General features: G+C 54.5%; 3 protein-coding genes and 1 long non-coding RNA gene across 11 annotated transcripts in view; 3 read left to right on the top strand and 1 right to left on the bottom strand.

Moving 5' to 3' along the window:
• IRAK1 (interleukin 1 receptor associated kinase 1) overlaps positions 1-8,417 on the top strand; it is an 8,755-nt gene extending 338 nt beyond the window's left edge. The window contains exons 2-13 of the mRNA XM_034649063.1: positions 8-163; positions 282-385; positions 523-711; positions 948-1,012; positions 1,201-1,315; positions 2,060-2,178; positions 2,536-2,743; positions 3,205-3,270; positions 4,889-5,125; positions 5,832-6,267; positions 6,689-6,832; positions 7,369-8,417. Of these exons, the coding sequence (XP_034504954.1) occupies positions 8-163; positions 282-385; positions 523-711; positions 948-1,012; positions 1,201-1,315; positions 2,060-2,178; positions 2,536-2,743; positions 3,205-3,270; positions 4,889-5,125; positions 5,832-6,267; positions 6,689-6,832; positions 7,369-7,430 (1,901 nt within the window). The 3' untranslated portion in view covers positions 7,431-8,417. The remainder of the gene's footprint in view (positions 1-7; positions 164-281; positions 386-522; positions 712-947; positions 1,013-1,200; positions 1,316-2,059; positions 2,179-2,535; positions 2,744-3,204; positions 3,271-4,888; positions 5,126-5,831; positions 6,268-6,688; positions 6,833-7,368) is intronic.
• A 303-nt stretch (positions 8,418-8,720) lies between these two features.
• Positions 8,721-15,100, top strand: LOC109491177. The gene is made up of 3 exons (XR_002144509.2): positions 8,721-8,772; positions 13,720-13,969; positions 14,068-15,100. It is a non-coding gene; the product is annotated as an uncharacterized LOC109491177 (long non-coding RNA).
• Positions 15,101-35,980: 20,880 nt separating this feature from the next.
• TMEM187 (transmembrane protein 187) lies at positions 35,981-41,710 on the bottom strand. Of its 2 annotated transcripts, none has more exons than XM_002928813.4 (2): positions 41,357-41,710; positions 35,981-37,023 (listed from the first exon to the last, which is right to left on the bottom strand). In XM_002928813.4, exon 2 carries the CDS (start codon positions 36,796-36,798, stop codon positions 35,998-36,000), a length of 801 nt encoding a protein of 266 aa, XP_002928859.1. In that variant the 5' UTR covers positions 36,799-37,023; positions 41,357-41,710; the 3' UTR covers positions 35,981-35,997. The 2 variants fall into 2 exon arrangements, with proteins under 2 accessions (XP_002928859.1, XP_011235036.1); XM_011236734.3 differs by having other exon boundaries at positions 41,383-41,710.
• A 212-nt stretch (positions 41,711-41,922) lies between these two features.
• On the top strand, positions 41,923-65,412 carry HCFC1 (host cell factor C1). 7 transcript variants are annotated; one of them, XM_034648809.1, is made up of 27 exons: positions 41,923-43,546; positions 49,534-49,682; positions 49,861-50,021; positions 50,640-50,848; positions 51,795-51,879; positions 52,381-52,487; positions 53,588-53,767; positions 53,870-53,928; positions 54,172-54,229; positions 54,521-54,681; positions 55,218-55,415; positions 55,800-56,024; positions 56,167-56,271; positions 56,524-56,743; positions 57,031-57,173; positions 57,323-57,461; positions 57,643-57,863; positions 58,531-60,061; positions 60,362-60,525; positions 61,189-61,633; positions 62,062-62,385; positions 62,611-62,729; positions 62,815-62,952; positions 63,296-63,481; positions 64,080-64,380; positions 64,914-64,977; positions 65,215-65,412. In XM_034648809.1, the coding sequence occupies exons 1-27, from the start codon at positions 43,354-43,356 to the stop codon at positions 65,252-65,254; spliced, it is 5,925 nt and encodes a 1,974-aa protein (XP_034504700.1). In that variant the 5' UTR covers positions 41,923-43,353; the 3' UTR covers positions 65,255-65,412. The 7 variants fall into 7 exon arrangements, with proteins under 7 accessions (XP_034504700.1, XP_011235037.2, XP_034504697.1 ...); XM_011236735.3 differs by having other exon boundaries at positions 53,870-54,229; positions 62,065-62,385; XM_034648806.1 differs by having other exon boundaries at positions 53,870-54,229.
• The last annotated feature ends 1,230 nt before the right edge of the window (positions 65,413-66,642 follow it).

Raw genomic sequence — 66,642 nt, 5'->3', positions numbered from 1 at the left:
CTAACAGCCCTTTTCTTCCCTGGTATCCCAGGGCACCCTCCCGCCCCCCTTCTGCCCCCCAGCACCAGCACCCCGAGGCCCCGCAGTCCCCCAGCACCCTGTGAGACCGAGGTCCCCCACCCCCGGAAGTTGCAGACGTCAGCCTCTACACTCCCCTCCCCAGGTAAGAGGGCCCGGGTGTTGGGCTTGATGGACCTTTGGAAAGGGCCACCTTGACCATGGCCACTGCCGTAGACCATACTGTCAGTCTCTGCCTGCCTCTCACTGGTACCTTTATGAAGCTTTTCCAGGCTCCCAGACCCATTCTGGGGCTGAGCTCCTTCCTGTCCCAAGCCCTGCTGCCCTCCAGCCACCACCACCATATCCAGCCCCTTCCTCTACCAAGGTAGGTGGGTCCTGATAAGGAGCAAAAAATGTAGCCCAGCAGGGCCAGCCAGGAGGCAGCTGGGATAGGGGGTACTTGTGACTTTCAGGCAAGAGGGGAAGACAGGACCTCAGCTAATCCAGGATCTCTGCCCACAGCCTAGCCCAGAGATCCCAGTGTCCCTCCTGCAGGGAGCCCAGCCCTCTCCATTCTGCTGGCCCCTCAGTGAGATCTCCCAGGGCACCCACAACTTCTCAGAAGAGCTGAAGATCGGGGAGGGCGGCTTCGGGTGTGTGTACCGGGCGGTGATGAGGAACACACTATACGCTGTGAAGAGGCTGAAGGAGGTGGGTGTCGCCTTCCCTGCAAAGGCCCTGGCAGGTTGTCAACAGACCCTCACTTTTCTGGTCCTTCTCCCATGCTTCCCCATGTACCTCCTTCAGCCCTCTGATTCCCCAGTTCAAGATCCCCAGCGCCTTGGTGCTTCTGGGCCCAGGACAGGTGGCAGTGAGAGTGGCCATCAGGCCTTGGCTGCAAGAGCTTCATGCCGCCTCCCCGCCCTCATTTTCCTTGCGGGCTGCAGGGGGCGGACCTGGAGTGGACCACAGTGAAGCAGAGCTTCCTGACCGAAGTGGAGCAGCTGTCACGGTGAGTCGGGGGCAGGAGAACCACGGCAGGGCCCCTTTGGCCTCCAGGACCACAAAGTGTGGTACCTGGCTCCCTCAGGCCCCCAGAGCCTGCCAGGCCCAGCAGGAACTGCCCCCCCCATGATGGTCAGATAGAAAGCGTGGTGGAGGCTGGGGGCCAGAGTGCTCAGGTCCCCCTTTTCCCAGCAGCTTTCGTCACCCAAACATTGTGGACTTCGCTGGCTACTGCGCTCAGAGTGGCTTCTATTGCCTCGTCTATGGCTTTCTGCCCAGTGGCTCGCTGGAAGACCGCCTCCACTGCCAGGTAGCCGTCCCTGGCCTGGCACGCTTCCCCGGACCCAGAGGGGTCTCGGCACCTGGCTCTGTGAGTGGGTTCCACTAGCGGGCAGGGCCCGGGCTCAGGGTTTGGCCCAAGGTGGGCCACTGTTTTCCACGGCACCCTTCCCTGTGGTCTCTCCCTGGCTCTTTGCGTGCCTGGGAGCCTGGGTCATGCTGCCTCTAAAAAAGGGGTTATTGACTCAGTGCCCCAATTGACGCCTCTCCCTTTTGCAAGCACAGTAGCTGAAGGGTCTTGTCAGCATGGCCCTCGAGAAAAGGGGTCAGTGGGCAGTAAACTGCGCCATCTGGACCTGCAACTGGTCTTCCTCTAGCCGTGTACCCACAAGACACAAGGGCTGATGGCACACAGGGCACTTCTGCTCTCAGGATAAGCACACAGTGCCGGAGGAGGTGGGGAGAATGCCTCCGCCAACATCCCGATTGCCCCAGGGAGAAGGGGGACCTCCAGGCACCGAGGAGCGCCCCATCTCGTGAGGACTCTGGGAAGCACACTGCACGTGCTTTGCAAAGCAGTGGAATAGCCTAGCCCACCTTCTGGGGCAGTAGCTCCCGTGGAGTTTGCTCTTCATTTTCCAGAAGAGGAAACTGAGGCCCAGAGAGTGAAGTGGCTTGTCTAGAACCCACAGGGACAGGTGGAGGGAGAGTTGGGGCCAAGGAACAGTGGCCTCCCAGCCTCTCCCGTGCCCGTCTGCTTCCTCTGCCACTCCAGACCCAGGCCTGCCCCCCTCTCTCCTGGCCTCAGCGACTGAACATCCTTCTGGGCACAGCACGGGCGATTCAGTTTTTACATCAGGACAGCCCCAGCCTCATCCATGGAGACATCAAAAGGTGAAGAGGGGCCACAGCCAGGCCCCTGGGGCCTCTGAGCGCTGTAAAGGTGGAGTCTGTGGCAGGCAGCCGTGGCGCTTGCTCTCCGAGTCCTAGGAGCCCTGCTCTGGGTGTCCCCCATGACACTAGGGCTGAGCTGAGGGATGGGGTGGAGCCCCGGGTCACTGAGTACCTGGCATGGGACAGGTGTGGAAACAGAGGCTAAGGAACCCCCCCCCCAGCGATGAGCAGAGACCAAACTGTGTGAGGGGCCCCCAGGTAGCCAGACCACCCTGAGTCCAGTGCTGTTGGAGCCAGGCCGGTGTGGGGTGCAGAGCTGGCCAGGGCCAATCTGACACCGCTCCTTCCCTCCCCAAGTTCCAATGTCCTTCTGGATGAGAGACTGATGCCCAAACTGGGAGACTTCGGCCTGGCCCGTCTCAGCCGTTTTGCAGGGGCCAGTCCCAGCCAGAGCAGCACAGTGGCCCGGACTCGGACCGTGCGTGGCACCCTGGCCTACCTGCCCGAGGAGTACGTGAAGACAGGGAGACTGGCTGTGGACACGGATACCTTCAGCTTTGGCGTGGTGAGCCGCTGGCCCCTTTGCTGGCTCGGGGATGGGGGAGCTGCGGCCAAGCAAGGGCAGGAGAGCCTGGCTAATTCCATATAAGACCAGAGGCCAAGTTGGCAGGAAGCTAACAAGAGCTTCAGCTCCAGGGCCCCTCTCTCCCTGACAAAGGCCCCTCCTGTGGGGGCCCTGCATCTCATTTCCCATGTGTAGTTTTGCAATCCTTTTCTTCGAGTGCACCCTCCAGCCGCCGAAGCATGTGGTTCCCCCTTTGCCGGCAGCATGTGGTTCCCCCTTTGCCGGCAGCCCATCCTCATCTGCCCGTCCAAAGGCTGTGCCCCTGTCAGCCTTAGCAAGCTCTTTGGGCTGGGCCTCCTTGTCCACCCCAGAAGCCCCGCTGCATGTGACCCTCCCTGCCAAGGCCTGGGGCAGCACCATCCCAGAAGCCACTGCTACACTCTCCGTCCTGCCCTCTCCAGGTAGTGCTGGAGACCCTGTCCGGCCAGAGGGCTGTGAGGACACATGGTGCTGGGACCAAGTATTTGGTGAGCCTCCTGAGCTGGGGCAGGAACGAGGGAGGCAGGGAGGCAGAGCGGAGAGGGAGGGAGGCAGGGAGACAGCAGGGAGGGAGGCAGGGAGGCAGAGGGGAGAGGGAGGGAGGCAGGGAGACAGCAGGGAGGGAGGCAGGCACGGAGGGAGGGACAGACGCAGAGAGGGAGGCAGGGAAGCGCTACTCCTGATAACCAACAGGTGCAGCCCTGGAGGGTGGAATGATCTGGAATGCAGTGCCCCACAGAAGCCAGCCTCTGCTACTGCTGACTCATCTTTGAAAGTAGGCAGGGCTCCAAACAGCTTCCCTTGACCCTGCTGAGGAAAAACCTGTCTTTCTTCTGCAGATGCTAAGGGCCTTTCCAGACCCCACCTGGCCTGGGAGCGGGGAAGGGGGCCACCCAGCAGGGCAATCCCAGTGCTCTGGGACCAGAAGCTACTGTGGAAAATAGAACACAGGCCCTGGGAGAGGTTGTGGTGGGAAATCGGACAAGCCGTGGATGAGCGCTCCCGGTTGTGGGAGGCAGCCCCCACCCCTGGATTCTTTTGGCCTCCCCGGGGGCTGAGACAGGAGGTGTGCCCTCTAGTCCCAGTTTGATAGTGGTCCTTGCCGGAGGACCCATTTCCCTCCATGCGAACAGACCTTATACACGTGCCGTGCTCAGACCCTTCCTGGGCCCAGAACACATTCGCTCAACGTTTGTCCTGGCTTGGGACTGTTTTCTGTCCGTTACCAAGTCCCGGTGGCTCTGGGCGAGAATCGGGGAGCTATCCGGGAGCCCTCCTTCCCTCACCTTCTACACCCGTCAGCACATCCTGTTGGCCCTGTGTGGTAGAGCCAAGCCAATTCAGGCTGCTCTCCACGTTGTCACAGCTGCCCCAGGGCGGCATGCCAGACTCCTCAGGGATCCTTCTTTGGGCTTCTTTGGACTCTTCCTATTTGTTCTCCACGCCACGGCCAAAGCAATCTTTCAAACACAGAGATTGTGGAAGCCCCTTTGCCATCCCACTGTGCTTGGGGTGAAGGCCCAATCCCTTAACATGGCCACAACTCCCCAGGTCCTGCTATCACCAGCCTTCTCTCTGTCCCCCAGACTCAGCTAGCTCCCCCCTGCCTGCCCCAGGGCCTTGGTTTGAGCCTTTCTTTCTGCCCGAAAGGCCACCCCCCACCCAGGTGCTTCCTCCTGGCCCTTCCCATTCAAAACCCAAGATGGCCTCCAGTCCCCTTGGCACCCCTGGGTACCTCTCTGTGGGATACTCCCTTTCCTCCTTGGCTCTGACCTCTGGCTAATTCATGCCTTCCGATCCCAGCTCCCAAGGGTTACTTGCTCAGGCCCTGGTCAGAAGCCCCATGGGCCTGCCTGTCGAAGTTTTCCGTTGGCTTAGAGACTTGTTGGTGTCTCCTCCACACCAGGAAGTCAGCTCTATGAGGGTGGGCCCAGGGTGCTCTGTCTCTGGATTCCTAGGGCCTGGGGCAGTGCTGGGCACACAGTGGGTGCTTAATAAATCTCCAGAAAGACCACAGGAGTCAGTGATGAGAGCCTGGGGAATGGGGCCGAAGGCATGCCCCCCTGCCCCCCGCCCATGGCCACACTCATAGTATCTGTCCCACAGAAAGACCTGGTTGAAGAAGAGGCTGAGGAGGCCGGGCTGGCTCTGAAAAGCACCCAGACCACACTCCAAGCAGGTCTGCCCACAGATGCCTGGGCTGTCCCAATTGCCACCCAGATCTGTAAGAAACACCTGGACCCCAGGCCTGGGCCATGCCCACCTGAGCTGGGCCTGGCCCTGGGCCAGCTGGTTTGCTGCTGCCTGCACCGCCGGGCCAAGAGGAGACCCCCCATGACCCAGGTAGCCCTGGGCGGGGGGGTTGGACGGGGTTGCGGGGAGAGGTGGTAAGGACAGAAAGCGGTGGAGACTCTGGCTGCCTGTGGTGGGTGGTGGCTTATTAGAAACCCCATATTCATGGTGCTGCCCATGGCACCTGCCAGACCTCTTTCTGGAGACACAGTCTCCAAACATTTTTAGCTTGCCCTTCAGTTCTTCTTAGGGTGGCTGGAGCCCCCTGCTGAACCCCATCTGGTAGGTAGATAGAAGCAAAGGGCTTTTACTGCGCCCCCTTCTGGGTGCACTGTGCCACTGCATCGGCTTTTTTTTCTGTCCCCTCCCTGACCCTCACCTCTCTCCCTCTGACAGTTGAGAATGGACAGGCCCCATTTGAGGGCAGTAGGGCAGTGAGATTTGCTTTCCAGAAGATGGAGAAAAGCCATTCTCAGTCCTTCGTTTTAGTGGCCATGACTTCTCAACATTCCTTGTGACAGGGATAAAGAAGCAAGGGACAGAGTTTTCCCAGCTTTGTGGTCCCTGCAGCCCCCAGGAAGCCCAAGCCCCAAGACAGGCCACAGATGACCTGGAGCAGCCCTGTGGTATGACCACGGTGTGCTGGGGCAGGGCCCTCTTACGTGAGGACTGTGATTGTTCTGAGTGGCCTGCCCGTGGAGCTGGGGAGAGCCCCACCCAGGCCATTCACCTGAGAGCCCTCTCTCTCTCCTCACAGGTGTATGAGAGTCTGGAGAAGCTGCAGGCAGCCATGGCAGGACCAGCCTTGGAGCCAGAGGCTGCCAGCCATGGCCCCTCTTCCCCACAGGAGAACTCCTACATTTCCCTCACTGGCAGTGCCTCAAGTGGTGCCAGTCCACTGCAGCCCCTGGCGGTTCCCTCGGGAGCACCAGCCCAGGCTCCAGAGTGGCTCCAGAAAGGCCCCAACCAGCCTGTGGAGAGTGACGAGAGTGTGTCCGGCCTGTCTGCTGCCCTGCATTCCTGGCACCTGAGCCCAAGCTGCCCCCCAGGCCTGGCCTTGCCAGGCGGCCCTGGGCAAGGGGCCACCGTGTGGGCCCCAGAACCCCTTGGGCAGGCCAGCTGTACTCAAGGGGGCACCACCCAAGAGTCAAGCTGGGGAAGTGACCCAGGGCCCCAGCTGACAGCTGTGGAAGGTAGCTGGGGACAGGTGCCCAGAAGAGGGACCAGGGGCCTCTTTTGGTGACAGTCCCCATACTCCCTGCCCCCAGCCTTGTGGGAGGTGAGAACTGGGGGCCTGCTCTTAATCTCACTCTGTCCTTAGCAAGCTCCAGGCCCTGACCTTCAGGTGGGTGAGAAGAGGCCAGGAGCCCACTTCCTGAAAGCTGGGAACAAGGAAGGCTTTATTCAGGACTGGGTTCCTGGCCTTGCCAGGAGCTGGGGCAACAGCATGGCCCCTTCCAGGCCTTTCCTTCAGAGACGGCATGGAGGACTTCTGTCCCCGAGGGGCAGGGAGCTAAGATGGGGGCTGGGAAGAGCCGTGAGGTGAGCAGCGTCACGGAGGAGTTCCCAGGGCCCGCGGCCCCGGCAGCTGAGAGGGTGCTCTCTCTGCCCCAGGATCGCTCTGGAGCAGCCCCGCGTCTTCGCAGCCGCCACGGATTGTCATCAACCCGGCCCGACGGAAGATGGTGCAGAAGCTGGCCTTGTATGAGGATGGGGTCCTGGACAGCCTGCAGCTTCTGTCCTCGAGCTCCCTCCCAGGTACCCCTGGGACTGGCCACTATGGGGCCGGAGGCTCGAGGGACAGGGCTCGGACCCCAGAGGGGCCCCTGCTGCTCTGTGTGCCCTCTGCAGCTAGATGGCCAGCCTCCAGGGCCGCTCGGGCACGCTTCCTCATGCCAGCCCCGAACAGCAGGGGGTTTGTTCCCATGGGCATGGACAAGGCCTCTGCTCCCTGAGGGCGTGGGACAGCCCTTCTAACGATGGCTAGAAGCCCACCCTGCCCCCCACGTCTCCCCCGGGAAGTTATGTATTCCGGACAAGGCCTTGTTCGAGCTCCCTCACCCCCTCCTGATAACAGCACCTTCCCTTAGCCTGGGGGTGTCAGCCCCCCCCCCAGTTGCTTCCAGAACATCCGAAGCTCCAGTAGGTACTTTCCCTTCTAGGTGCTATTTGAAGAAGAGCTGCTTAAGAATAGAGACCCCTAATTCCAGAGACTGCCCGGGAGCTGAGATGGAAGGCTTCTGGCGGCTACGGAGCCTCCCCCATTCATTAACTGGCATTTCTTCCTTCTGCAGGCCTAGGTGTGGAACGCCAAAACAGGCAGGGGCCTGAAGAGAGTGATGAATTTCAGAGTTGATCTGTTCACCTGCAGATTCCCCAAACCTGGAAGTCAAAGTTCTCATAGTCGGAAGTTCTCATGGCTCTCGAATCCTCAGCAGCCTGTGGGCGGTGGGGGGTGGGGGCCTCCTCCTCACAGGGGAGAGCAGGTGGTGGCCCCAGCTGCTCTAGGGGTGTGGGCACAGGCTGGGCTCCGAGCCACCCCGGCCAGCTGCTAGAAGCTGTCAGTAGGGCAGGACATCTCAAAGGCCTGCCTTCATTCCAGCATCTGGGGGACAGGAAAGCCGTTGTCGTCGGAGGGGCACACAGCTGTGGGAGGAGTGCGTGTGTGAGGGCTGCTGGTTGCACAGGCCGGGGAGAAAAAGTGAGCAAGGAGCTGGCTCCCCTAAGAGCTGGGCAGGGCAGCCCTTAGCCCTTCTCTTTGGACTTAGGGACCGTTCTGTAGATCAGAGCATATGAGGCCTGGGGCCCTCCCAGCCACTCATGACTTAGCAAAGTAAGGTATGGCCGTTCTATGGTTCAGTTCACGAATGAGACACCCCAGAGAGCCCAGCAGTGTCCTCTCATCAGGCCTGTGTCTGCAGGCTGCACCAGGGACCCGGGAGCGAAGCCTAACGCGATGGCCTGCTGGCCAGGCCACCCCTGGGAGCACCCACCGACAGGTGCCAAGCCAGGTCAGGCTCCAGAGGCCATTGGGTTGGTCCCAGGGCCAGGCACTGATGATGAGAGGGGCCGCTACCCCAAGGTTGGGCTAGGCCCAAACCTGGTGTTACCCAGACAGTGAGAAGCCCCAGGAAGGTGCGGAGTTGGAAGCAAGGCAAAGAGAGAGAAAGAAGAAAATGGGACTCACATTTTGAAAAGCAAGTCAGGTTTCATGTAACTGTCTCGGAAAGTAGCACAGGCTGACGATGATGTGTCTGCGATCACAAGTCACACTACATGCCCCCCGAAGCTAGGCATTGGTGAAGTCCGAGTTGTCCAGGAGGAATAAAAGCTTATGTCTCAATCTGGCTGTACTCGCTTGAGTCTTTGCGATGCTTTTCATCTCAGGGTTCCTAACTCTTTAGCCCCAACATCAGAAGCACTCCCCCGCCCCCCACTAAACAAATCCTCTCGAGGCTCCTGTCTCCACGCCCATGTAGTTTTTATGGGTTTTGATGCTATTGTAAACTGTATCTTTATTTCATTTTCTTTCTTTTTTTTTGGTGGAGTAGGAGGGTCAGAAAGAGAGGAAGAGTGAGAATCTCAGGCAGGCTCCATGCACAGCGTGTGAGCCCAGCTCGAGGCTCGATCTCACAACCCTGAGATCATGACCTGAGCCAAAATCAGGAGTCCGACACTCAACCGACTGAGCCACCCAGGTGCCCCTTTATTTCATTTTATCACTGATCATTGATACTTACTGGAAATACAATTGAGCTTTTTAAACTTTATTTATTTATTTATTTATTTATTTATTTTTAAAGATTTTACCCATTTCAGAGGGGGAGAGACAGCACAAGCAGGGGGAGGAACAGAGGGAGAGGTGGACTCCCCGCTGAGCAGGGAGCTCGATGTGGGCTCAATCCCAGGACCCCAAGATCATGACCTGAGCTGAAGGCGGTCGCTTCACTGACTGAGCCCCCCCGGGCGTCCCCTGCAATTGACTTGTTAATAATGGCTTTGCATTCTGTAGGCTTGCTGAAATTCATTTATTAACTCCAGTAGGTTCTTGTTTTATTTTTTGGCGCCAAAATTAAGGAATGGACCAAGCTCTAGTCGTTTTGTTTGTTTGTTTGTTTGTTTTTGTTTTTAAATATTTTATTTATTTATTCGACAGAGATAGAGACAGCCAGCGAGAGGGAACACAAGCAGGGGCAGCGGGAGAGGAAGAAGCAGGCTCACAGCAGAGGAGCCCGACGTGGGGCTCGACGTGGGGCTCGATCCCATAACGCCGGGATCACGCCCTGAGCCGAAGGCAGACGCTTAACCGCTGTGCCACCCAGGCGCCCCTCTAGTCGTTTTTTTGAGTAAACATCTTATAATAGTCTATGTACAATCACTTCTTCTGGAAATAAAGGTAGTTACCACTTCTTTTCCAATCTGTATGCCTTTCCATTCTTTTTCTTGCCTTACTGCACTGGTTAGGACCTCGAACCAAATGTTGTATAGAGGTGGTGAAAATGCACATCCTTGCCTTGTTCTCAAACTTGGGTGCAAAATGTTGTCTTTCGTTCTGTCTCTTACCATTGCTAACCTCTCTTGGGAATTTTTGCATCTATGTTCACGAAGGATATTGACCTGCAGTTTTCTGGTAATGTCTATCTGGCTTTGGTATCAGGGCCCTCATAAAACAAAATTGGAAAGCGTTCCCTTCTCTTACATTCTCAAAGGGCTTGTGTACTTCACAAGTGTTAGTTCAGTATTTTGATGGATTCACCAGTGAAGTCATCTCCACCAGGAGTTTTCTTTGTGAAGGTTTTGAATTACAAATTCAATTCCTTTAGGGCTGCCTGGCTGGCTCAGTTGGTAGTGTGTGCAACTGCTGATCTTGGTTGTAAGTTTGAGTCCCATGTTGGGTGTAGAGATTACGTAAAAATAAAATCTTAAAATTAAATTCCTTCAGATATTGAGCCATTTGGATTTTGTTTCTTCCTGTGTCTGTTTCAGTAATTTGTGTCTTTCAAGGAATTTGTCTGTTGTGTCTAAGTTGACATAAGTTAATACCCCTTTATCAACCCTTTATAGGCTCTGCACTGATGTCCCTTCTCATTCCTTGTTTGGGTATTTTGTGTCTTTCCTTTTTTTTTTTTTTTTTTTTTTTTTTTTTTTTTTTTTTTTTTTTGATCTGCCTAGAGAGAGGCTTATCAGTTTTTCTGACCACTCTAAAGAACCAAGTTTGGTCTCATTGATTTTTCTTCATCGTTTATCCATTTTCTTTAGCTTATCATCTAAAGATTTCCACTCTTTATCATTTCCTTTCTTTCACTTATTTTGGAGTAATAAAACTTATTTGGTGCTTAATTTGCTCGTCCTTTCCAGCTTCCTAAAGTATAACCTTAAATCATTTATTTTAAACCTTTTTCTCGGGGCACCTGCCTGGCTTGGTCAGTGGAGCACGTGACTCTTGATCTCAGTGTCATGAGTTCAAGCCCCATGTTGGGCATGGAGCCTACTTAAAATTTTTTTTAAAAAATTAAACCTTTCTTTTTCTAACAAGCATTTAAAGCTATAAACTCGGGGCGCCTGGGTGGCACAGCGGTTAAGCATCTGCCTTCGGCTCAGGGCATGATCCCGGCGTTATGGGATCGAGCCCCGCGGTTAAGCATCTGCCTTCGGCTCAGGGCATGATCCCGCCACTCCCCCTGCTGTGTTCCCTCTCTCGCTGGCTGTCTCTATCTCTGTCGAATAAATAAATAAAATCTTTAAAAAAAATAAAATAAAATAAAGCTATAAACTCCCTTTGAGAACATCTTTAGCTGCATTCTGTGCGTTTGGGTGTGTTCTATTTTCATTATCGTTGTGTTCATAACGTTTTCTAATTTCCCTTGTGATTACTTCTTTAACCAATGACTTCCTGGGAAGTGTATTTAATTTCCAAATATTTGGGGATTTTGCCTGTATCTCTTTGTAATGTGTTTTTAATTACATTGTAGTACAGAGAATTCATTCTGTCTGATTTCATTTCTTTTAAAGTTATTGAGGCTTGTTTCATGGCCTAGCATCTGCTTCAGCTTGGTGAGTGCTCGACTGTATATTGTGCAGTTGGCTGCTCTGCTGTGCTGACATTTGTCAGTTAGCTCCAGTGGTTCATAGTGCTGTTCAAGTCGTCAGTGTCCTTACTGATTTTCTCTCCGCCAGTTCTCTCTGGCAGACTAAGAGAAAAGTATCACAGCATCCAAATGTAATTGAGGGTTTGTCTTTCTCCTTTGGTTCTGTCAGACTTTGCTGCATCTAGTGTGAAGCTCTCGTTGGGTGCGTACACATGTAGGGATGTTATGTGTTCTCTTTGTTGGAAAGATTTTCTTTATTTGAGAGAGAGCACCAGCAGGGGGAGGGGCAGAGGCGGAAGCAGACTTCCCACTGAGTGGGGAAGCCCAATGTGGCGGTTGGGGGGGGGGTGGCCTCCATCCCAGGACCCTGAGATCATGACCTGAGCTGAAGTCAGACGTTTAATTGACTGAGCCACCCAGGTGCCCATGGACTGTTATATGTTTTCGATAAATTGACCCTTTTTATTATCAGGAAATGCCCCTCTTTATCTCTGATAATGTTACTTCTTTTGACTTCTGCTTTGGCATAGCCACTCCCACTTCCTTATGCTTAATTTATTTCTCAATATAACTTTGTTCTGTTCTTTTAACTTGTCTGTGTCTTTATTTAAAGTGCACTTATGGACAGCATGTGGTTTGGTCTTTTTTTTTTTAAGGTTTTATTTATTTATTTGACAGAGAGAGAGAGACAGCCAGCGAGAGAGGGAACACAAGGCAGGGGGAGTGGGAGAGGAAGAAGCAGGCTCCCAGTGGAGGGGCCTGATGTGGGGCTCGATCCCAGAACGCCGGAATCACGGCCCTGAGCCGGAGGCAGACGCTCAACCGCTGTGCCACCCAGGCGCCCCTGGTCTTACTTTTTAACCAGTCTGATAATCTCTGCCTTTTAATTGGTCTGTTTAATCCATTGATATTTAATGGTTAGGTTTAAGTATACCATCTTGCTATTTGTTTTCTATTCATCCCATCTATTCTTTGTTCCTTTTCTCCTCCATTCCTGACTTCTTCTGGATTAATCAAATGTTTCTGGTCTTCTATTTTCTTTTTCTCTATTGACTTGTTGGCTCTAATAATAGAGACCACAGGGTCAACTCAGGAGACCCCTTCCTGCCCCATGATCTGAAAAGTGCCTTGAGGCAGTCGTCCAGGCTGCTTACCGGGGTCACTGCGTTTGGTTCCCTCCGGATCACAGTCTGGTACTGCCTGTTGTTTTCAATATTTTGCCTAGTATTCTAGTTGTTTTCAACCAGGAGGCTATTCTGGTATTTGTCACCCCACCATGCCAGAATCCCGTTTCTCCTCTCTTTTGAGGAGTTCTTCACTCCTAAGGTCACCCGTTCTTCTCCTGAATCGTAAGGTATGTCCCAGGAGCATCCATTCTTGACCCAACACCTCTCTCCAATCACAACCCTGATTCGTTTTCCTCTTTAAACAGTATATTTTATTCTTTTATTTATTTATTTATTTATTTTTTAGGGAGAGAGCAGGGGAGGGGGCAGAGGGAGAGGGAGAAAGAGAATCTCAAGCAGGCTCCACACCCAGCACGATGCCCAACACGAGACTCAGTCTCATGACCCTGAGATCATGACCTGAGCTGAAATCAAGAGTCGGATGCTGGAGGCACCTAGGTGGCTCAGTTAGTTAAGCATCTGTCTCTGGCTCAGGTTGTGATCTCAGGGTCCTTGTATCAAGGCCCGTGTTGGGCTCCACACTCAGCAGGGAGTGTGCTTGTCCTTCTCCCCCCCCACTTCATGCCCACGCGCGCTCTCTCTCTCTCTCAAATAAATAAATAAAATATATATTTTTTAAAAAGTTCTGGGGCGCCTGGGTGGCACAGCGGTTGGGCGTCTGCCTTCGGCTCAGGGCGTGATCCCGGCGTTATGGGATCAAGCCCCACGTCAGGCTCCTCTGCTGTGAGCCTGCTTCTTCCTCTCCCACTCCCCCTGCTTGTGTTCCCTCTCTCGCTGGCTGTCTCTATCTCTGTTGAATAAATAATAAAATCTTTAAAAAAAAAAATAAATAAAATAAAAATAAAAAGTCAAATGCTTAACTGACTGAGCCACCCAATCAACCCTGTTCCTCTTATAACCAAACTTCTCAAAAAAAGTTGTCTATTTCTTTACTTCTCCCCATTGTCTCTTCTCAAAATAGTTGTCTGTTTCCTTACTTCTCCCCATTGCCTCAACTCCTTTTTTAAAAAGATTTATTTATTTATTTATTTATTTATTTNGCCCCCCTCGCACTTCATGCCCATGCGCGCTCTCTCTCTCTCAAATAAATAAATAAAATATATATTTTTTAAAAAGTCAAATGCTTAACTGACTGAGCCACCCAATCAACCCTGTTCCTCTTTATAACCAAACTTCTCAAAAAAAGTTGTCTATTTCTTTACTTCTCCCCATTGTCTCTTCAACTCCTTTTTTAAAAAGATTTATTTATTTATATTTATTTATTTATGAGAGAGAGAGAGAGAGCACAAATGGAGGGGAGGGTCAGAAGGAGAGGGAGAAGCAGGCTTCCTGCTGAGCAGGGAGCCTGATGTGAGGCTCTGGATTCCAGGACCCTGGGATCATGACCTGAGCTGAAGGCAGACGCTTCACTGACTGAGCCCCCCCGGCGCCCCTCTTCAACTCCTTCTAATCTGCCCCCACCCCACCACCGTGCACCAAAGTGGGGTGTCGACACCAACGATCACGTTGCCAAATCCAGTGGCTCCTTTCTGACTTTATCCTGTGGGACCCTCAGACCCCCTCCTCTTGCGACCTCTGAGACACTGCCCTCTCTGTCTCCTCTACACAAGCTCTACAAGGTGGGAGTCCCTGAGGGAGCACCCCGGGCCCCCTTTGCTACCTGCACTCACTCCTGTGCTGACCTCACTCATTCTCATGGCTCTGAACACCCATCTAGGTATTGATCATTCCCAAAGGACATCTGCAACAACGTACTGTCGTCTGAGCTGTTTATCCGCACTTCCAGCTGCCTACCAGACATGTCCTCTTCCATGTCTCACAGACATCATAAGCCTGAATGAGAAAATGGGACTTCGGATCCCCAGTCACCACAAGCCGTCTGTCTCCGTATGCGACAGAAGCACCCAGGCGTCCAAGCCAGATCCTCAGACGTCGGGCTGTTGTTAATAGACTTCATTAAGGAGGGACAGCTGAAAAGCAGAGAAGTACACCCACCGCGTGTGTGCGGCTCAGTGACTTGTCACGATGCACACAGCCACATGGCACGCACGGTGTAGACCGCGCTGCGTCTGCTCCAAAGCACCCCGAAGTTTAGGGGCTGAAACAATGGCATTTTGTTTGCCCACGGACCTGCAGTTTGGGCAGGGCTCAGACAGGATATGCCTCATCTGCCGCTCTCAGCGTCGGCTGGAACGGTCTGAAGGCCGGGGCTGGAACCATCTGGAGACCCCTGCACACACACGGCTGTCCGCCGAGGACCCTACTGGGGCCAAGACACCTGAACATACCACGTGGCTTCTTCCCAGCACAGGAACTGGCTTCTAAGGGGGAGGGTCTTGCAAGAGCCCTGGGGAGGCTGTGTCACCTTTGCGGCCTGGACTCTGTCGCACTCTCTTCATTAGAAGCAAGTTGCTAAGGCCAGTCTGTACTCAAGGGGAAAGGAATTACAGTCCAACTTTGGGTGGGAGGAGTGCCAAAGAACTCACGGGCATGTTTAAAACCAGTACAAAGGCACTTCTGTCATTCCAGAAAGGTCCGTCACACACAGAGAATGGAATTGTGCAGCACAGGCGCTCTTGCATCCGGCCTCTATACGGGGCTGCGTTGCTGCCCATAGCAGCACCTCATGGCTTTTCATTCCCGTGGAGTGTTCCATTGTATGACCATAGCCCATTTTGTCCCTTCTACCCTTAAGGGACATCCGGGTGGTGTTCAGTTTGGGGCTGGCGTAAATAAAGTGCCTGTCTTGGTGACGTGTACCCTCCTTTCTCGCAGGTGCTGTAACAGGGCTCAGTCTGAGAAGTGGGAGAATAATAAACACGGACAGGGTCAGCCCTGCCGTCTACCCAGGGCTGTGACTTCCGCCTCTGCTGTTGGGCTTGGGGTCAGCATGGTTGGTCTCGGGGCTGGAATTGCTACTGGCGGCCACAGCCCAGGCCAGAACGGCCTCGGGCCCTCCAGCGGCTGTTGGAGCGTAAAAGTGCCCAGTGCTTCACTCCCACTTGCCCAATTCCGTGCAGATTTCCCCCGAGGCCAGCCCTGCCCCAGGACTCCGTGGGGAAGGGAAGTCTGAGAAACCACAGGCACATATGTGTTTGGGGAGGAGGAATGCCGGCTCATAAGGTCGGCTTTAGGGGGTCCTTCCAGACATTGTCCTAAGCAGCTGTACCAATCCCCCCGCCCCGGGCGGGGTGTGAGAGATCCGGTTGCGCCACGTCTTCGCCAGCACCTGATCCGCAAATGTGAACTGCAGTCGTCCTGACGCGCGAGAGGCTGTCGCACCGTGGTTTCGATGTGGAGCATCGGTCCAGTTGCTTACCGGCCCTGTGCGTGTTGTCGTTCTTGCTCACAGGTGGTGCTTCCGAGAGCGGGCAACACGTAAACATCTTCCATCGCTCCGGAGTTTACCTTTTCACTCTGCCAGTGAGGCCTTTGGATGAATAGTTCTTCATTTGAGTGAAGTCCTCTTTATCCATCTTTTCTGTTCTGGTTAATGTTTTCTGTTCTCTGTAGAAGGGGTTTTTGTCTATCCCAAGGGCACGAAGATCTTTTCCTTTGACTTGTAGATGCTTCATTGCTTTACCTTTCATATTTAGGTCTGTGCTACGTCTCAGACAGATTTTTGGTTTTGGTGGTAGGCAGGCATCAAGATGCCCTTTCTTCCCCCACATGGACACCCAATGTATCCCGTACCAGGAGGTGAAAAGGCCATCTTTCCCCACGGAACGAAAGCGGGGACTCCGTCGGTCACCGATCGGCCGGCCTCAGTCGTGCTGCACCCGCGCACCGGCCTAGCCCCGCGCTCGCGGCGCAGTGGCGGGTGCAGCACGACAGGCCCGCTGAGCAGCTTTGTTACGGGAATCTTGGAGCAAGCCGGTTTCTGCCAGTGGCTGTTCTTCAGGGTCGGCCTTCCTCTGCCAGGCCCTCGGCGTTGACACAGAGACCGTGGAGCCGCCGGAACGGTCACCCGCAGCTGGTGGGAACGCAAAATGTTTCAGCCGCTTTGGAAATGGGTTGGGTAGTGCCTTAAACCGTTATCGCGCGCTGGTACGACACGGTACGCCCCATTCCACTTGCTGGATTGACACAAGGGGACTGACATCGCACATCCACACGAAGGCTGGTACGCAAATGTTCCCAGTGGCTCGATTCACAACAGCTGGACGGTGGAAACAAGGCAAATGGACATCAGCTGACCCGACACGCGGAGCGCGCGGTCCTACGACGGAAGACTACCTCGCAGGAAGCAAGGCAGCGCCCCTGGTCTCAGAATTACTACGCGGAGCGAAAGCAGCTGAGCAAAATGTACCCAGAGCGCAAGTCCGTGCGCACGCAGTCGGAGGCAGCGCCGGCTTCTCTCTCGCGACAGAAAGCTGGTCAGCAGCCTCTGAGCAGGGCTGCGGAGGGGAGGGCAGCAGGGCGGCGCCACCAGGGCCACGAGGAAACTTTCGGGGATGACCGTTTCAGATATAACTTTCACAGTGTACGCTTTAAACAACAGTGCAGTTCCTTTCTTATATCAATTCTACCTCAATGAAGTTGTTTTTAAAAAATACGATGTCTCTTTTAAGCAGCATTTTGTTGACTTTTTTTCTTCCTTTTATCCAGCTTTGCAATCATTGTTTAGCCATTGACATTCTAATGTATTTACCAATATGGTTGTGTGTGTGTGCGTGTGTGTGTGTGTGTCTATTGCGGCAAAATATACACAATACCTATTAATACCTACTTGTATACAGTTCAGTGGCATTAAACAGTCTCTGTACCCCGGAGCCTTTCCTTCCTCCCAGCGGGGGCTCTGTGCCCTTTAACCAGGAACCCCCCCCCACACACACACACAGAAGCACAGGATTCTGTTTTGGGGGAGTTGCCCCATCTGCTCCTCAATCCTTCCTTTCTCCTTTTTTTTTTTTTTAAGATTTTATTTATTTACTTGACAGAAAGAGAGAGCACAAGTAGGCAGAGCAGGGGAGGGGCAGAGGGAGAGGGAGAGGCAGGCTTCCCGCTGAGCAGGGAGCCCCACGTGGGGCTCCATCCCAGGACCCTGGGATCATGACTTGAGCGGAAGGCAGACGCTTCACCCAGGCGCCCCTCCTTTCTCGTTTTTTCATTTTCTTTCCGTGTCACTCGGGTTGTAATTCTACCCTCATGCATCTCTGCATTTAGCCTTTGACGCTGTTCTTGCCATATATTTTAAAGCATTACTGCTATTATTTTAAACAGTCCATTTTTACTTACATTTACTCACATATATTCCCTTTCTAGTTCTCTCCATGCCTTCCTGCGGATTGGTTCTTCCATCTTGGATCCCTCCCTTCTTTCCTCCCTTGCTTCTTCCCTCCCTCCCTTTCTTTCTCAAGTTATTTCATTTCTTGGCAGAAAATTGGGTCAAGAGAAGGAGAGGGTACCATCACTATAAGCAACATTAATGAATATTCTGATCTTGACTACTCCTATGAACATTAGCAAAGACCCTCTATGGGTCCCACAACATAGACAAGACATCAGTCTATCTCAAGTAATACTGTACATAACAAATACGCTATGGGGGAAACGTGCGTCTCCTTCGTGTGTTTATTAAGAGGGCATTGAACAGCTTTATTAAGATATAATTCATCCCCATTAGCAGTGGATAAGAGTTCCAATTTCTCTGCGTTCTCGTCAACACTTGGTACTATCCACCCGTTTCGTGACAGCCATTCTGGTAGGTGTGAGGTACTAGCTGACTGCGCTTCTGATCTCCACACCCTAATGACTGATGCTGCCGAGCATTGTGTCACGTGAAGGGTCATTTCCCTCAGCTTGAAGAAGTACCTGCCTCACCTCTCACAGTCCTGGGAGGCCGGCATCAAGTTGCCCCAGCCTTTGCTGGAAATGCATTTATTTTGCCGTCGTCGTCGTCTTCTTCTTCTTTCTTCATTTTTGAAGGTTACTCTTCTGGGTACAGACCTCCATGTTGGCCATCTTTCTCTTTCAGCCCCTACAGGCACTGTCCCATCACCTTTCGGTCTTTCTGTTAGACAGTCAGCAGCATGTCTTCAAAGTGCCTTTATTGGCTGCTTTGAATAGTCCTTCTCTGTCTGGGATTTTCAACAGTTTAACTGTGATGTGCTGGGTTGTGATTTCCTTTGTATCTCCGTTGTTTAATGTTTGTAATTCTGTAACCTCCTTGAGTCTGGGGATTTGGAAAATTCTCGGCCATTATCTCTTCAAGTATTGCTTTTGTCCTTATCTCAAGCCATGCCTCTGGGCTGCTTGTTCTCCAAAATGTACATTTTGTCCAACTTTTATAGCTGTTTTCTGTAAGGGTTAGTCTAATAGGCTCTGTCATGGCCAGAATGAGAAGTATTCAAAAGCTGTTCTTCACTCCTCCCACTTCCCCACGCAGGGCCAACATCAAAGAACCAACACATCTTGTCTTCTCCCATTCATATATCTCTCCCATTTGCCTTGTACCATCTCCACCGCCCCCACCGCCTCTGCCGGGGCCCAGGCCACCATCATCTCCCTCATACTTCTGTGGGCACCCCACCCCTGCCTCAACCTTCAGGGAACTCAGCACAGTCCAGCTTCTCAGTCCTCAGTTTTGTCAATGTAAGCACAGTAGGGTCACTTCACTAAATAAATAAATAAAATAAAACAAAAATAAGATGTTAAACTCTGCCACTGGTTTACCCTCCTTCACAACAGGTCTGTGCCCAGGCAATGAATGAAGTCAAATCCGACCCGTGTCCCTTAGTCTTTCTCTCCGTTGGTTTGCAAACCACATTCAGTTCCACCACTAGTGACTGGTGCGTTGTTTTGGTTTGGTTTTGCTTTTTTCTAAAGATCTCCAAGAGCCAAGCTTCTGTTCTCTCAGCCACCAGTTGCTGTGGCAACCTTGAGGAAGCTTTACAGTGCCAGCAGGAGCCTTGAGAATGAGGCGCCCTAAGTCACGGCTGCGGATTAAGTCAAAGGACAGGCCGGCAGAGAGCCTGAGACCCATGGTATCCTAAGCACAGGACAGCAGAGCAACGAGGCTCCCCTCATGAGCGACAAGAAGAGAGGGTCGACTTCTCTTACCCCCTTCACTTTGCATTACCTCACCAGATTGCAAATGTGACACCAGAAGGACTCCCCCGCTGTTGTTTTTCTAGAAGAGAATGAAAGTCAGCAGGCGAGGGGCGCCTGGGTGGCAGAGCGGTTGGGCCTCTGCCTTCGGCTCAGGGCGTGATCCCGGCGTTATGGGATCGAGCCCCACATCGGGCTCCTCCGCTATGAGCCTGCTTCTCCCTCTCCCACTCCCCCTGCTTGTGTTCCCTCTCTCGCTGGCTGTCTCTATCTGTCAAGTAAATAAATAAAATCTTTAAAAAAAGAAAAGAAAGTCAGCAGGCGAAAGCAGTGAATGGAGACCTCCCTCTTGGGCTGGGTTTTCTGCTGAGTCACTGCCTTCATGGCTACCCAAGATAACTGACTCCCCCACTTTTAGCTTGTTTCTAAGGCAACCAGTGAACAGGCTGGGAGTCAAGCCAACCTGGGATCAGAGGGAGCCCCATTCCCGGCCACATTGTGGCCTTTTTTTGGTTTTTTCTTTTTTTTTTTTTTTCCTCGCCAGAACATTTTTAGAGTCTAAAAAAAAAAAACAAAACACAAAACAACCCCCCCCCAAAAATAACAAAGTTTCCTTTTAAAAATACCTGGTCATTACAAAGACATCCAAACAGGACAGAAGAAGAACCCTTTCTCAGTTTCCCAGCCTGGCCTCTCCCCCGGCAGGGGTGGCCCCACGACCCTCCACCGACACCTGTCGTGACTCGAACTACACGCACCATACTGCACCTTCCGGGCTCCGCTGAGCAACAGACAAAAGGCTGCCCCGCGTCGGCTCCCCTGCAGAGCCGCGTAGAAAACGCTGCAGGGATACACTGTATACAGATTCCACGGGTGCTCTGTGGGGGGCCACTCGGGTTTGTTTCTCGTTTTTCTGTTTGTGCCTTTACCATCGTAAATAATCCAAATCCCCGCACGTGCATTTTTGCAGACTTAGGCAAGGGTATCTTTAGCTGACTCTTCTAGAAGCCAGATTACTAGGCCTTTCTGCTAAAGTGGCCTCCAAACCACTGGGTTTGGGCAAAAGTTTCACCTTCGTAAAGCTCATCAGTGAAAAAGCATTAGTTTGCTTTTTATTTGCATTTCTTTCAGTATGAGTGAGGTTAGACATTCCTTTATTGTCTTCACTGGCCTTTCAAGTTCCTTTCTTTAAAAAAAAAAAAAGAAAGAAAAAGATTGATTTATTTATTTAAGAGAGAGAGCACGTGCAGCGGGGTGGCGGGGGAGGGGGTGCCGGGGAGGAGGGTCAGGGCAGAGGAACACCCTCAAGCAGATTCCAGGATTCTATGCTGAGCTGAGCGCAGAGCCCAACTCGGGGCTCCATCTCATGACCCTGAGATCCCGACCTGAGCCTAAACCAAGAACCAGACGCTCAACTGACTGAGCCACCCAGGTGCCCCAAAGGTCCTTTCTATGCACAATCTAGTCATATCTGTGGTCGGATTTCCACAGCTTTTTCTTATTGGTACAACGAGTTCTTTCCATGTTCTCGATCATAGCCTTGATCTGTGCACACATGTGTTGTGAATATTCTGCCCTGGTTTGTCATGTGTCTTTGCCTTCGTGGTAGTTTCCATGCAAAAATTTACTAATCTTTTTCTTTACGGCTTCTGGCTTGCAATACGAAGGAGGCTTTAAAAGGCTTTTCCCAGTTCAAGATCATTTTGAAAGGCCACTCATGTTTTCTTTGTTATGAGTTTATCTTTTAATGTTTAAATGTTTTATACAAAAGACCAACATTGATCTGATACACACAGAACTGTGCCCAACAAACGGAGGATACACACTTTTCAAGCATACACAAAACATGCAGAAAAATATCATGCCGTGGGCCACAGAGAAAATGTCAACCACTTCCAAGAAATGGTAATCAGACAGATTACAGAGTGCAGTGCAAAGAAATTAGGATGAACCAGGAAAAGACAGCACTTCCTCCCCGTAGAATCTCCAACTGGAAATTTTAAAAAACGTTTTAGTTTTTCTTTAAGTAGTCTCCTCACCCAGCATGGGGCTCAAGCTCACAGCCTCTACGCACCGAGCCAACCAGGCACCCCTTCAACTGCGAGTTTTAAAACACCCTTCTAAATTAAATTTGGGTTGAAGAAGAAATTCAAATAACGAGTACTAAATACTACATGTAACTGTATGTCAATATCTTTGAAATTCTAGATTAACTGAATGACTTTCTTTGAAAAACAGAAATCCCCCAAACTGTTTCAAAAAGAAGTAGATAAACTGAATAGGACAAAAATCACGTATGGGGTGGAATTGCCGGGCACAGCCACAGCCTCCAAAGGGCCAGAGGCCCTGCCATGTGACAGGCACAGTCCATGTTCTTGCCCTTCGTAGAGGCGGTCACGCGAGGCGGCAAGCCCAGGAGCCCTGAGTATTAGAAGAAGTGGCCTCTTCCCACACTCAGAGGCCCTGCCCAGCTGAGGCACGTGCGGGGTTGAGGGGCTGCAACTGGCTCTGGGCACTATTCTGCATCTTTGGCTAATGAACTTGGGAGTCAAACAGAACCGGCTTTAAGGACGAGTGTGACCTCTTTCTACCTTGTGCAGCCACCAGAGCCATCAGACCCATCAGAGGTAATAAAGGGGGTCCCCACCCCATTTTCCAATTGTAGCTATTGGCTATGGGCCCCCTGAAATGACCACTGGAAAAACCTGTTGATCGAGCAAAGCTGAGTTTATTGGACTCACTGAAATGAGGAAGAACACCACCTCAACAGAGGAAACTGGAAGAGCTTTAGAGTCTGAGGTTATGACATCATCTCATTGGATTGGTGGACACAGCCTAGGGGCATGACTCAGAAAGAACTGAGATGAGGCTCCGCGAAGCGTTGGGTCACAGTCCTACCTTCCGGGAATGAGTATGTTCTGGCCCTAGAAGTTAGTTTACTTTACTCTTACCCAGTTCGACAATGGAATGAGAAAGGATGCCTGTCCCGGAACTGTTTCTCATGGCGGCCGGAAGTCATGTCTGCGCCAGTGTGGTTTAATACAGGGCTAGGAAAGGATGTTGGTTTCAGATTTCACAACTAAGACCCCTAGGCCCATGGTGGCTCCCAGTCCCCTAGAAGTCAAGCAAAATCAAGCTTCTTGGAAGTGTGAGGTCAATGGTAGGGTGTTTGTAATTCGGTTTGTCGGGTCTGGCTTAAGGCGGGACGTTCAATGAGGACATGTGATGGGGAGTGAGTGAAACTGTTCAGGATTGGTGGATGCTTCAAGGGTACAGAGCGGGCTTTGGAGGGAGCCTTGAAAGACCCACTGAGCCAGCTAGTGTTCTCTGGTGGGAACTGTTACCCTGATGAGGGCTAGTTGAATAATTTAATGTTTGGATAAATGGATTTTGGGGAAGTTCCCGAAATAAACAATCAAGTTATTTGCAACTTCCTCTTCCTAGAGAAGAATTTCCTGGCATAGTCAAGGCATGTGAGTACTGGGAGACCAGAAGCTGGGTGATTATCTATGGTTTCAGTTCTGGGCTGAGGAGCTCACATTCTGAGGTCAAAATCTGCTGCATTTGGGGGAAGCCACCTCTCCTTAGAGCTCGCTGAGGGGTGTAATTGGGTGGAACTGGCCCTCCCAGAGCCACCAGCTGTCACACTAGTGCCCTGGCAACAAGGGGCAGCAGCTGGTGTGACATTCGAGGGGAATGAACGGGGGGCTTGTCCCCTGCTTGAGTCACCCTGTCTCATCTAGAAGTGCTAGAGCTCCTAGTGCTAGGAGGGCCCAGGCACAAGCAGCCTGCTTGCCACTGTTTTGCACCACCAAGAGATCATGGGCTTCGAGCCGCTTGTCTCGCCAGCTCCTACCCACAAGGCTCTCCTACGGAAGAGCCACCAGCAGCAAGAACCGTGGGGTAGGCAAGGCTGAAGTCCTCGTGCAGCAGGAGTGCTCTGAATTGGGTACAAGGGTCATGTTTGAAAATGAACACCATTGAGATTAGGAACCAGAAGGAGAATAACTACAGGAGTCCTGAAAAGCAATAGAACTGAAGGGAGGGGCAGTTTCTGGCAAAAATAAAATCATTATATGGGTCTGCTTCCACAGAGTTGAGACTACTCCCAAAACTGGAGAAAGGGGTGAACCCAGTGCTAAAATCACACAAGCCCGAAGAGAAAGTGGGGCCCAGTCTCGAGTGAGGCCCAGTGAGGAGACTAGAATCCAGACTGGCAAGAGGATTCTAGCAGATGGAACCGTAGGACCCTTCCCTGACTGATAAGGGACGCCCGTTGGGCTCATGGCGGCCGTGTGTCTCCCTTCACCAAAGTCATGGGGTGGGGGCAGTCACCAAGAGGAGCACTGACTGGCATCTCACCAAATGACACTTGACAGTGTAGAGACCACAGCTGATGGCACTGCTACAGGAAATGGGTACAGAGCAGGGTCCTCCACTACATTTTCTAACTCTTTGTTTACGTAGAAACCCACTCGTTTGCGACATGGCGTTAATTCTGTAACCAGCCAACTGACTGCGTTTGCTTATTTCTTAGAATTCTTTTCCAGTTGATTCTCTCGGAATTTTCTGTTGTACAATCATCTTCTTTGCAAATGATGAGAACTTTGCTTTGTCCTTTCCAACATATATTCCTTGCATTTCTCTTTCTCAATGCCAAATAATAGTGGTGGTCATGAGGATATCGCCTTGTTCTTGGCTAATGAAAATGCTCCTGGGTTTCACCATTAGGCGTAGCACTGCCTTTTGGATTGAGATATATATTTCCTTTTTTGTGGGAAAATTTTATTTCTTTGTTTGACAGAGAGAGAGAGAGAGAGAGAGAACATGAGCAGGGGGAGGGGATGCCAGGATCATGACCCAAAGGCAGATGTTACCAGGCGTCCCGAGAAATATATTCCTTTTTTTTTTTTTTTAAAGATTTTATTTATTTATTTGACACAGAGAGACAGCCAGCGAGAGAGGGAACACAAGCAGGGGGAGTGGGAGAGGAAGAAGCAGGCTCATAGCGGAGGAGCCTGACGTGGGGCTCGATCCCAGAACGCTGGGATCACGCCCTGAGCCAAAGGCAGACGCTTAACGACTGCGCCACCCAGGCGCCCCCCGAGAAATACATTCCTGAAAAAAAATATGGCTGGAATAATATTACCCATCCCACTTCCTCTTCTAGAACATTTCCACTATCCCACCAAGAGGTGGAGTCTCCTTGGCCCTGGGTGGACTCTCTGTGCCTTGACTAGATGGAGTCTGGCATAAGGGACACTAGTGACTTCCAAGGCCGGATCCCTCTCATGAGATGCTCTCCCTCGGAAGCAAACCCATGCTGTGAGGCAGGCCACGTGGAAAGGCACATGTGCGGAGGAACCAGCTGACATCCGGTACCAACTCCCCACTTGCCATCTTGCCAATGGATGCCCCAGCCCTCAGTGAGCTTTCCCCAGCCAAAGCCACAAACAGCAAGATGAGCCCCACTCACCTTGCAGGTTCAAGAGCATGACGAACCCTTGGCATTGTTTTAAGCCACTGGTTTGGGGGAGTTTGTTACGCAGCAATAGTTACCTGGAACATCATCTATTCTGATTCCTATGTCATTAAGAGAAGTGAATTTCATCAAATATCTTTCTCTTTTATTTTGTGATTGTGGTAAAATATGTGTATAAAATTTATTATTTCGACTACTTTTAACTGTACAGTTCAGTGGCATTTCAGTTCAGATCATTGACGTTGTTGTGTGACCAGCTCCACCATCCATTTCCTGAATGTTTTCATCTTCCCAAACCGAAATCTGTCCCCATTAGACATTTGCTCCCCACCCCCTTGCCCCCAGCCCCCAGCACCCACCGTCCTACTTTCTGTCTCTCTGAGTTTGGCTACTGCAGACATCTCATAGAATGGAATCATACACTCCGTATCCTTTTATATCTTGGCTTATTTCACTCAGGATGTTTTCAAGGTTCATCAGTGTTGAAACATGTGTCAGAATTTTATTCCTTTTTGGGGCCCCTGGCTGGTTCTGTTGGTAGAGCACATGACTCTTGATCTCCGGATTGTGAGTTTGAGCCTCATGTTGGGTATAGAGATTACTTAAAAATAAAATCTATCTTTTTTAAGATGCATTTATTTATTTGAGATGGGGGGAGGGGCAGAGGGAGAGGAAAAGAGAGTCTCAAGCAGACTCAGTGCTGAGCGCGGAGCCTGACGCAGGGTTCAGTTCCAGGACCCTGAGACCATGACCTGAGCAGAAATCAAGAATTGGTCGCTTCACCGATCGAGCCATCCAGGCGCCGCCAAAATAAAATCTCCTTAAAAAAAAGAATTTTATTCTCTTTTACGGTTGAATAACATTGCATTGTATGTCTCTATCACACGCATCAGTTGTTTGACACTTGGGCGGTTTCCACTTTCAGCTGCTGTGAACACTCGTGTGTGTGAGTATCTGCTTCAAATACCTTTCTGACATCTACTGATGCCGCGTTTTTCTCCTTTGATACGTTAATATTACTAATGACAGTAACATAATTCCTAATTGAATCATCTCTGCGCTCTTGGAATGAACTCCACTTAATTATGCTTGCTTGCAATAGTGCCCTTTTATCATTCTTTAAAGTGCCCTCCTGTGGGTATAGTTCAGAACAGTGAAGCTACGGGTGAAAGGTGGAAGGTTCAGAGAGGTCAGGTGGCCTGCTTGAGGCCACACTGCTAAGTGGGCAGAATTCACCCAGTTAGAATAAAAGTGCATAGCAGGCCAAGTGCTATTTCTTCTCCTGGAGTAGTCCCTGTACTCCCACCCATGACACAATGCCACACTTTCTGACTATATATTTGTGTGTTTATTAGATCAGGAGCCCCACTGGAGTCCAAACCAGGCTGGTCTCATTCATGACCATACTGCAAGGTGTATTCATTTCTTAACCTGCTTTTGGATTATATTAACTAATATTTTTATTTTCAAAATGTGGATCAGTATTTATCAGTGATCATGATCTGCCGTCTCCTCTGTGGTGCGTGTGTAGGGGATGTTACCTTCGTCAACTCTGGAAACCTGCTTCATTCATTCAGTCAGCCTGGACTCTTGGAATGAACCCACGGGGAGTCTATCCGTGCGCTGCTAATGTTCTTCTAGGGGGAGAAGGTTCTTCAGTTTCACAGAACACATTGGGAAGCTTTTCTTTATTTTCTTTAACACGCTAGAACTACCTGTACCTGAAAGCCCTGAGGCTGTTGCAGGGGTGGCTGATGTTCTCTTTCTTCTGGGGTCAATTTTGGCAATGTCAATTTCCCTGCTCTCCTAGCTGTCCCACCGTGGGAGCGTGCCTTAAAATCCTGCGACCCACGGCGCACGGCGGCACCAAGGGCCCCTCGCACCGAAGCCAGGAAGCCTGGAGCAAAGCCAGGAGAGGCCCCGCCCAGAGCCTGTGGCTCTCCCATGGCCCAGGGCCACAGACCCAGAAAGCACCTCACCTCCAGTTACTGCTGATCAAGAGTGAGGAGCCCGCCCTGAAGGCCCCCAGGGCTTCTCCGTGCTGGGCTCCCCTCCCCCCAGCTCCTCTTCTCCTTCTCTGCCCCCCTTGCCCCTGACTCTGCGCACTAGGGCAGACATAGAGGAAGAGATGCTCAAGCTCATTAGTCAAGGGGAAATGCAAAAGAAAAGCAGAAGACAGTCACACACACACACACACACACACACACACACACACACACACAGCAGAATGATTACACTAAAAGGGCTGGTCATACCAAGTGTCGGTGAGGACATGGAGCCAGGGGAAGTGCAAACTGGGGGAGCCACTATGGATACTATGGATACTATGGATAACTGTTGGGCAGTTTCTTATGACTTGGACTTCACCTACCCTAGGCAAGCAATTCCATTTCTAGGTTATACCAAGAAGGATTGGATGCATATGTCCTTACAAAGACTTGGGCATGAGTGTCGGTAGCAGCTGGAAACAACCCAAATGCCCATCAACAAAATGAACAGCTCCGCAAACCTGCCCAACACCCGCACTGACGCGGGCCGGGTGGGTCCCAGAGGACCGGCCGAGAGGGTCCTTGGCTTCACGCAGGACAGAAATCAAATGCGAGCCAAGAGAAAGTGAGCAGCGTTCCCTGAAGACCTATGAGAGTGTAGATACAGGCAGTGCCCGGGGGACTCGGAAAGGTAAGGGGGACGAGTCTCATCTGGGGCTTTTATTAGGACGGTGGTCTGGTGCGTTTCTCCTCAGTAATCCAGGAACAGAGATGAGTGTGCAGATGTCCTCCACAAGGCACCGAGCCCCTGGAGCCGGGGGTCTGGATGAGTCAATGGGTTTGGAAAACGTTCTTGAGACTCCTGCCTGGTCACCCCTTAAGTGTTATCTGTTGCACTGGAAGACTCCAAAAAATCATTGAATCCTTGACCTTCACAAGGAGAACATGCACTACCTGGTCTAGAAGGCATGTGTAAGGCGGGGGTGTAGCTCCTACCACGAATAGAAGCAGGAAAAGGAACGAAAAAGAGCAGGTTTTCATGGGGTCTCTTTAGTTTCCTTGTCTCAGTACTACGGAATACCAGTCAGTAATAGAAGGGGATGTATGTGCTGTCGTGTGGGTATGTCACAGGTCATATGCTTCCATTTATGTGCAGTTCCAGGACATGCAAAACTGATCTGTAGTACCAGCGCTCGCACTGGTGTTTACCATTGGGGCTGGTTTACTGGAGCCTCCAGTGTACACGTGTGTGAAGTTCAAGTCATAGACTTAATCGGGACATAGAAAGAATTTATGTCGGCTTCTCATGCTGTAAGATTCACTTGAAGTACCATCACCCACCAGGGTTATTATGTAGTTATGTTTATTAATGTAGTTCTAAGTATTTTAAAATTCTCATTATGATTTGTAAAACTTTGCACTGGATGGCAATCGCGTGTGCTCGCATGTGTTCGCGGACCTCGGACCTAGTTGCGCTGAGCTCCGAGAATGTGCTCTGACAGCATGTCTTCAAGCATACTTGCTTCTTGCTTTAAGGCTACAATGCTATCATTGGCTTTCGATGACACTCATGGATGTGGCGGGGCATGGGAGGCCGCCGGCCTGTCGGAGTGCCCGGAGTCACGGACTTGTTCGCCTTTTCTGCAACTGCACAGAACTGTGTTCTTTTTGACCTAAATACCTTAAGCCCATAGAAACCTCCCTCTATGAGGCTAGATTTGTCCATTTCTCCCTGGAGTTCTGTCAATTTTTGCTTTATGTGTTTTGAAACTATTTTAACATTATTCCTAAACTGTTCCTGTTTTGTCCCAAAGCGTATTTTGTCCAATCGCTCTACCAGCTCTCTCGCTCAGCAGGAGCTGAAGTGTATCTTTTTTCTCATTCTTTCACGTGTAATCTTGTGCAGCCGTGTTTTAGGTGTGTCTCTAGTAAACGTGGTTTTGATACGCTATGACAGTCTCTGACAGTGTCCCTGTCTGAAGTCCCCTCAGAGGTGACATGTGTTGTTTGTGGTGGGTCTGGCTCAGTCCCTTGTAGGAGTCACAGGCTCCGCTCCCCTACCTGTTTGGGTTGTATAATATAAGCAACAATCATCTGGGGGAAAAAGCCCATCTAAATGGCAGAGATGAAGAGTTTCACATGGAAAACATTTCTGAACTGTTCACCTGGCAAGGGCAGGCTTCTCTCTGATGAAACCGGTGTTGGGGGCCTTCTGTGTGCACACCTTGCAAAAAACACATCCTTAATTTTCATCCTAGTGCGTGTGCTGTTGCAGGTCTGATTAGAGGTTTTGAAAATTAAGGATGTGTTTTCAAAGCTCCACATCCACTAGAATGGCCATAAGGAGACGATAGTAACAGAAGCCGGGAGGGAACCTGCCTTCTGGCTGGTGGCAGCCCAAAATGGGCTGCTCTGGGGGGAAACACTCCCAGCTAGATGCCCAAGAGAAAGGAGAACATGTGTGCACACGGAAATGTATACAGAAATGTTCACAGTAGCATTCTTCATAAGAGCCAAAAGGTGGAAACCCTCTGACTGACAAATGGATAAGTTATTATTGACGGGCCACAAAATGAATGAACCTTGCAAACATGCTGAGCGAAAGGAGCAAAAGACACATATTGAGTGATTCCATTTGTACCAGACGTCCATACCAGGTAAATGCACAGAGGCAGAGCAGAGATGAGTGGGTGTCAGGGGCTGGGGGGAAGAGGGAATGAGGAAGGACTGCTAACGGGTCTAGGGTCTCTTTTCAGAAACAATGCTCTGGAAGGAGACGGCGGTGATGGTTGCACAACCCTATGAACATACTAAAAACCACCGAATGGTATCCTTTAAAAGGGTGAACGGTATGGGATGTGACTTCTGTCTCAATTTAAAAGTGTATTTTCAAAATGATGTTCGGATCCCAAGTCAGGGTGTTGAGGGCTTCAGTTACACACAACAAAGTAGCAACGCCGGCAGGGAGGGACGTGTAAAGCCCCAGGGCAAACCCCACCTTGACTACCTCCTACCTTCCGGAACTTGAAGGCCATTCAGCTTCTCTAAACTCACTTCCCTAGACAGTAAGCCCTTGGTTAATACCTGTTAGCTCTTGCCAGTAGGATTCGTGTTTCCTCTTCTCTAAGGCAGCCATAGTAATGCTGTGCAAGGCATGAAGGGCACCTTGCTATGGGCAGACGCTTGTTAAGCCGCTCACAACCACCCCCACCCCTGGAACAAGAGAGGCAAGTGAGGCACAGAGAACTTACAGAATAGCCCCAAACTAGTCAATGGCAAAAATCAACACCGATTTTTTAAAATGTGGCTAAGGGGCGCCTGGCTGGCTCAGTCAGTTGAGCATCCAACTCTTGGTTTCTGCCCAGGTCATGACCTCAGGGTCGTGAGATTGAGCCCCACATTGGGGTTCCATGCTGGGCATGAAGCCTGTTTGAGATTCCCTCTCTCCCTTTCCCTCTGTCCCTCACCCGCCCCCAACTGCTCTCTCTCTAAAAAAAATGTGGTTCAATACAGAGACCATCAGATTTACCGTCTGAACGATTTGCAAGTGTACAGCTCTGTGGCATTAAGAGCTCTCGTTCCTATTTTGTGCAGTCATCCCCACCATCCTTCCCCAGAACCTTCCCAGCTTCCCAAACTGCAACTCTGCCCCCATTAGACACTGAAGCCCCCTCCGTCTCCCCCCAGCCCCCCCCCACACCCACCATCCCACTTCCCGTGTCTCTGCACCTGAGTACTCTGGGCACCTCGTGGAGGTCGGACTCCTACACTATCTGTCCTTTTGTGCCTGGCTTCTCTCACTCAGCGGAACGTCTTCCAGGTTCACCCGTGCTGTAGTGTCTGAATTTCCCTCCTTTTGAAGACTGAAGAACATTCCATCGCGTAGATAGACCACATTTTGCTTATCTATTCATCCCTCGATGGGCCCTTGGGGCTGCGCCTACCTTTTGGCTGCTGGGAATCATGCCGCTACGAACACGGGTGTGCAAATCTCTCTTCAACCCCTGCTTTCACTTCTTTCGGGGATACACCCGGAAGTGGCACTGCTGGCTCATGTGGTGTCCATGTTTAATTTGCTCAGGCAACCTCTATTTTAAGCCAGGAGGGGCAAACAAGAAGGAAATGAAATTCTCGTTCACCCCCATTAGATCAGTGGACAGTAAATCCTCTGACAGCACCAAGTGCCAGTGACGGCAGGGGGCAGTGGGAACCTAGCACGCAGTCATCTCAGCAACCTCTTTGGCGACAGATTGAGCAACTTCTAGTCAAGGGCAGCTGTGCTGTGTGTATAGGGGGTACTCTCGTGAAGGGCTCACACATAAGAAGAGAGGCATGGACGCGGCACCCAAGGAGGGATTATGTCAATGGGCACCTCAAGAGACCCGGGTAAACACTCCCACTGATCCAGTTCTGCAGCCCGCGGGAGAAGGGTCTGGACCCTGTGTGGCATTTACAATAAAGTTACAACGTGTGCAAGACCGTTGCAAATATCACTAGTGCATATACGCCCACACAGGAAAGGTATAAAAGCACGTGGGGGGATGGGGTACACCCAAGCCTGGCTGGGGGTTACCTCTGGGGCAGGAAGGCAGGGATGGGGCTCCCATTTCATCTGTCATGTTTCATGTCTTTCAAAGGAAGAGACCTGAGCCGGCCGAGATTGTGGCATCCCACACACACTGGCAGAGGCCCCAGTGGAAGTCAGGCGAGGCAGAGAAAGAAGAGACAGAAGTAAAACCAGAAGTCAGCGATTCTGAAGAGAAACGGAGGGCAGAGATCAAAGCGAAGGGCAGGAAATGGAAGAAAAGACTAGAAAAACATGACCATGGTTGGAAGGATCTGCTACGCTACCATGGCCCAGGCTGCAAACAGGGCGGGCTTGGGTGGCTCAGCAGACCCCGGGGGCCAGGCCCTGGATGTCAGTGAGCCACACAGCTGCCACAGGCAGTGCCTCCCAGCACGCACAGCCATGTGGCCCACAGCCACCAGCTTGCTCAGCAGAGAGGCAGCAGGGACTCAAGGAGCATCTAGGAGGAAGACTGCTTGTTTTAGGAATGGGCACGGGGATTGCTGAAAGGGCCCGGGACCCAAGCCTCTACTTGAAAGGCAAAGAGGTGCTCTCCAAACACACTGGAGGATATAAACCACCTGGTTTATGCTCATCCAAAGATTTCGATTTACGGAGATCTCCACACGTGAGAGGGAAGCGCTTTACGTGTTGGAACTGCCCCTGTCCTCCCAGAGGCTACAGTGAAACTTCTTACACAGAATTTTGGCATTTCCTCTCCTCAATTCAACATGAGCTAACTACGGTTTGGTAAACTGTCATGTGGACAATAACAACTGAACGTTTTTATTTCTAAATGTAAATTTGAACTGTTTTTGTAAATTACTGTTTTAAATCATTTTTTAAAAGTAATCCGTACGCCCAATGTGGGGCTCGAACTCGGGACCCTGACTGAGATCCAGAGTCACATGCTCCACCAATGGAGCCAGACAGGCACCGCTATTTAATAATTTTATTATGAAAATTTTATAGTGAAAAAGATCTGAAGCAGCTATAGGAGATGTTAAGATTTGACAAAGCTACCTAATGAGTAGACGAGTATGATCTAGGCACCTGGAAAAATGTCGGAAGCAAGACCAGCAACCCAAAAGCTATGTACAAACAGACAGACATAGAGACATAGAGGACCATGTAAATCTTCAACCACGTTACTTTAAAATATCCACAAAGTCAAAAGACAAATGATAGATTAAGAAAACGTATTTATCATCTGTATGCCAGATGAACGGTTAATGTTTATAATATAAAACAGAGTTCCTACCAATTAAGAAGAGAAAAGACAGGTCAAGAACGAGGAAGAACAAATCCAAACGTCCAACAGACAAATGCATGAGCACCAGGTGGGCACGTGTGCGTGCGTGCAGAGGGGCGCCGGGAGTTAAAGTCACAGCGAGTTCTCGCTTTGCCCCCATCAGATTGGCACAAAGTGAAACAGCATGCTAACACCTTTCCGGTGAAAGCTGGGAGGGAATCAGTGCCCGGATGGGGACAGAACATCACTGAAGCACAAGGGGCCCTCGGGCAGTGTCCGTACCCATCATGCAAGTGCACAGGCCTCTCAGGTGGCTTGGTGTCCACCCCCCACCCCCTGCCGCCCCAGCCCAATGAGCCTGTGTCACCTCCACAACCAGCAAGCCCAACCCAAGTGTTTTCACTGGGGGGCACACCCCCAAGCTGTGGGTATGGGAAAGCAAGGAAAAGAGGCTGAGACACCAGGAAGAGGTACAGCCACGCAATGGGCAGGACTTCGGGCAGGGGGTGGGATGCCGGGTTTCTGATGCAACTGTCAGCCCAGTCGGACTTCTAGAGTTTCTGTTTCTGTGAAACGAGGGGGTGGGGTAGATGGTTTCAGAGATCCCTCCCAGCTTTGGGACCTCTAAACCGTTTAGGCCAAAAGCAGGGAGAGGGCCCCTCTGGTAACCACTGGCTTCTCAGCTGCGCAGCTGTAAGATGGAGAAACCCAGCAGACAGAGGGGGTGGGGGACCAGGGTAGCGACAGGCGGGGGGTGGCACAGCCACCAGCCTTCTTCCTCTAGCGGCTCAAACATTGCTGGGCCGAGGCAGTCTGAGATGCCAGCCCCTGGATCTGAGAAAAAAGGGGGCAGGAAGAGAAGGTTCTAGGCCTCTCACTTTGGTTGGGTTAGCTGATTTAGCAAATAAAAAGACAGGACACCCACTTAAATCTGAATTTAAGATAAACAGTGCAACAATTTCTTAGTATAAGCACGTCTCATGTGCGTTTTGGGACACACTGGGACTAAAACCTCATTTGTAGTGCTACACTTTATCTGACAACCTTGGATGGGAGACAGGCGGGACAGAGGGAGTTGGGCTGCTGGCGGTCTCTGCTCTTGCCCCTTGTATCCCCGCCTGTGGTAAAAGGCCCCCGTGGCCCCCCACCCCCACAGTGGTGTACCTAGTTCTCCATGAAGCTGTCCTGAGTCACCAGAATCTGACATGCCACCTGTTTCCTGTGCAAGGCGGCATGAGAACCAGAAGGTAAAAATGAAATGAAATCAAACGAAAAGTTATTGCTCAAAGATGTGGAATGAACAAGGCCATGCAGAACCCCAGCCATTCTCAGTGGATCTGCTCTGTCAATGAGGCAAACAGCTACTAAGAGAAAAACAGCAAAAGTGTTGGGGGGGAGATCACTCACATACTAGGTGAAGAACCCACCCCATATAAGACCCTGGTCCCCTCTGCCCTCACCCTTCCATCCTTATCCCTACCTAAGCCACCCAAGGAAGCACACTGTCATGGAACAAAGCTGTTTCCCCAAACAAATGCCACCCTGCTCTTCACCCACCGGCATGCCCCGCCGCCGGGCCCCAAACCATTTGCCCAGGCCTTGCGGGAGGGGTAGAGGTTGCTTGGCCCCTGCCCAGGCAGAGGCAATGCTCATGGGCACTCACCTCCGGGGTTCTTCAGCTGGTGGCTTGTTTCAGACCCACCACCCACTTGAGAGGTGCCCAGGTGGGACAGATCATCCAGCACAGGTACCCAGTTTCAAAAGCATCTCACCAGTCATAGCAAAGGTCCACATGCCAACCCGCAGGCTCCAGGGAGAGGGGCCTTGGGGGACACGGAGCAGGTGCACGTGGGCAGCCCGTCCTGAGATGCCATTTGGCAGACAGTGTCCTCTTTAACTCTGCCTTCACCTTTCTCTTTCAAGAACAGATGCCCTTCCGGTGACAAGGGATGAAACGAGCATGTGAAGGGTGCACTAACAAGCGGGAAGAAAGACTGGGGAGGCAGGGCTTGCTGAGAGCAGGCTCTGGGTCTCCCCAACGGAAACATACACACGACGCTTCAGTAAGCCTACTGAACATCTAAGCCACCCCCTGGCTCTGAGGGCAGCATTCTGTTGAGAATTCATCTATTTTTTTTTTTTAAAGACTTTATCCATTTGACAGAGAGAGAGAAAGAGCAAGCAAGAGAGAGAGCACAAGCAGGGGGAGCAGCAGGCAGAGGCAGAGGGAGAAGCAGGCTCTCCACTGAGCAAGGAGCCTGACGCGGAGCTTGATCCCAGAACCCTGGGATTATGACCTGAGCTGAAGGCAGACGCTTGACTGAGCCACCCAGATGCCCCTCTGTTGTGAATTGAACTTTTGACATTTGTGTTTCCGTTATCTGGACATACCCTGCTTTGTTCCACAAACGATCTGAGGTGACGTGGCTTCTTCCATGTGACCTGCTGTCAGCTTGGCAGTGTGCTCAGGATGTGTTTGATGTGACTCGGTCTCCCTGAACCCACTCGCCTCTGGGGACATTCACTGGCATCCCCACTGCCTGGCCTGACATACATACAGCCCAGAGCTATTGTGGGTAACCATTTCTCTCCCACCGTGACAGTGATGGATTTCTTGGGGTCATGTGCCCCCAATGTTTTATTTTGAAAAAATTTCAAACTACAGAAAAGTTACAAGAATAGTACAATTACCCCCTCCATCCCCTGCACTTGGATATCTGCTTTATCTCTTTGAAAGTAAGTTGCAGGCAGCATAACATTTCACCTCTAAATCCTGAAGCGCATTACTTCGAGGGGAGGGACAGTCTTCCATGTAATCCTCCTATCTTATCACACCGGGGAAATTAACACCATGACAGCTGCAGGGGCGTGGGGGGTGGGGGCTGTAAGAGAGGTGGTCAGTGGCTGCAAGCAGCTTCCTTCCATACTTTGGATCTTTATTTAAGTTTTGTTTCATTTATTTAAGGAATCTCTACACTCCACATGGGACTCGAACTCAAAACCCCAAGATCAAGAGTCGCATGCTCTTCCAACTGAGCCAGCCGGGCACCCCTTTTCTTCTTTTTTAAAGTTTTTTCTCGGGGCGCCTGGGTGGCACAGCGGTTAAGCATCTGCCTTCGGCTCAGGGCGTGATCCCGGCGTTGTGGGATCGAGCCCCACATCAGGCTCCTCTGCTATGAGCCTGCTTCTTCCTCTCCCACTCCCCCTGCTTGTGTTTCCTCTCTCGCTGGCTGTCTCTATCTCTGTCGAATAAATAAATAAAATCTTTAAAAAAAATAAAATAAAATAAAGTTTTTTCTCTCCACACTTTAATGTACCTTCCCCTCAGGAGAAAGTCTTTGGCAAGTGTTTAAATTCGTCAGAAACAAGAATGCACAGTGGAACTGGAGCACATCACAGACTTTGGACCAGAAGTGGCCCGTGAGCCGCTGGAAGAGACGCCACCGCGCGAGCTGATGGTCGCACAGCTTGAGGACCACGAAGCCCAAGCAGGAGAGCGCGCCCAGAGCCAAGCAGATGCCCGAGGAGGCAGTGCCATAGCGCCTGTGAGCACACAGGGCCTGGCCCAAGGCGGCCGCAATGTGGGCGCCCAGCGCGACCTCAAACCCACGGGGGTGCAGCAGGGCGAGGCCGTAGCTGCCCAGAGAGAGACACTCGATGGCAAGGAACAACCAGGGCTCCCAACCCCTGTCTAGGGAGAGGCACCAGGCTACCGGCCATGCAAAGATGGGCAAGGTGAGCCACTGGTCAAGCACGGCAGCGGGGCGCGTCTGCGTCGCTATCCGCAGCCACTGAACTGGGCCGTAGACCAGGGCCATGCTGGCGAAGACATCCTTCAGGTAACGAGCCCTCAGCGCCTCCATGGGGCGCCCTGGGGCCCTGCCATTTCTCTGTAGCCAGTACACCCCCAGGAGGACGTAGGCCAAGTTAATGAGTGAATTGAAGGGCATGGCCAGGAAGGCAGGGAGGCTGGCTACGGGGGGTTCGGCATAGTGTTCATAGCCCACTTGGACGAAGACGCCATCGAACACCCCCGTGTAGACTATGGCCGTGCAGAAGCAGCCAGCCACGGCCACGTGGAGAAGGGCCTGCCTGGACTCAGGCTCCATGTGCAGCCCCAGGTATGACTCGGGACGGCCTCCACTGTCAGTTCAGAAGTCCGATAAATGTGCCTTGGCCTCCCAGCTGAACCAGCTTCTTCAGCAGGAAGAAGTCCCTGTGGTTTCTGACGCAGATGCTGCGGCCTTGCCCCAGAGTGGTGGACGCAGGCCAGAGAAAGGCAGTGGTCCTGCTGACTGGCTGGCAGGAGTGGAAGAGCGTTCTGCCTCTTTCCTCTGTGGTTACAAAAAGAGTGTGGTTAGAAAGAAAACCATCCAAAAGAGAGCCTCCATCTTCCCAACTCTCTGCCTCAGGATCCACCAACAGTTTTCATCAGAAGACAACAGAAATAAAAGTGAAGCGATATTCCAATGAAGACATACGAATGGCTAACAGACACATGAAAAAATGTCCAACATCATTAGCCATCAGGGAAATTCAAATCAAAACCACAATTAAGATACCACCTTACGCCAGTTAGAATGGCAAAAATGGACAAGGCAGGAAACAACAAATGTTGGAGAGGATGTGGAGAAAGGGGATCCCTCTTACACTGTTGGTGGGAATGCAAGTTGGTACAGCCACTTTGGAAAACAGTGTGGAGGTCCCTTAAAAAGTTAAAAATTGAGCTACGCTATGACCCAGCCATCGCACTACTGGGTATTTACCCCCAAGATACAGACGCAGTGAAGAGAAGGGCCATATGCACCCCAATGTGAATTCATAGCAGCATTGTCCACAATAGCTACATTGTGGAAGGAGCCGAGATGCCCTTCAACAGATGACTGGATTAAGAAGTTTGGTCCATATATACAATGGAATAGTACTCAGCTATCAGAAAGAACGATTTCTCAACATTTGCTGCAACATGGACAGCACTGGAGGAGATAATGCCAAGTGAAATAAGTCAAGCAGAGAAAGACAAGTATCAAATGGTTTCACTCATTTATGGAACATAAGAACTAGGAAGATTGGGGGGCGCCTGGGTGGCACAGCGGTTAAGCGTCTGCCTTCGGCTCAGGGTGTGAATCCGGCGTTATGGGATCAAGCCCCACATCAGGCTCCTCCGCTATGAGCCTGCTTCTTCCTCTCCCACTCCCCCTGCTTGTGTTCCCTTCTCGCTGGCTGTCTCTATCTCTGTGAAATAAATAAANGAAATAAATAAATAAAATCTTAAAAAAAAAAAAAAAGAACTAGGAAGATTGGTAGGAGAAGGAAAGGAAGAAAAGGGGGGGGTGAACAGAAGGGAGAATGAAGCATGAGAGACTATGGACTCTGGGAAACAAACTGAGGGCTTCAGAGGGGTCAGAGGGGAGGGAGGGGGGTGGGGGATTGGGATAGGCCGGTGATGGGTAGTAAGGAGAGCACGTATTGCATGGTGCACTGGGTATTATACGCAAATAATGAATCATGGAACTTTACATCAAAAAGTAAGGATATACTGTATGCTGACTAACATAACATAATAAAAATTATTATTAAAAAAAAAAGTAAAGTGATACCCACAGCGTGTTCACCTTCTTACTCATGGCTTCTGGAAGCCTCTAGAATGCTCTCTCCCCTAGGGGTTTCATGCCTTTCTCTCCCAACCCCCATGCGGTTCTTCTTTCATCTGTGTACTAGAAAAATCCTGCTCATTGCCCTAGTTCCCTTAAAGCCACTGCATTTAGACACTTAGACCTTTCCTAGGTCTGTCGTTACAATTCAGAATGGGCTTTCCCACCTCAGTGGTATCATAAATGTTGACATTTGCAGTCAGCCCCAAGCCCTTTTAACCAAATACGCAGTTGAACTAGAGACCGTTAGCTGTGGTGAGTTCTGGAATCCAAGGCAAGGGACGGGACAGTGCTAGAGGAGGACAGGAGTGGGGAGGAAAAGAGGAGGGGGAGGAGGAGGGGAAGGTGGGGGAGAGGACAAGGCTAGTCCTCCTGCCCTCCCCTGAAGTGCCACACCATCCCAAGTCACCTTCTTTCCCTGGCCCACAATAAAACCTTCCATTTCCTGCAGTCATTGAGGCAGACGATGGGAAAACAACGTGCACTTATCACTGACTGCCAACTGCTATGGGGCCAGCTGTGGTGTGAATTGGCCTAGTAGCCGAGAAATATATTACCATTGTAGAGAGAAAAGGTTCAGTGCTCTGAAAATGACTCAAAAGCCAAGAGGGCGGCAGGTGGGGATGAAAAGGACTGTCTGTGTTCAAACTCCGGCTCTCCCCACCTACTAACTGTGTGACCTCGGGCCTTAACCGGTCTGGGCCTCAGTTTCCATACCCGTCCAATGGGATGCTGCCAGTGCCTCCCGGCGGAGGAGTTGTCACGTGGATTAAGTCAGTTCTTATACAGGAGGACCACTGAGCAGTGTTTACTTCTGAGGCATTACAATGCCCGTCCCCCTTCTGGCAATTTAGGCCTGAAAAAGGCAGGGTGGGTTCTGACTCTGCTCTCCTTCCCGATCAGCGAATACCTGCTCAATTCCAATCCAATTCAATTCAATCCAATTCGAGTCAAGCACCACGCCAGCACCTCTGCTCTTCTTCCTCGCGCTCCCACTGGCACATTACCATTTCTTTTCTCACCCGGGCCCTGGGCATCCACCTGTATTCTCTGGGGAGGGAGCTGCTGGGCCTTCCACTGAGCTTTCTTGTTCCCATCCTGCCTTGGGGGTCCATCGTCAAGCAGGACCACAGGCCCAGCATTTGCATGAGTGAACTAAAGCCCTCACCCCGACTCTGCATCTCCTCATTGACCATAAGCCTCCTTCTCAGCTTGTGGCACTGTCACACGGCTCCCCCAACCCTTTCTCTAATGAGCTAACGAGCAGGCTGCCCCTGCCCCGGGGTTCCCATTTCCAGCCTGGCTGCTGCTAATGTGCTCTGCGCACAACAGCCCCCAGCATCGTCCTCAAGTACCCTGGACTGGATGGTGCCAGTCCCCGCTTAACACTGTTCAGTGGCTGGCTCTCCACACCATGCATGATCACGTCCCAATCTCCTGGCCACACGTCAAAGTGCCATCCCCATGGAGCCCTGAACACTCCCTAGGTCCAGTCTGTCCTTCTTCAGCTAGAACGAGATTCGGCAGTCCTCATTCCCTCCTGCCTCAGGTCTGCTAACACTTTCAACTTGGCCTCCCTCCTGACTCCAGCTGGGACACCTTACCTGCACCTCTCTGGGGCTTGGCTCTGTGGCATGAAATGCCAGGCCTTTTGGACCTCCTATCTGCCAGCAAGCATGGATGAGAGCTGGGGACAAGAGTCGAATACTGTCAACTTGATAGAGGAGGTCCAGGAAGGGCGTGGAAAGTGACTCCTCTCTCTGGCTGCTGGGCAGAGTCCACCCGAGCCCTTGTGCAAGCTGAAAGCGACATGTCATCAAACAACCTTCCCGAGTCCACCAAGAAGACCAGGCTGGGTACTTTATGGCCGACCTCCTCCACACACCTGAGCTGCCATGACCCTTGTTACACGACACAGATTCCCCCAGCACCTGGCACACGAAAGCCAGAAGCTCAACAGCATTGGCCTGCGGTTCTGGGGTCTTTTGGGGGAAGTCCTGCAAAGCATGACAACATCCTGACTAAGGAGTTAACACATGTTCCTTAGATTCTCCTGCTTCCTGGGACTATATGCACTTAAGCAGGAGCCACTGTCACCCATCACAGTGGTGGCTTCTTTCCTGTGGCATTTATGACAACTGTTCGTTGTATCCCTGACTATTCTGACCACTGTTGCTGCCTTTCTGCAGATGAGGGGATGCCAGCCTGAGGGCTATAATGTGAGGCCAATCTGAGCCACCTGGATACCCAAGAAGCCTGGAGCAACTCCAGTCATTTCTGAACCCTAGGGAGAGGATTGCTGAATTCAGGAAAGGCCCTTGGAAACCAGCAGCTCACCTTCGTTATTTTACAGGGGAGGGACTTGGGGCCATAGAGGTGAGGTTAATGCCCAAGGTCATTTAGGGCAGTTGCTGTCACAGTCATTTATAGGGGAGGGCTCTTGTCCTTTGGCTGTCCAAGGTCTCTTTGGCCTTTCTCAAAGAAATGCTTCCAAATGCATAAAAACAGAGTTACAACATAAATTTAATATGTCAAAAGATGGTATGAAAATATTTTTGAAAATGCATGATTTGGTCATATATATGCTACTTTACTAGTAAATGAAATCACAGAATCTACGGGCAGATTGTAACTACAGTACTTTCAAAGTAGTTCTTCTGCCTGCTAGTAAGTCTTGTACGTGAGTTAATTTCAGGATAACTACAACAAAAAGCTAAATGATCTGAAATAATCTGTCACTTCCATTGATGACAAAGTCACCAGGCTAACACTCTGTGCTCTGTAGCCTACATTCGTAATTGCGGGAAAGGGCAAATTTCGACTAGCGGTTGCTGAAAATCAAGATAAAACAAAGGTGAGAAAAAGTAGAAAAAGCATGTGTTGTGGCTCCAAGCTCCCAGACACCAACTCAGGACCCCTGCACTACAGCCTGAGTCTGACAGTGCAGATAACGGCGCAGCGCCCAGGCGGCCTCCTGCAAGATTTGGCACATGGGGTCGATGCCAGTACCCACCTCTCAAGGTTGCTGCGAGAACTTACAGTGTTGGCGCGAAAAGGCCAGCGATCACCATCCGGGTACTCGCCTCTCTATATTCGCTGGGGGAAATTCAAATCTCGGAAAAGGGCGGACCCGAAAAGCGGTCCTGCGCCTGCGCGTAGGGGCGGGGCGCGGGTCTCTGGGAAGCAGGCGGGCGGGGTGACGCGAGGCGACGCGGAGCTCTTTCGCACCCTCCCGCTCGGCTCGGGTACCGCCGGCCTGGCTGCCCGCCCTGCGGCCGACGGGGCGGAGGACGGGGAGCGGCCCCGGGCGCGCGGCCCGGCTCCTCTCGTTGGGGCGCGGGCGGGCGCCGGCTCCCGGAGGCGGGGCCGGCGAGCCTGGGAGCCGGTGCGTCACCGCCCACTCGCCCCGCCTCCGATTCCCCCCACGGCGCGTCTGGGGCCGCTTCTCCTGCGGCCGCTGGGTATGGGGAGTGGGAACATATCCGCTCTCGGACCCTAGGCGCAATCCTGATGTCTCCCTTCAGCCTCCCTCAGCAGTCCATGCCTTGTCCCCACTGCTAGTTAAAGGCAACTCCTCGGGTGTGTGTTCGTTCAGCGACCTGGGGACTGTTCCCATGGGGGCGGGGCCGAGCTCGTTTGAGGCATTCTCATCCGGGCATTCACCAGATGCCTCAACCGCCATCTTTGTTTTGTGCTGAAAGTCGCTATTGACGCCCGTGGACGGCCGGGCGAGGGGAAGTGGCAAGATGGCGGCTCCCAGGGCGGAGGCGTGAGGGCGCAACGGGGGGATTGGGCCGCGGGGCTGGGCGCGCCTGCGCCTGACCCGAGAGCTGCCTGAGTCCAAGCTTAGCGCGCGGCGGACCTGGACCCTCGCCGCGGGGAAGCGCGGGGGTCCTTTAAGAGGCCTCCGCTCACGGAGAAGCCGTGCGAGGGCGGGAGTGGTAATGGGGAGGGGGGGAGACAGTGACGTCGCCCGACTCCGCCCCCTCGCCCGACCGCCGCTGCCGCCATGTTTAGTTGTTACTTCTTCACACAAGATGGCGGCTCCCAGGGAGGAGGCATGAGCGCCCTGCCGTTACCGCTTCTCCTGCCGTACAGTTGCCACTTCGGGGCCTAACTCTGGCTCTTTGGAGCGGCTCCTGTGGGAAGGAGTCATAAGGAGGGAAGCGAGGATCGGACGCTGCCTCGCCTTTGGTTTGCAGTGGAAGAACTGACCCAGGAGGAAGAGAATAGGGGGGAAGGGGGAGTTAGTCTCAAGATGGCGGCTCCCAGGGCGGCAGGCGCAGTCTGAGCAGCAGAGGCGGACTCGGGAGAGAGGTTCGAGACCCCACGAGCTGTACGGCGCGAGTCTCCGAGCAGCCCCCGAGAGTTCGAGTTCGTTCCACTGGCCTCCGGCGCGCCTCTGTCCCTTAGGAGTGTCGAGGCTGTTTCGGGAGCGGCGGCTGCACTAAGCGCTGGGCGGGGAAGCGGGACGGTCTCAAGATGGCGGCTCCCACAATTGTGGTGTGAGCGCCGGCGGGGCTGGGACAACCGCGGTGCTTGTGGCTCCTTTCCACCCGCCCCGGAAGCCGGCCAGTGCAGGGGACTTGGGGGGTGTGGGAACCGGGCCGGGGCTCCGCCATTTCCGGCGGGGGAGGGCTACGACTGAGGAAGGGAGGAGAGAGAGGCGGCTCAAGATGGCGGCTCCCAGGGTCTCCCGCCCGAGCTTGTAAGCGGGAGCGCCCGAGCGAGTAGTCAGGGCGGCGGGACTTGGCGGCCTCCAGCTTCTCGGGGCTAGGCGCTCGAAAGTTCCAGGAGGCTCTTGAAGAGACGGGGTGAGCTAGAAGAAGGGGAAGAGCCGAAGGGAAGGAGGGTAGTTAAGATGGCGGCCTCCATGGAGCCGTCCACCGCTGTGTGAGGAACCGCTTCCCCGTGAGAGCTACCTTAGACGAAAGGGGGTGTGTGTAAGAGGAGTTGGGGGCCTCCCTTCCCGCTTGGTGACTTTTTCCCACTGCGGCCTTTTCGGGAACTATGGCTTCGGCCGTGTCGCCCGCCAACTCGCCAGCGGTGCTCCTGCAGCCTCGCTGGAAGCGAGTGGTGGGCTGGTCGGGTCCAGTGCCCCGGCCCCGCCACGGCCACCGAGCCGTGGCTATCAAGGAACTCATCGTGGTGTTTGGCGGCGGCAACGAGGGGATAGTAGACGAACTGCACGTGTACAACACGGGTGAGTGCAAAGCCCGCTGGGTCCTGGGATCTTTCCCTCCCTCCTCTCCCTCTCCCCCTCCCTCTCCTCCTTTCTTATCCCCTCCGCTCTTGCCTTCTCTCCCTCCTCCCTTTCCTCCCTCTCCCTTCGCACTGATCGGCTCTCTTCTCTGTTTCGCGACCCTTTGCTCAGCCTGGCGTCTCTGCTTTTTCCTTCTCTCTCCCCGTTCTTCCACTGCCCCTCCCCCTCGGCTCTCCTGTATTTGAGGAGTGCTTTTCATTATCCGAGAGAAATTCTGTAGTCCGGTTGGTGAGGGGGCGGGGGCGTCGTCGGCGTTGACTTCAGACACACACCGTTACCCCGCCGGGCGGGCGGGCTGGCGGATGCGTCCCTTTGGCGCAGGCAGAGTCCCACCTCCTTCCTCCTCGTGCGCCTGCTCAGCTCTTCATCTTTGATGCTTATTCGGGAGAAATGACAGCTTCTAGATCACGGATGAGGGCCAGAATGGAGCACTCTAATCCCGACCTGGGGGCGTTGTGTGCCCTGTTGGGTAACCGTCTCGGAGGTCGTGCAGTAGCCTTGGTCACTCCCAGATAGGGCGGCATTGCTGTCTCCCCCTTTCGCCATTTACTTCTGTAGTGTTTTTCTCCTCAGGTTGCTTTTTTTCTTGATCTAGGGCCCTCCAGTGTAGGAGGTGAAATCCAGTGATCCGTAGTGGGCTAGGTGGGCCCTTACCTCTCCTCCTCCTGTGAGGTCGATGTTACCCTGCGCGTTTTCATACGTCCCCCAAACCCAGGGTGTTGTTGATTGGGAGGAGTATGATTCCTCCGGACACAGATGCGGTGCACTGCGCGCTCCTTGCCCAGCGTCCTTGCTAGTTCTCGGACTGGGCCGCATCCTCCTGCGGCCTCTTGCCCATAGTGGCCTCTTTGGCTTGCTTTGCACACCGTGTTGCTGCCTGTTGAAGGGACATTGGCCCACAGCACCTCGCCTTGCTGGGAGGGAGGGGCTAGGCATTCTCCCTGAGGCCAGTGGGCCTGCGTGCACTCCTCTCGGGGAGAGCCTGAGAGACTAAGACACGGGGGGGGGGGGGGGGGGGNCTGCGTGTGCACACACACCCACACACCTGTCAGTGGTCTTTTAGAAAGTTCCCCTCTGCAGTTCGGGTTGGTGGTGGCCAGGAGCTGTTTTCCAGCTCTTCCCCCTGGCATCACATCCAGCAGAGTCCATTTGCTCCAGGTCCATTCTTTCCCAGGGCTCTGGCAATACCAGGTCCTTGAATCTGGGCACATCCTCCCAGCTTTGAGGTTGCTCTGGGGTGGGGACCTGGCGCCCAAGGGAGAAGGTGGTTAGCGGGGTGAGGGTTCGGTGCTCCCCTCTCCCTCCCCTGAGGCGGAGAGTGCAGCTTTGTCTGCTCCCTGTAGGGTTGTTGCCCCACCAAGTTGACTTTCAAAGGCTGGGGGGTTGCTGGTGACCCTTTGCACTCCGGGTCTCAGCACCTGTTGCCTCCAGCGAGGCTGGGCTGGTTGGTGGTGCTCTGTGCCAGCTCAGACAGCTGCGGTGGCGGCAGTTAGCTCAGTAAGGTAAGGCTGAGGGGCAGGGCTGTTTTTAGAGAGGCCACTGCCCTGAGCAGAACCTTCTAAACTCCTTGGACTGCCTTTATTCTCATAAGGCCTGGAGCAGACTCCTTAACAGGGAAATACAATTTTAGAAAGTAGGACAGGGGCCTAATTATCATCAGCTCTAAAGTCTACTGCTTCCAGGGGCTTCTGCATATTCATTAGTTTATTAAAATGAATTAGCCACTTTGGCGTGCATTCATTCCTCATCTGCAAGGGTATGTCGTGTAATAGAGGGTAACCAGCCTTCTAAAGGGCTGCAGCCCTGGATCCGTCCAGGTTAGCAGTTTGGCAACTGCGCTAGTCAACTCCTCAGGCGACTTCTCAGGAGAGCCACTAGCAGACCCAACTCCCCGTTGCTCACCAAGTGTTTACTCATTATTTGCACAGAGCAGGAATTTGTCCTGCGTTTGGTGGCTGCTCATGGTTCTCGTAGCTGCGAGGTTCTTGCGTTCTCCTCGGGAAAGATGGGGCTTAGTGTTGCCCTCTGCTACCAGTGGGGGCACAGACGCAGGTGCCTGTGAGCCTTAGCTGTTGCCTCGACAGCTGCCCTTCTGCTTACCGTTGTTTTGTTTTAAATCAGGTCAGAGCATATCCTCCTTACGCCTCTTCTCTTGCACTTTTCCTTCTGTGGGATGAGAGAGCTGATCTGGCCGGAAGCTTTCCCTGTTGCTAAGATAAACGGCTCCAGGGGGTGCGTTCGGGGAGTGCGTGAGCACTTGCTGTCTTGGTTAGCTCAGTGATCTGGGGGTGACATTTGAAGGGTGTGTGTTCTTCCTCTTTGCGACAGCTATCACAGCAGCTGTGGGACACTTGACTGGCCTTTGGGAGGTCTTAGGGTGGCTGTTGTCCTTGGCCTTAGGAAATTTTATCTCCGAGTAGCAAAGTGGATTACGGAGAGGACGTGGTACTGAAGGTGGGGTGTGCCCTGGCAAGAGGAGGGTGTGGCTGGTCAGCAAACCAGTTGCCCAGGGCCGGTCTGCCTCAGTGGTTCTTTAACATCTGGTGACTGTTACGGCTGCAAGGAGCCTTGGAAGTTCCACTATCCTTGCTTTTGCCCATGAGGAAATTGGGGTCTGAGAGGGGAAGTGACAGGTCTAGGGTCACCCTGCCAGCTGGTGGTAGGGTCACGTGGGAGCGCTTGGAGTACCGATCTTCTGGACACAGCTGGGTCGTCTCTTCCTTCAGTTAACGGGCACAGGCTACCGCCTTGGAAACACCTTCCTGTGCCTCTGTCCCTGTAGTTAATTGGCTGCTAAGTTAGGCTCCTCTCAAATCTGTTCCCCCTCCATTCTGAGACCTCCTCTCTTCTAACTTGGCTCTTGCAGTCACTTCCTGATTGGCCCTGTTAGTTTCATTTGTCAGGAAATCCTGTTCACCCTTCAAGGCCTGGCTTCAAATTCACCTTTTCTGAAAAGCCCCCTCTGCCAGGTTGCCCTGTTCTGTGCTCCCAAGGCTCAGGCATGCTGCAGACGTGTCCCGGGCCGCTCTTCTCATCGTGAGCGGTTGACTGGGAGTTGGCGGATGAGAGCGGTCTTCTCTGTGCCTCCCGGCGCTTGGCATTGCGTCTGCCACACAGGAAGCGCCCTGACGTGACAGAGTGAACAGAAAGGCCACCGGTGGCCTGTCTCCCCAACTGTGTGGTATCGTCTCTAGGGGGTGATGCATAGAGGTTGACAGGAGTGACTGCAGATGGAGTTGGCGAGTGTGGAAAGGGGTGGGGCAGCTGATAAAACCCAGAAGCTGCGGTTTCAGGCTTGCCGAGGGGAGAGAAGATGGAGTCATGTTTCTGGTCATCCCATGAAGGGTCCCGTGTGCAGGTGGCCTCCTCTCCTTAAACCCCCTCCCAGTGGAGCGCACTGACAAGCCAGAGCGAATGGAGAATGCGGGATCCAGAGGTTGGGTTACAAGATGCTCTGCTCGATGAGCTAGGGATTACGTGTGATTACAGGGCAACTGAGAGCAGCCGGTGTGTTTGAGACGCCGGCTGTGCCATCTCACGGGCAGAACTGGGGCTGTGGCTTCATACCAGAAACGGTGCTGCCTGACAGACTGCTCTCAACAGCGGTGTGGAGGGCTCCTGCCCCGAGTGTTCTAGAACAAGATCAGCTCCTCTTAAATGAGCTGGTGATCGTGAGCTCTTGGGACGTCACAGGTCACTTCCAGCCTGGCCAGCTGGGCCCGCGGTGGGAAAGCTGTGGGTTGATCCTGTTTGCCATGTAGTTTTGCCACAGCCCTGACTGCTGGCCCCATTATGGCCCCATAGCTATGTGCAGCAGCCATGAGGGTACTCAAGAGAGTGAGGGTGGCGGATGGCTCCCTGTACGTGGGGCTCTTGGGGGGGGTTACCTAGTGATTACTTTTAAGTTGGTGACGAGGTTCTTGTCTGTGTCTGTTTTGCTCTGTGACCTCAGGTCTAAGTTAGTCACTTCCCCTCCTGGGCTCTGTTCCTTTATCAGCTGAGGGGGCTTGGCCGAGGCAGCCTCCAAGGCTTCTTTCCGCTTTTATCTCGGTAACTCGGATGGAAACCTGTCTCTTCCCATGTGTGCGTGGTGGTTTACCTCGACGGAGAAAGCTGCTGCCGCTTTTATCTCGGTAAATCGGATGGAACCCTGTCTCTTCCCATGTGTGCGTGGTGGTTTACCTCGACGGAGAAAGCTGCTGCCGTTCTTGGTTGGTTTTTTGCAGTAGGGATGACGGTGAGGCAGTGAGCTGGGACCCAGGGTCTGGGTGCAGGCGTGCTGCACCTTGGCCAGGAAAGTGGCAGGCAGGGGGAGGGAGCGGAGGAGGAGGGTTGCTCCTGGGCCTCCTGGAGTCCCAGCAACTCCACTGAACCATGGAGGAGGGGTAGGTGGGGCGGGGGAGGATCAGCAGCCTGTTCCAAACCAACCTGTAGAGTTTGGGTTGCAGTGAGCGACAGGGGCACTTTTACCCCAGGGAAGGCTGTAACTCTCTCAGGAGGTACAATGTGCTTTTGGATGAGGGCGGGCCTTTTGGGTGACGTGTATGCCGGGCTTTCTACCTGCTTACTACCTGCGGTGCAGGAGAGATTATCAGTGACCAAGGACATGCCTATCCACAAAGGCTGAGCAGCAGTTGAGTGGGTGAGGCCTCCCAAGGCCCTCCCCACAGGACGATCCTAACCCCCCTTTGGACTCCAGGGCTGCTCCTTTCATGCTCAGGTCCCTTGCCCACCCACTGGGTGTCTCAGTCTCAAGTCACTCACATTTGACCAAAAGCAGTTTAGGGGCGTGGAATCAGATTTGCGTCTGGCGCCCAGTTTGAGGTTTTTGGAGAGAGTGTGGTGTGTTGTTTAGGGACAGTCCTTTATTTTTTTTATTTTTGTTTTAAGATTTTATTTATTTATTTGACAGAGAGAGACACACAGCGAGAGAGGGAACACAAGCAGGGGGAGCGGGAGAGGAAGAAGCAGGCTCCCAGTGGAGGAGCCTGACGTGGGGCTCGATCCCAGATCGCTGGGATCACGCCCTGAGCCGAAGGCAGACGCTTAACGACTGCGCTACCCAGGCGCCCCTAGGGACAGTCCTTTAAATAACGTGTAATGAAAAGGATCCCTCAAAAGAGGAGGATGTGTGCCCTCTGACTTTTCTGGGAGGCCCTGGCATGGCAGGTGTACGGGGAGCTGAACCCTGGACACAAGCCTGAAGTGAGGGGAAGAGCAGGGTGCTGGGTGGAGCAAAGGAGGGCTCCTCATTCACCCTCTTCTTTGGTGGTGGCCTCCCCACCCCACCCCCACTTAGAGGTGATGGATTTGGGGAAAGCTTTTGCAGCCACCACTTCTGGCTTTCAGGAATGTTCTAGATCCGTATGGGTGTGACATGAGAAGAAAGGTGGGTGGTGTGGACCATCACCTAGGAGACGCCAGCAGAGATTGATTCTTGTCCCCCTGGCTCTCCTCAGCCAGCAGGCTGGGCTGCGGTGATTGGCCTCCCTCAACTGCCCACCTCCTGCCACCAGCACCTGTAGGGAGGGAGGGCACTGACTGGCCACAGTCAATCTTTGCGCCACTTAGAGGTTTAGCCCTGCGCCCCCAGGAAGAGGTACACAGGGCCACTGAGAGGGTATTTTGGGTGTTAAACATTTCTTTCCAGTGTTGGACCCAGTGAGCAGTAGGGGAAGAAAGTCAGTGGCCACATTCCCGAAAGCTAATGAGTTATCTTGGTTAGTGACTTCCAGCTCATTGAGAAGACCTTGATGAGAAGCCGGGTGATTGCAGGCCGTTTCGAGGGGACCTCTGAGGTCACGGGGCTTCGAAGATGGCTTGGATGGAGGGCCGGCCCCTCCTTTCTCGGACCACGCTTTGCAGGCTGCTGCATTTGGGGAGTACGAGGAGTGGGGCACTGAGTTCTGCTTCCTTTCCTTCCCCAGCAACTAACCAGTGGTTCATCCCAGCTGTGAGAGGGGACATTCCCCCCGGGTGTGCAGCCTATGGCTTCGTGTGTGACGGGACTCGCCTGCTGGTGTTTGGCGGGATGGTGGAGTATGGGAAATACAGCAACGACCTCTATGAGCTCCAGGTAATGGCCCACAGTGTGCTCCCAATGTTTAGGGGCGAGGGGAGGCTGCCCAGGACCTTCCTACTCCATTCAGGTGCCTGCCTGCCCCCTGACCGGCTCCTCCCTCCATGACAAATGGCCCAGGCCCTGACGGTGACCAGCTCATCCCGGATTCAATCCCTGAGTCTTGATTTTGCAGGCAAGCCGGTGGGAATGGAAGAGACTCAAAGCAAAGACGCCCAAAAATGGGCCCCCTCCATGTCCTCGGCTTGGGCACAGCTTCTCCCTTGTGGGCAACAAATGCTACCTGTTTGGGGGTCTGGCCAACGATAGCGAGGACCCCAAGAATAACATTCCAAGGTGAGGCTTTGTCGTCTTCACGTGGAATCATGAGGGCGGGTGTGCTTAGCCACATACCAGCCAACCCCGCCGTGCCAAGTCTCTTTATTCTGTGAAATGAGAGGGTGATGCTAGATGCCCTGTAAGGAGCTTTCTGGCTATAAGGTCTCTAACTCAGAGGAGGTGGCATGGCAGGAGGGCTGGGCCAGGAGGTAGAAACCCTCCGTGCCTTCAGCTGGTCCCTGTTCCTCAGACCAAGTTAGAGCCAGCGCTTTCCTTCCTAGCCTTTGCTGCCTGCAGGCTTAGCGACGGTATTTTCTAAGGTTGGTGGCCAGGTGCCTTTCTGAAGTCTGAAGGTAGTCCCAAACCGGCACCCCCTTTTACCCCAGGAGGCCTTACTATGCCCAGTTTTGTGTGTGAGGCAACCCAGCACCCCCTATCCTACTGCTCGTCTTGGACTCACACTCATCCTTGGCAGCTTCTGGCAGCCCCTTCTCAGGTCCAGGGGTAAAAGAACTTGCAGTTCATGTAGACTTAGCCCCCTCTGTCTCCCAAGGAGTCGGCTGTCCACCCCAAGAAGCTGGTGAGGCCTCTGGTGCATGGAGTCAGGGCTTGCCATAACTGACCTTTTTTCTCCAGGTACCTGAATGACTTATACATCCTGGAATTGCGGCCGGGCTCCGGAGTGGTAGCCTGGGACATCCCCATCACTTACGGCGTCCTGCCTCCACCCCGGGAGTCACATACTGCTGTGGTCTACACTGAGAAAGACAATAAGAAGTCCAAGCTGGTGATCTATGGAGGGATGAGTGGCTGCAGACTGGGGGACCTCTGGACCCTGGACATTGGTAAGACATGGGTGCAGCTATTCCAGCAGCCTTGGTGCGAAGCTAGTCTATTGGGCGGCTGGCGTGGGGTGGGGAGATGGGGTGAGCCTGTCGCTTAGCTGCTGCTCCTCCTTGCGGCATGTGGGAGCAGGACCCTGTTGGCAGCTGTGCTCTTTGCCCTGAGCTTGTGGCATTGCTTTTAAGAAAGAGCAAGGCTCAGTTAGCTGAGTTGGTCTGCTCTCTCAGAGGAGGATAAGGGGAGGGGGTAAAGGCCTTTCTAGGATGGAATTGGCTAGATGAAGTGGCATTCGTCCCTGTCTATTCGTCAGTGATCAGACTGTAATGGGAGTGACGCACCTTGGTCTCTCAGTCAAACGGGATGTTGAGAGACCATGAGACCGCCAGGGGCTACTTGGGCTTGTACCCAGCCTGGTGTCAGGAGTGGTTGGAACAAGGTCAGGTTTTTGGCATGAAGGAAGGCCGAGGGGAGGAGATGGCTGCAGAGTTACGTTGTCCTGTAGATCAGTGTTAGCACGCAAAGGAAACCGTGTCCCATGAGCGAAATTCCTAGCAACACCGCGCTTCCCAGCGCTCGGTCCGTTGACAGCGGAGGTGGTATGGGGGTGAACGCATTTCGTGGCGAGCAGGGCACGAAGTGCAGTGCCTTTGAGGACGCGCTTTCCGCTCCTTCCCGAAGCCCTGAGAGCAGTGCTGGCTCACAGCAGATGCTCAGTAAGCGTCGGAAGAGATGGACTTGCCAGGATACTGAACTCGAGCTTGGGAAATGCCGGCACCTGCTGACCAGAGGGCCTCTTGTGGACTGTAGGGAGGCCAGGCAAGGAATTCTTGGACTTGGTGGGCACCCACCTCTTAGAGCCTTACCTGCATCTGGGGACTATCCTCTGGGGCAGAGGCCCCGTGTCTGACCTAGTGGAGGTGACCCTCCCTTCTCCATTGCTCTGCACAGAGACTCTGACATGGAATAAGCCCAGTCTCAGCGGGGTGGCACCTCTTCCTCGAAGTCTTCACTCAGCCACGACCATAGGAAACAAGTGAGTAGCTGGCCATGGTTTTTTCTCTTCCTAGCCCACCCCTGCCCCTAAAGGCTCTCAGTTTTGTTCCTGCAATTCCTAAGGCCTGAGGAGGCCTCTTTCTGGCCGGGCTGGCCTTCTGCAGCCCCGGCTTTCTGTTACGACCCCAGGAGACCGAGACAGACTCGGGGTAGAGGGGCGCAGACTGTTCTAGAAACTCTCCACAAGCAGCTGGGTTTGTTTGTCAACACCAAGGTCCCAAAGCGCATATGAGAGCGATGGGGACTGAGGTGAGCTTTAGATGAGCTAAGTAACGGTGCCACGTGGTGGAGGTGACACAGTTCTTGTGAGGGCTGAGCCACCAAGGAGAGGGCTGCATCAAGAGCTTTCCTGCATCTCGGGTGACTCTCCTGGGGAGAGCTGGAGGACCAAGCGTGGTTAGAACTTTCTGGATGGAAGAGGTGGCCTCTAGCTTGGCACCTCCTCTACAACCCTCTCCTACTCTTCCCTCCCCCGTCCCAGAATGTACGTGTTTGGTGGCTGGGTGCCTCTCGTCATGGATGACGTCAAAGTGGCCACACACGAGAAGGAGTGGAAGTGTACCAACACACTGGCTTGTCTCAACCTGGGTATGGCCTCCTCGGGCTCAGAGTGGCCTGCGGAGGGCTGCAGGAGGCTGGCCCTCCGCAGTCCCCAGAGCTCTGTGGGGTGTGCAGGGAGCGAAGCTGCTTCTGTGGCCCGTGCTTCTGGAATCCACGAGAAGTAGCCACTGGTCAGAGCGCTCTGAGGGATGCTCCTCGCTTTCATTGTTTGAATAGGCTCTTTTCCTACACGTGGCCCGACATCTGAAAGTACAAAAGCTTAACCGTGCAGAGCCTCCCTCCCGCCCTCCGTTCTGCAGAGGCAGCCATGTTGGTGGCTTGTCATCTGCCCCGCAGGGACTTTTGTACATCTACAAGCATTGTTTGTAGGTTCCTTTATAAACAAACACACACAACGGCAGCCTGCTCTCCGCAGCGCCACGCCGCTGCCTGGCCTTTTCGGTTTACTCTGTCTTAGAGACCATCCCATCCCATCCCTGCACGGCGAGCGGCCTCATTCTTTTGAATTGCTATCAAGGTGTTGAGACTTGTACAGACGCTGCTCCGTGAGTATCCGTGCACTGTTCTCGCCTACGTGCAAGTGCATCTGAAGGGTAAAGACCCAGAGGTAGAATCACTGTCGAAGGCCGTGGCCAAGCTGCCCTGCACCGGGGCTGTACCCACGTAGGTGCCCCCGGCAGTGCTGGCACATGGCCCTTCATTGAGTCCGATAGGTGACTGACTCTCCCTGCTCCCCCCCCCACCCCGGGCCCGCCCCNTGCGTTTCTCTTATTTTGAGTGAGGGTATGTATTTCTCCTTAGATCCTTCTGTCTCCTTTTCCGTAACTTGCGTTCCTCTTTGTCCATCTCTTTCTATAGGCTCTTGTGTTCTTTGATGTGTGAGAAGTGAAACTTTTGGCTGTGCGTTTCAAATAGTTTTCCCAGTGTGTAGCCTGTGGTTTATAATTTTATCTTTCGTGGTCTTTTTGCCATACTGAGTTATTTTTCATTTGTTTGTTTTTAATTCAGTAATCTTTGATGACTTCCTGTTTTTAATTCCCCATCCCTGACAGCGAAAGGCCAAAGGGCCACTGGGGGTTGTGGGTTCTTCTGCCCCCTTGCTGACCTCCCCTTCCCACCCTCCCCAGATACCATGGCCTGGGAGACCATCCTGATGGACACGCTGGAGGACAATATTCCTCGGGCCCGAGCTGGCCACTGCGCCGTGGCCATCAATACCCGCCTATACATATGGAGTGGGCGTGATGGCTACCGAAAGGCCTGGAACAACCAGGTCTGCTGCAAGGACCTCTGGTACCTGGAGACAGGTAAGGCAGCCAGATAGGGGTCATAGGCCACCACAGCGCAGCTGAGCCCCAGGGTGGGGCCTTATGCCATGACTCCTTCTCACCAGCTGCACTCTCTTACAGAAAAGCCACCACCCCCGGCCCGGGTACAGCTGGTACGAGCCAACACCAACTCCCTGGAGGTGAGCTGGGGGGCAGTGGCGACAGCCGACAGTTACCTTCTGCAGCTCCAGAAATATGACATTCCTGCCACGGCTGCTACTGCCACCTCCCCCACACCCAATCCAGTCCCGTCTGTGCCTGCCAACCCTCCCAAGAGCCCTGCCCCAGCAGCAGCCGCACCTGCTGTGCAGCCGCTGACCCAAGTAGGCATCACGCTCCTGCCCCAGGCTGCCACTGCACCCCCGACCACCACCACCATCCAGGTTTTGCCGACTGTGCCTGGCAGCTCGATTTCCGTGCCCACTGCAGCCAGGACTCAAGGTGAGCTGGGGGCCTGGCACTTTACCTGAGGGTAGGGGCTAGCCCACCAGGAGATGGTGTGCCTGAGTGAGGGCTGTTGAAGACAGCACGCCTGATGGTCATTAGCACTGGCTCGGCCGCTGAGTGCTGGGGCTGGGAGAAAGCTCAGTCGTGCCCGTGGCGACAGTCCCTGAGGGTGTCTGGAAGGACCAGATGTGAAGCACAAGCGGGGCATGGAAGCACTTCGTGTTTGCACACTGAACACAACAGAGGCCTGGGACTCTGCTGATGGCCACCTACTTCCCTCACCAGGTGTTCCCGCTGTTCTCAAAGTCACCGGTCCTCAGGCGACAACAGGAACCCCATTGGTCACCATGCGACCTGCCAGCCAGGCTGGGAAAGCCCCTGTCACCGTGACCTCCCTTCCTGCAGGCGTGCGAATGGTTGTGCCAACGCAGAGTGCCCAGGGGACGGTGAGGGGCCGTTGGGTAGGGCGGGACTTCCTGGCAATCGATGGTCCCAGCTGGGCTTAAACTGCACCCAGCCCGGGCTTTTCTCAGCTGTGAAGCACTAAGGAGGGAAGCTGTCATTACTGAGTTGATAGAAATTAATAAGCTAATGCCTCAGAAGGACCTCCCTGCTGTCTGAATCTCATTCACAGAAGGGTATCTTAAATGTGAACTTTCTTGTTTGGAAGCCTGAGGGGAGAATCTAGCCAGCTGGGGTTTGACCCAGGGCCAGGAGGAGAGAGCTGTATCTGACTCCGTAGTCTTTAGAAAAGATCTTGAGCTTCTGGCAGACACTTGCTGCTGGGTTCCTGCCCTTGGCCAGTGGCAGGAAGGCCAGGCTGGAGCTGAGAGATGCTGCCGGGAGGAATGCTGGGCCTGGAGGGGAGGCTCCCTGGGCAGGGCTGAGCTTCTTGCTGAGTTCTGCTGAAGTCTCTGGAGCAGGGGGCTAGGTGGCCTCAATGCTGCGCTGTCTGGGCTCATGCTCCCTGTGCCCGCTGCAGGTGATTGGCAGCAGCCCACAGATGAGCGGCATGGCCGCCCTGGCAGCCGCAGCTGCCGCCACACAGAAGATCCCTCCTTCCTCGGCGCCCACGGTGCTGAGTGTCCCAGCAGGCACCACCATCGTCAAAACCGTGGCCGTGACACCTGGTACCACCACCCTCCCAGCTACTGTAAAGGTGGCCTCCTCGCCAGTCATGGTGAGCATTCCTCGGGCCTGATTCTGAGCCAGCAGCCCGGGGGTGGGGGCCTTCTGGGCACTGTGATAAGACAGTGGTCACTCCTTCCGGGCTTTGGAGCAACCTGCAGGGCTGCTGGCCCGTAACTGCTGCTTGCCGTGGGCTGTCAAACAAGCGGTTACATTTGGGGCCGTGACAGCCTTAGGCTAGGTGTGCGGTCTGTCAGTGTCCTCCCTTGCTTCACTAAAGGAAAGGTAAACCAAACCGAGGCGTTCTGCGGGTGGGTTGGTGGGGGGAGGTAGGAGAGCAAGCAGGTGGGGGTGGGAGCTGTGGGCCTGCCAGGACATTCTGGGTGGGGGCTCAGACTCTTTGTCCCGCTCATTGGCTCGTCTCTGCCCCTTCAAGGTGAGCAACCCAGCCACTCGAATGCTGAAGACTGCAGCCGCCCAGGTGGGGACGTCAGTCTCCTCTGCTGCCAACACATCCACCCGCCCCATCATCACAGTCCACAAGTCCGGGACTGTGACAGTGGCCCAGCAAGCCCAGGTGGTGACCACGGTGGTGGGTGGAGTCACCAAGACCATCACCCTGGTGAAGAGCCCCATCTCTGTCCCAGGAGGCAGTGCTCTGGTGAGTGACAGGCACCATCCTGCTGCATGTGACAGCTACCAGGTTGTGGTGCTGCCCTGGGCCTGTGCCAGGAGAGCCCCACCCCAAGCCATGCTTTCGACTGGTTTCCAGATCACTCCTTGCTCCATCCTTTCCTTCTTAGATTTCCAACCTGGGCAAAGTGATGTCAGTGGTTCAGACCAAACCGGTTCAGACTTCGGCAGTCACAGGCCAGGCATCTACGGGCCCAGTGACTCAGATTATCCAGGTGAGCTTGTGGGCCCCAGACTCTGACACAGGTGAGGGGGCATTGGGCTCACGTCCCTGCTTAGAGAAGATCTCTCAAGCACGTGTGGCACAGAGAGTCCTGTGGCTTGGTCCCATCTCTCCCAGTCTTCAGAACATTCCCTGAGCCGCTCGGGCCACCAGTAGAGAGTGGCCAGAGCAGACTTGGCGTCAGACGTTCCATTCTGGCACTGATGCCAGTTCACCTTGCCCTCAACCTGTTTTGCTCTTGCAGACCAAAGGGCCCCTACCGGCCGGGACCATCCTGAAGCTAGTGACCTCAGCAGATGGCAAACCCACCACCATCATCACTACCACGCAGGCCAGCGGGGCTGGGACTAAGCCCACCATCCTGGGCATCAGCAGCGTGTCCCCGAGCACCACCAAGCCTGGCACAACCACCATCATCAAGACCATCCCTATGTCGGCCATCATCACGCAGGCTGGTGCCACAGGTAGGGCATGGACGAGGAGCCGTGTCAGGAGGCTAATGCCGCATGGGCGGGCGGAGGCTGGGCTGCGGTGGGCTCTTGGTTTTGTTCTGCTTTTCCTCTCTCCTCCTCTCCTTGCCTTTTGTTTCGCGTTTGTAGAGAGGTGGCAGGGGTGTGGCTATCATTGGTACTTGGTATGAATCAAGGGGTGGTGGGTGGGAGGAACTACTTGCAAGAGGGCGCGAGGGAAATGGGCAAGGGGCACTGACAGAGAGGAGCCCCTGAGGCCAAGCTGCCCCTCTCCTGCCCAGGCGTGAGCAGCAGTCCTGGCATCAAGTCCCCCATCACCATTATCACCACCAAGGTGATGACTTCAGGAACTGGAGCACCTGCCAAAATCATTACAGCTGTCCCTAAAATCGCCACTGGCCACGGGCAGCAAGGAGTGACTCAGGTGAGGCATGACTGGCTCCCGCCTCGCCCCAGCGTCCAGCGCGGAACACTAGCAGGCCACGCGTGTCCTCCCGAGGGGCCCGGAAGGGGGTGGCACAGGGTCTGGGCAACCTTGGAGTGACATGGGGGTGCTTTCCTCTGGCATTCCAGGTGGTGCTAAAGGGGGCCCCTGGACAGCCGGGCACCATCCTCCGCACCGTGCCCATGGGGGGTGTCCGCCTGGTCACTCCTGTCACTGTCTCTGCCGTCAAGCCAGCTGTCACCACGTTGGTTGTGAAGGGCACCACAGGTGTGTAGCCTAGATGCTGGGCCCGCCTTTCCATGGGCTCCGGTGCCCGCTCCCAGCCTTCTGTTCCCCTGGGGTGTGCTCCAGAGCTCCCCGTGTCCTGGCCCCAGCAAGGGAAAAGCTGCTGGCAGGGGAAAGGCCCCAGCCGTGGGCCTTACCCCGCCCCTGCCCCCTCCCCCTCCAGGCGTCACAACCCTTGGCACAGTGACAGGCACCGTTTCCACCAGCCTTGCTGGAGCTGGGGGCCACAGTACCAGTGCCTCCCTGGCCACACCCATCACCACCTTGGGCACCATCGCCACCCTCTCAAGCCAAGTGATCAACCCCACTGCCATCACCGTGTCGGCTGCACAGACCACGCTGACGGCGGCTGGCGGGCTCACCACCCCCACCATCACCATGCAGGTAAGACAGCTGGGAGAGCGCAGGGGTGGGTGGGCGCGTGTCCAGGACTCCGTGTGTGCGTGGGTGAGCCACAGCCCGAGGCTTCTGCTTTTCATCTTGGGGCCACGCGCCAGGCCCTCTTTTCCTCACCCGCGTGGCCGGGGGGAGAGGGGGGCGCTTCCCTGCTATACCACTGTGATTCTTGGTCGCCGTCCGACAGTCTGTTGTGTCAAGACGTTAGGGCTTAGACAGTTCTAGTGTTTGAACGCTGGGCAGACGTTTTCTCTTACAACGTAGAAGATGCAGCGGTTTCTCTTCTTGAATAGTGTTTTTCTCTTCGTACATTTTAAGCTGAATTCGTGCAAGTAGCAAAGCGTCTGTTGCGGGCCTTTGTGTGGTGCAGGGTCAGCGGGGCTCCCTCCCTGACCAAGGGCTGGCCCCAGCCTCCGACCTGACCCTACAGCCCCTTCCCAGTCCCCACAGCCTTTGAGGTGAAGCTGTGCCTCTTCCTTGGTCCCTGAGCAAGTCTGGGGGTCAGAGGGAGAGCAGGTCCTGGGTTTATCAGGGCTCCCACTTGAGGAGCTGAGTGGGTGGTCCCCACCAGCATGGGTGACACAATAGGATGGCGGGAGGGACAGACAGGCAGGAAGTTACAGAAGTAACCCTTCTCGTCTGTCATCCTCTCTAGCCTGTCTCCCAGCCTACCCAGGTGACTCTCATCACGGCACCCAGTGGCGTCGAGGCCCAGCCTGTGCATGACCTCCCCGTGTCCATTCTGGCCTCGCCTACTACAGAGCAGCCCACGGCCACAGTCACCATTGCTGACTCGGGCCAGGGTGAGGTGCAGCCGGGCACCGTGACGCTGGTGTGCTCCAACCCACCCTGTGAGACGCACGAGACGGGCACCACCAACACGGCCACCACCACTCTTGTGGCTAACCTCGGGGGGCAGCCCCAGCCCACCCAAGTGCAATTCGTCTGTGACAGACAGGAGGCAGCTGCTTCTCTCGTGACCTCAGCGGTAGGGCAGCAGAACGGCAGCGTGGTTCGCGTCTGCTCTAATCCACCCTGTGAGACCCACGAGACAGGCACCACCAACACAGCCACCACCGCCACGTCCAACATGGCCGGGCAGCACAGCTGCTCCAACCCGCCCTGCGAGACCCACGAGACCGGCACCACCAGCACCGCCACCACCGCCATGTCCAGCATTGGCGCCGGCCAGCAGCGAGATGCCCGGCGTGCCTGCGTGGCCGGCACCACTCCCGCCGTGATCCGGGTCAGTGTGGCTGCTGGGGCATCAGAGGGAGCCCAGGGTTCCGTCAAGCCCTTGTGCCAAACCCGCCAGACCAGCGTGACCAGCACCACTATGACTGTGATGGCCACTGGAGCGGCCCCGTGCTCAGCTGGCCCGCTCCTTGGGCCGGGCCTGGCAGTGGAGGCCGGCAGCCGCAGCACCACATTCGTGCAGCTGGCTCCTGTGAGTGGCCAGGTCAGACCCGGCGTCCCCGGAGGCAAGGACGGCCCCGTGGCTGGCCTGAGTCCGCTGGTGTCCATGGGGCGCCAGCTGGAGGCCCATCACACCCACACAACCAACACCCCCACCACGGTCCGTTCCGCCATGGGTGCCGGGGAGCCCAGCGAGGCACGGGGGACCCCCACGCCCACATATGAGAGCTCACCTGGCACCACCGTGACTGTGACAGCCCTGGAGGCGCTGCTGTGCCCCTCGGCCACCGTAACCCAAGTCTGCTCCAACCCGCCCTGCGAGACCCACGAGACCGGCACCGCCACCACCGCCACTACCTCGAATGAAAGCAGCACCCAGCGGGTCTGCTCCAACCCGCCCTGCGAGACCCACGAGACAGGCACCACCCACACACCCACCACAGCCACCTCCAGTGGGGGTGCAGGCCAGCCCGAGGGTGGGCAGCAGCCCCCTGCTGGCCGCCCCTGTGAGACACACCAGACCACTTCCACTGGTACCACCATGTCAGTCAGTGTGGGTTCCCTGCTCCCCGATACAGTTCCCTCCCACAGGACCCTAGAGTCCGGCTTGGAGGTGGCAGCACCGGCCACCGTCACCCCCCAGGCTGGTGCTTCGTTGCTGGCTCCTTTCCCGACACAGAGGGTCTGCTCCAACCCCCCCTGTGAGACGCACGAGACAGGCACCACACACACGGCCACCACCGTCACCTCCAACATGAGCTCGAACCAAGGTGAGTGAAGACACCGGCCTGGCATTAGTTGTCTCCCGGAGCCCAGGGCTCAAAGGCTGAGGGGAGTGGTGACTAAAAGATCCACCTAGCCAGAGGCCAGTAGTTAGATTTCTTGGGGCTCAATGTCCCAGCGGGGGTTGGGGTACTCCAGGAGACTGTGTTCCCTGGGGGCAAAGCCAACTAGAGGCCCTGGGGCTCCTGCTGCCCTGTGCCGCTGTCCGCCACGTGCACACATGCACACACAGGTCCCTGCTGGCCTAGTACTTGTCATCCTTTTCTCTGCTTGCCCCCCCCCCACAGATCCCCCACCAGCTGCCAGTGACCAGGGAGAGGTGGAGAGCACCCAGGGTGACAGCGTGAACATCACCAGCTCCAGTGCCGTTACAACGACCGTGTCCTCCACACTGACACGGGCTGTGACCACTGTGACACAGTCCACACCAGTCCCAGGCCCCTCGGTGCCGGTAAGAGCCCCAGGAGGATCCCCCGTGCCTCCTCTCTGCTGCCCACAGCATTTTCGGCGTGTGCTGTTCCAGACTTGGACACCAGGTGTCACTCTCACGCCAGGCACAGGGCTGCTTTTTGTCCCTCTTCCAGACCTGACCGTAGAAGTGCAACCTGGGGCATCATAGGGCAGGAGGCAGGCGTCTCCCAGGCCCCAGCGTCTCGGTGACGCTTTGATTTTTGTAGCAGTTTCCCATGGCTTGTCGTTTGGCTATAACCTGTACGAGTGACACGGCAGGAGTCGGAGTGCCCCTTTGGTTAGACCAGGATGCCTCTCTGAGGATAGGTGAAAATCCCAGCAGGTCCCAAGGGTCTCCCGTCTTGCTGCACCCCCTCCCCCCCATTGCTCAGTCACCTGCTGCCCTTCCCCCATCAGATGGGGTGATGCTGGCCACGGAGAGTGAAAATCCAGGTCTCCAGAGAAAGATGAAGGCTGCCTGATTCTAGCCGCTCTCTCCTCCCCTCTGACGGGAGCTTCTCTCCCTTTCTAGAAGATCTCATCAATGACTGAGGCTACCCCAGGGGCTCTGACCACCGAAGTCCCCATCCCGGCCACGATAACAGTGACCATAGCCAACACAGAAACTTCTGACATGCCCTTCTCTGCTGTTGACATCCTGCAGCCCCCAGAGGAACTCCAGGCCTCGCCAGGGCCTCGCCAGCAGCTGCCGCCACGGCAACTCCTGCAGCCCGCCTCCGCACCCCTGATGGGGGAGTCCGCCGAGGTCCTGTCAGCCTCCCAGACCCCTGAGCTCCAAGCCGCCGTGGATCTGAGCAGTACAGGGGACCCGTCTTCGGGGCAGGAGCCTGCCAGCTCAGCTGTGGTGGCCACTGTGGTGGTCCAGCCGCCCCCGCCCACACAGTCTGAAGTAGACCAGTTGTCCCTTCCCCAAGAGCTGATGGCGGAGGCCCAGGCGGGCACCACCACCCTCATGGTGACGGGGCTCACCCCTGAGGAGTTGGCGGTGACTGCGGCTGCCGAAGCGGCTGCCCAGGCCGCAGCCACGGAGGAGGCCCAGGCGCTGGCCATCCAGGCGGTGCTCCAGGCCGCGCAGCAGGCCGTCATGGGTAGGTGCTGGCGGGGGCGCAGCTAGCTTCAGCGTCTTCCATCCAGGCCGGATGGGAGCTCTGAGGGGCAGCTGGGCCCCTCGGGAGGAGCCAAGGACATGGGGCCCTGGAGCCTCTCACTGACAGCCCTGACTGGGTGGCTACAGTGACGGCAGCCCGAGAAGAGGAGGCCTGCTCCCTGCCAGGGTGGCACGAGTCAGACGTGACTAGGAGGGCAGACCCAGTGGTTGGGCTGGACTTAGCACCCAAGAAGTAGGCAGACCCCTTGGTACGGGGAGGGCAGGGTACAGGTGGGCCAGGAAGTGAGGCCCACGGCCATCACAGCTGCCCCTAGGGGACTCCAGGCTGGGGTGGGGGGTGGGGAGCGGAGCTGGGCCGGCCCGGCTGGCACTCCTTTTGAGTAGCGTCTCTTTCCCCACCCCCTGGAGCAGGCACCGGGGAGCCCATGGACACGTCTGAGGCAGCAGCAGCTGTGACACAGGCGGAGCTGGGCCACCTGTCGGCTGAGGGCCAGGAGGGCCAGGCCACCACCATCCCCATCGTGCTGACGCAGCAGGAGCTGGCGGCCCTGGTGCAGCAGCAGCAGCAGCTGCAGGAGGCACAGGCCCAGCAGCAGCACCACCACCTCCCCACCGAGGCCCTGGCCCCTGCCGACAGCCTCAACGACCCGACCATCGAGAGCAACTGCCTCAATGAGCTGGCCGCGGCCGTCCCCAGCACCGTGGCCCTGCTGCCCTCCACAGCCACCGAGAGTAAGCGGGAGGGGCCCCCGGCTACGTGCACCTCTCCTGCGGCACTGCCCCCCTCCCCCCCGGCCCGGGAGCTGTGCTGACTGGGGGGAGGTGGTCGGGGGGGGGGGCGAGCATTTGGGCCCTTCCATGCAGAGATGACCAGTGCAGTCTGGCTCAAGGGAAGAGCTCCCCACATAGAAGCCGGGTCTCTGGGGCCGCTCCCACTGACGTCTGTCTTCCTCACAGGCCTGGCTCCATCCAACACATTTGTGGCCCCCCAGCCCGTGGTGGTAGCCAGCCCTGCAAAGCTGCAGGCTGCAGCTACCCTGACTGAAGTGGCCAATGGCATCGAGTCCCTGGGTGTGGTGAGTCTGGTGTGATGGGGTTTCAGGGGATGCTGCTTCTGGGCCCCAGAGGCTGAGAGTTTGATTTTTCCTTCCCATCTTCCAGAAGCCAGACCTACCGCCCCCGCCCAGCAAAGCGCCTGTGAAGAAGGAGAACCAGTGGTTTGATGTGGGGGTCATTAAGGGTACCAATGTAATGGTGACACACTATTTCCTGCCACCAGATGATACTGTCCCTTCTGATGTAAGTTTTTCTGGGAGCCAGTGCCCTCGGGTGGGTGGACCCTGGCCATGAGGCAGGTATTGGGGCTCGGGGGAACTTCTGAAGCTCCGCAGGGGGTACTCTCCATCTTGAGGACAGCCAGGTGTAGAGCCTTCTCGACACACTTCCTTTTCCTGTGGCCCTCGAAGCCGCAAAGAAGCCCAGTGTCAGTCCCCTCTTGCCGGCGCTGCCCTTCGGCCCTGTCCCCAGGGTGGGAGACTGCTCTGCCAGTCCTGGAGCCCGACCCCAGAGCTGCTCTTGACAGTGGGGTTTAGGTCCCCTTTTTCTCTCTCTCTCTCCCTGTTCTTCCGGCCTCTTTCCCCAGGATGACTCGGGCACCGTCCCTGACTACAACCAGCTGAAGAAGCAAGAGCTGCAGCCGGGCACAGCCTATAAGTTCCGAGTTGCTGGGATCAACGCCTGTGGCCGGGGGCCCTTCAGCGAGATCTCAGCTTTTAAGACATGTCTGCCTGGTTTCCCAGGGGCCCCCTGTGCCATTAAAATAAGCAAAGTGAGTCTTGCCATGGGGTGACCCTGTGCCCAGCTGGAGTAGAGCAGGCCTAGCCTGAGTCCATACACTGCGAGCTCCCTTCTGTGCCGGCCAGGTCTGGGGTGGAGCTTCTGGTCCTGTCACCCCAGCAACTGGTCCTTCCCCTCCCCGTCTTCATTCTCCCCCTCTCTGACATCGCAGCTAGTGTTCAGTGAGGGTCTGTTAACCTGCCACGTTCAACATGCTTTTTTATCCAATCCTTCAACATCCTGAGGAGGTCTGGGATCTGATGAGGAAACTGAGGCACCAAGAGGCTAAGTGCCAAGTCACACAGTCGGTGGCAGAGCACGTGAAGGGAGGCTGTGCTTTGAGTCCCTGTTCTTGTTATTTCATCGTTCTGTCAGGTGGCCTTCCAGGTCGGGGCAGATGAGGCCATGTTCTCAGAGCTCCTTGCATCTGCCATGAAATAGCTCTGTTGTGTCAGGAAGAGGGGTGAGGTGCGAGCAGTCGGTTCTGGGAGTTGCGAAGTGTTCTCGCTCCTCTGTTCCTGGACAGGCAGAGTGAGATAGTCACAAAGGCCACAGACAGCATGGCTTGACCTCTGGCCCCTTGGTTCTAGAGTCCAGATGGTGCTCACCTCACCTGGGAGCCGCCGTCTGTGACCTCTGGCAAGATCATCGAGTACTCGGTGTACCTGGCCATCCAGAGCTCGCAGGCCGGTGGCGAGCCGAAGAGTTCCACCCCGGCCCAGCTGGCCTTCATGCGGGTGTACTGTGGGCCCAGCCCCTCCTGCCTGGTGCAGTCCTCCAGCCTCTCCAACGCCCACATCGACTACACCACCAAGCCCGCCATCATCTTCCGCATTGCCGCCCGCAATGAGAAGGGCTATGGCCCGGCCACCCAAGTGAGGTGGTTGCAAGGTGGGTGTCGTTCGGGAGGCTCCTTGGGCAAGCATCACGTGAGGTGGGGTGACCCGACTCCAAGCTGGACTTCAGAGCTTTACAGTTGAGGGAGCTGAGGGAGATGACCTAGGGTGGGTGCTATGGATGGGTCTCGTGGGGACACCTCACCTCATCTGTGGGTTCGGGGAAAGCTTTCCAGGGGTGTTTGAGGTCAGATGAGGAACTGTAAGAACTTGAGGTACAGGGCAAGGCCCAAGTCCAGGGGGCATGGTGGGGAATGGACGCCCCAGGATGCCCTGTCCGGCTTCACGCCAGTTGCCATGAGGCCAACCAGAGAGAACAGTGAGGGCCTCTAACCTGGGCCTGGGGCGACCGCAAGAGGTGGCACACACTGGAGGGGCCGTCACTCTCCGCAGGCTTCCGTAGGGTGTGGCAGGGTGCCTCTGTCCTCTCCACTCTTGTTCTCTTGGCCTGTGTGGGCTGCTGTGTGGCTGAGGTCGGCCTGCCCTCCCACCTTGCCGAGCTGCTTACCACTCTGTCTTTCCTTTCAGAAACCAGTAAAGACAGCTCTGGCGCCAAGCCAGCCAGCAAGCGGCCCATGTCCTCTCCGGAAATGTAAGCAGGAAGCCCCTTTCTGGAACCTTCTAAGGCTGGGGGTAGACGGCTGCTGGGAGGAAGCAGCGGTAGACATAGCATAGCTCGTCTCTTTCAAAGCATCGGTGGGGGCTGCTCACAGGGTGTGAGCTTGTGTGAAGTGCCGGCCGGAGGCCCGCAGTGAGGTCCGCCTGTGGTTTCCCAGCATCGTCAGGGCCCACGCTGACACTTTCTCTTTCCTTTTCCTTGCCTTCGAAGGAAATCCGCTCCAAAGAAATCTAAGGCAGATGGTCAGTGAGAGGCAGCTCCCCTGCACCTGGATTCTTCGCCAGACCCCCCCTTCTGCTTCAGGAACGCCGCCTGCCAGGGCCCACCCATCCTACCCACCCGGCGCTCACACTTCACCCTCAGGAGCCCCTGGCCGCCACTCATTCTCTGCCCTCTCTGGTTTTAAAATAATCTCAAGAAAGCACATTTTACCATTGCCGTGGGAGGAAGCAGAACGCAGATCTGGAAGAGCAGTGAGCAAGTGAGACAAGCGTGCCTTCCTCTCCTCTTCTCCCTACCAGTGCCCTCCACGGGGAGCTGAGCAAGCCCAGAACTCTGCGGCCCTCGGGGAAGCTTGACACCTCAGACGAAGCGGACGAGACGCAGAGAACGGCGTGCGCGCGCCTCCAGCAGCCACGCGCCTTTGCAGTCTGTCACCTTGCTTCTGAGCGGGCAGCCGAGGGCGGGAGGGGCTGTGGCAGGGAAGCAGAAGGAAGGCGCCCCCCCCAGGCCCCTTCCCCTGCATCTGCTCCCAGAAGATCGGCAGGGCGCCTGCGCGCTAGATGTCCATCGGGTTCCATTTTCCTTTGTTACGTTCGCATATCCCACCACCTCACGGCCCCGGGCTGCAGCTTTGTCCAACCCCGTCTCAGCGGCCTTCGTACTCCCACCCCTTGCCCCTTCCCTCTTCTTTCCCAATTAGAGAGCTAGAAAGTAACAAGAAAGAGAAAGAAAGGGGGAAGAATGAGCCCATGGTGGCCTGAGCAGTGTTCCGTGCAAATCTCCTGACTCTCAGCGGGGCGTAGAGTAGCCCCCACCAAGCCTGGCTTTGGCCCCTGGGTCGGGGCTAGGGGCCACACCACCAACTGCTGCATTTGTTGTATTTTTTTTAAGTTGGAATTGATGAAGTTAACATTTTTGTTGTAATTTTAGCCTTAGCGTGTGGGGTTTTGTCCCTTTTGTTGTTGTTGTTGTTGTTGTTGTTGTTAGCTGTGTACAGAATATGTATCTTTTCTTTTTCTTTTTTTTTTCTTTTTTTTTTTTTTTTTTTTTTTTTTTTTTTTTTTTAACTTTTACTTTTTTTCTCCTTGGCTAAGCTTTGGCAGGGATCTTTCTGGAAGAAAAGCTGGGGGCAGCTGGCACAGGAGAGGCATGGAATCTCCCCTGCGGGCTTGGCGTTGGCTGCCTGGCCCAATTTCCTCTTGCCCCTGCCGTCTGCCTCTTTGCTTGTCCCCAGGCCTCTGGGACAAAGGAGGGGTGAGCTGTCAAACCTCACTCCCCATGGGTGATTGCTCTGCACCTGTAGGATTGAGCTTGAGAGTCTGCTGGAGCCTAAAGTCAGGTTTCTGAGGAGATGCAGGTCCTGGGTCCACAGTGCTTTCAACATCCCCCCCACCCCCTCTCGGCCACCCCCCGCAT

This window comes from Ailuropoda melanoleuca, chromosome X (assembly GCF_002007445.2).
Source record: "Ailuropoda melanoleuca isolate Jingjing chromosome X, ASM200744v2, whole genome shotgun sequence".
NCBI lineage: Eukaryota > Metazoa > Chordata > Mammalia > Carnivora > Ursidae > Ailuropoda > Ailuropoda melanoleuca.
This window is presented reverse-complemented; position numbering and strand designations above follow the sequence as displayed.

Excerpts from the sequence above, each read along its gene's own strand:
- TMEM187 (XM_002928813.4), bottom strand. The coding sequence starts at position 36,798 with ATGGAGCCTGAGTCCAGGCAGGCCCTTCTCCACGTGGCCGTGGCTGGC.
- HCFC1 (XM_034648805.1), top strand. The coding sequence starts at position 43,354 with ATGGCTTCGGCCGTGTCGCCCGCCAACTCGCCAGCGGTGCTCCTGCAG. Across the intron at positions 54,230-54,520 it reads CACTGCAGCCAGGACTCAAG|GTGTTCCCGCTGTTCTCAAA; the intron begins GTGAGCTGGGGG and ends TTCCCTCACCAG. Across the intron at positions 57,174-57,322 it reads GGCAGCAAGGAGTGACTCAG|GTGGTGCTAAAGGGGGCCCC; the intron begins GTGAGGCATGAC and ends CTGGCATTCCAG.